The 50,769-nt window shown below is 43.4% G+C and overlaps 9 protein-coding genes and 1 further gene across 10 annotated transcripts; 4 read left to right on the top strand and 6 right to left on the bottom strand.

The window, feature by feature from the left end:
• Positions 1-1,593: 1,593 nt before the first annotated feature.
• On the top strand, positions 1,594-2,713 carry DFL_005787 (uncharacterized protein; the record flags this gene model as incomplete). Its single annotated transcript, XM_067635098.1, has 3 exons — positions 1,594-1,661; positions 1,724-2,045; positions 2,102-2,713. 3 exons carry the CDS (start codon positions 1,594-1,596, stop codon positions 2,711-2,713), a joined length of 1,002 nt encoding a protein of 333 aa, XP_067489564.1.
• A 2,147-nt stretch (positions 2,714-4,860) lies between these two features.
• DFL_005788 lies at positions 4,861-5,577 on the bottom strand.
• A 1,261-nt stretch (positions 5,578-6,838) lies between these two features.
• On the bottom strand, positions 6,839-7,445 carry DFL_005789 (uncharacterized protein; the record flags this gene model as incomplete). The annotated part of the gene is made up of 3 exons (XM_067635099.1): positions 6,839-6,934; positions 6,994-7,060; positions 7,129-7,445. The coding sequence occupies 3 exons, from the start codon at positions 7,443-7,445 to the stop codon at positions 6,839-6,841; spliced, it is 480 nt and encodes a 159-aa protein (XP_067489565.1).
• Positions 7,446-13,960: 6,515 nt separating this feature from the next.
• Positions 13,961-14,830, bottom strand: DFL_005790 (uncharacterized protein; the record flags this gene model as incomplete). Its single annotated transcript, XM_067635101.1, has 4 exons — positions 13,961-14,219; positions 14,378-14,444; positions 14,515-14,589; positions 14,665-14,830. 4 exons carry the CDS (start codon positions 14,828-14,830, stop codon positions 13,961-13,963), a joined length of 567 nt encoding a protein of 188 aa, XP_067489566.1.
• A 5,497-nt stretch (positions 14,831-20,327) lies between these two features.
• On the top strand, positions 20,328-22,439 carry DFL_005791 (uncharacterized protein; the record flags this gene model as incomplete). Its single annotated transcript, XM_067635102.1, has 1 exon — positions 20,328-22,439. The coding sequence occupies one exon, from the start codon at positions 20,328-20,330 to the stop codon at positions 22,437-22,439; it is 2,112 nt and encodes a 703-aa protein (XP_067489567.1).
• Positions 22,440-22,673: 234 nt separating this feature from the next.
• On the bottom strand, positions 22,674-23,654 carry DFL_005792 (uncharacterized protein; the record flags this gene model as incomplete). Its single annotated transcript, XM_067635103.1, has 4 exons — positions 22,674-23,116; positions 23,188-23,274; positions 23,326-23,457; positions 23,513-23,654. The coding sequence occupies 4 exons, from the start codon at positions 23,652-23,654 to the stop codon at positions 22,674-22,676; spliced, it is 804 nt and encodes a 267-aa protein (XP_067489568.1).
• A 6,722-nt stretch (positions 23,655-30,376) lies between these two features.
• On the top strand, positions 30,377-31,760 carry DFL_005793 (uncharacterized protein; the record flags this gene model as incomplete). Of its 2 annotated transcripts, none has more annotated exons than XM_067635105.1 (5): positions 30,377-30,381; positions 30,559-30,657; positions 30,722-31,420; positions 31,578-31,607; positions 31,685-31,760. In XM_067635105.1, 5 exons carry the CDS (start codon positions 30,377-30,379, stop codon positions 31,758-31,760), a joined length of 909 nt encoding a protein of 302 aa, XP_067489570.1. The 2 variants fall into 2 exon arrangements, with proteins under 2 accessions (XP_067489570.1, XP_067489569.1); XM_067635104.1 differs by having other exon boundaries at positions 30,606-30,653.
• Positions 31,761-34,205: 2,445 nt separating this feature from the next.
• DFL_005794 (uncharacterized protein) lies at positions 34,206-35,573 on the bottom strand (the record flags this gene model as incomplete). Its single annotated transcript, XM_067635106.1, has 3 exons — positions 34,206-35,324; positions 35,383-35,438; positions 35,498-35,573. The coding sequence occupies 3 exons, from the start codon at positions 35,571-35,573 to the stop codon at positions 34,206-34,208; spliced, it is 1,251 nt and encodes a 416-aa protein (XP_067489571.1).
• An 8,202-nt stretch (positions 35,574-43,775) lies between these two features.
• DFL_005795 (uncharacterized protein) lies at positions 43,776-45,814 on the top strand (the record flags this gene model as incomplete). Its single annotated transcript, XM_067635107.1, has 10 exons — positions 43,776-43,905; positions 43,958-44,028; positions 44,109-44,289; positions 44,342-44,405; positions 44,464-44,498; positions 44,572-44,663; positions 44,720-44,763; positions 44,825-44,908; positions 44,969-45,529; positions 45,601-45,814. The coding sequence occupies 10 exons, from the start codon at positions 43,776-43,778 to the stop codon at positions 45,812-45,814; spliced, it is 1,476 nt and encodes a 491-aa protein (XP_067489572.1).
• Positions 45,815-47,001: 1,187 nt separating this feature from the next.
• On the bottom strand, positions 47,002-48,537 carry DFL_005796 (uncharacterized protein; the record flags this gene model as incomplete). Its single annotated transcript, XM_067635108.1, has 1 exon — positions 47,002-48,537. One exon carries the CDS (start codon positions 48,535-48,537, stop codon positions 47,002-47,004), a length of 1,536 nt encoding a protein of 511 aa, XP_067489573.1.
• Positions 48,538-50,769: the final 2,232 nt, after the last annotated feature.

Genomic DNA, 50,769 nt, shown 5'->3' on the forward strand with positions numbered 1-50,769 from the left:
CTTGTTCGCGATATCTGTGCTGGGAAAACTGCCATCCTACTTATCGCGGATCACGACCCGACAGCTTAGCGGGCCGTTAAGAACTTCATTTTCGAAGCGTAAATCACGCCTAGCTTCCCGAATGAGATTTATAGGTTATTCAATAAGAAACTAGATATGTTAAAGATTATATACCTTCTTCGTGGTCTCTTTGTTCATAGAATTCTGCTATTTGCTTTAAAAAAACGATGGAACGTTGAGTATGGACTTCACCTAATGCGAGATTCTATCGTAGTATTCTATTATGCTAAAGGTGTCCTATTGGAGCATGCGGAGTAGGGTCATTCAGATGTTTCGATTTTATTCACTTGTTTGTCTTTTTATTACTATGAATTAAATATGGGCCAGCTGAGCCAAAGTTTGCGGCTCGTGCTTTAATCAGATGACCTAGCGAGTGAATATAATCGATGGATATATAGCTCTGAATCCTTGTCTAGGTCTCTCAAAGAGTAGAATTTGATCAATATTGATGATGAAGCTTAACTAACAGAGATTTGGGGTTATGTTCGATATAATATGGTTATAATCGACTACTTTCTTAATAGCTTTGTTTTTTTGCTATATGCAAAACAGTTTCTCACAAAACTTCAAGCTTCCGGCTGGGATATATTACTGTTCACAGATTGTAAAGAAGACCATAGAAATAATGGGAAGCCTTTAACGACTGGATTCAGCAGTACTAACGATAATAAGAGTATGTTACCTCTAACTATCACTCAGCAGGATCTTCCGGCACTCTCTCACACTAATACTGAGGTTTTAACTTATTTGCTTTAGAAATGTAATCGTAGCTATTTCCAAGCAGTTGATCGCCGTGGCTACAGGTGGTTAGAAGAAGACCTCCTGAATAATCTGAAAGAGAAAAGAATTTGTATTTTGATTAATACTGGGGCCCAGATCCTAGAACTCGACAACCTTTAGCTTGTAATAGCATGGATGGCTATTGACTATAAAGCTCCCGCTGCTATTTATTTTGATGAGTTTAACAAGCCTTTTGTGCTTTATCGTAACGTTAAAAGAGTTCTGTTACTTACGACCTCATACGCCAAAGATTCCGCCGACTGCCTTATTTACCTTAATGAATCACATACTTGTGGGACGGACTTAAAGATACTACCCTACGCGCAAGAGGCACTGACACTTGGCTTTGGGCAAACGAAAGATTATACTGTTTAAGGTAAGATATCTCCTTTCAAATTTACTGAGAAGCATTCTAACAAAACTACTATCTTAATAGCAGCTATGAGGCTTCGACAACTCGGTATAACCTAATCTCTTGTATTTTTTGCCCCCCCAGAAGTCTACCAGAGTATAGTTGATATACGGCCGAAAAATCTCAATTGGCCAATTAATTCTAGAGATGTTGTGACCTGGTTGCTACACCAGACTTGTGCTGGAATAGAACAGTTGCAAACACTCTACTTTTCTCAGGGAATAGACTTCTGCTGCAGAACTCAAGCCGTTTCTGATAACTCAGATTTCCTTGACAATCCTCACCAGCGTAGATTCTATTTTAATACATTGCAACAACAAGAACAGCAAACACTTAAACAAATGTATGAGCCAAAGCACGACAATAAGGCTAATGCTGTGATCGATAGCCCTTCTCCTGAAATTGGGAAGTTTGTACGCGAGTTGAAATCCGAAAACGAGGATTCCAGGATACTGAAGCGGCTGTATATAGTTCGGCACTTCAGGAAGTTGAACAGGAACGAGAAGTAGCGTTCGAGATTGAATCTATCCGCGCAGTTCAAAAGCCAGTTCACTACACACCTTACAAATTTAGAGGATTATATAAAGACCTCGTTACCTTCGTCAACACTGGACGTGTACTCGTTAGTACTGAAGGATATGAGCCGGTATTTCTTGCTCTTCGACGATCTTGTTCGCTGGGAGCGAAATACTCTATTGATTTTAACGCTGCCTCTGGGCTATTATACTCATCAGTCGAGTTTTCCAAGACAGTACACTTAAATCGTAGAACTAAGTTCAACGATAACTTTCAGGTAAGTAGAAATTGTTCAAAATGTATCAGGACCTTTACTAATATGGTTTCTTCTAGCGGCCGGTCAACTGGATTCTCATCAGCAGAACGACAAACATTGCGATTATCGTCACACCAGAGGAAGCTGAGAACTTGATCCCGCATCTCAATACCAAATCCCGGCGATCTCCAGTCCACTTGATAATCTATGCGGCTCCAACAACACGGAAAATGATTAAGTTTGATACCTTGAGATTTTTGTCGATCCTACCGCTCCCAGAAGAGTGGAAGCCGCCATCTAAACTGTCTGTGGAATTGGGAATTGTCGCTGGCAGGCTTTACTTTCCATTTGAACATTTTTCGGATCTCAAGGATTACTTTGGCCTAACAAATGAGGACGCGGGGGAAAATATGACGGCTGACGCTTCTGGCGTTTCGGGCAATCCGATTTTTGCTGAGAAGCCACTGTCATTCCTACAAGAGTGGCTGACTTTGAAGCGTAAAGGGCAGGATTTCCTGCATACTCCGATAGGATATATCTGCCAAGGAAAGAACCTGTTAGACAGTCATCCATTTTTTACGGATGGAAGTCCCGACGAAGTTGCTGTTGTTGAGAGAAAGCTTAAGGGCCTCGATTTAGATCCACAGAATGTTGACAAAATGTCTGAGACGGCGGTGAAAGAGATTTAAAGAAATATGGCCGCAACAGAGAAGTAACTTCAACCTTCCTTTAGATTTTCTTGAAACGCGGTTAATATATATATGTCCATCAGCTACTGGTTATATGAAGGGCTACGAACGGAATTCTAGTGTATTATTTTTGCTAAACCCTATAAGAGTCAAATAAGCCTCCACAAAATTTACAAGAAATTAAACAGGATTACTCACTGCGATCAAGTATTATCAATTTAATAGTCTCGGGTTTAATTAACATGGTTTTGTTCACCCATCCACCCACAGGTAGGCAAGCAGGACTACATATAGGCAGGCGGTAGGCGGGCAGGGCAGGGAGTAATGCAAGAAGCAAGCCCGTAGGCAGGCAGTATCCAGGCAGTATTCAGACCTATAAGTAAGCAGGCTCGGGGGCCGGAGCCTGGCCCACCTAGCCGCCTCCATGAATTCAAGATCTAACTCAACGGTTCATATATGGTAATTCAAGTATTCGCTACCAGTTCGATCAATACGAAATCCACCAAGCAAACGTGAACTTAGATTGGTATTAAATTCCTAACTTACTCCCAACCGTATCAGCAAGATAACAATCCAGTAGAAAATTTATTTAGCCTCAGTAATTCCAACTAGCCTACTGATCTTGCCCAGTGACAAACATATACACCGTGATTAAGATAAAAATAATACGCTTAGCTAGATCCTGCCGTTGCCGTAGCTTTACTCATAAAAGTCAACAAGGTCAGTACCCTCCCTTCCCGCCCTCAAGTTGTATAAATGATTTCATGCGCATGCTTTTGTTTTCCTCAGCATATACGAATGTGTTGTGCAATAACACATTCTGGTTTTGCGGACAGGTGGATACCCTAGGCCGACTCGGCCAGGTAGGACTCGGCGGGGCACGACCCTGACTTTGAAGGAGATCTATGTCCTAGAGGTTATGGATGCCGGGTAGGGAATTCTCCAGCTCATAGTGACTAGTTCATAAACTTACTTCCGAGCTGATTTGCAGGGCTCGCGGAATGGCCGTTTTGCAAATTGGATGGATTGTAGTTTAGCTTTTCTACACTAAAATTTTTGTCTCAAACGTTAAACTAGACTTCGCGAATCCGGGGTGGTATCTTTGTGATTGGTAAGGAGGATGTTCATCGAGAGCTGTAGAAAATCTATAACCCCCATCAATAATGGACCCTCATCAAAGGAACAAATAGGTTCGAACAATCAGTAATATCGCAAACAAAAGTTTTTTTTTGCTTTCCTGATAATATTGAGGTAATGTTATTACTAATTTTGTGATCCTAACTAGACCAAGAGCGCTCGCAAGTCGTGAGCACATCCCTGAAGTCGCTGGTTTGGCAGCATTTGCACATTTGTGGAGCACATTTGTGGAAAATGTTTTATGTTTTTGTTGTCAAACATATTCCGTATTCGGAGAACATATTTGTTCTCCCGATTCGGTTCAAAAATAAAATGCGAAAGACAAAAGAGGCACCGAGTCCAAAAAGTCTAAAAAAGTCCAAAAAAAAACTCTCAGACGGGGAATCGAACCCCGGTCGTCCGCGAGCGCATACTAAGAGGAAGGTTCTCATTAATATATACTGACAGGCGGAAATCTTGACCACTGGACCATCTGAGAATGGTATTGGTTCAGTCCACTGAACCAGACAGCCCTTGCAACTGTTGTGAAGGTATAACTATTATGTCGTTATGAATCTTTTTGTCGCAACACCCAACACATAACTCTGAGTCTAAGAGCAATAATTATTGAAAGAACCTAGTCTCGTAATATACGACGTTTCGGTAGCAATGTGCCACAAACGCCGAAACTAGACGGTAGTCCAGTACTTTGGACACAGGTCCACCGAATTAAATGGGGGCGCGCTTACTGTTGGACCGTAAGTGCCACATCTGCTTATCCTCAACACCTCTATGCCAAATCATCCTAAGACTATTCCCGTCATTCTTATCCGCTATATACTCCTTCGTCGTGTTGGCTATGTAGGCATAGTGCCCCCCAGATATTACACCGTACCCAATGGTATAAAAGTCTATTTCAGAGGTCGTGTATTCTAGGCGCCCTTGATATATGTCCCAGGTTCGAAGTAGACTATAGAGGCGTTTGGATGCAATTGGATATGGCTCTTACCAAGCTCACCCTTTTCCTCCGTTCAATAAACCCCAGCCTTGAAATATAGTATGGATTTGGATCCAATTGCCGACTTGGTGATCATTCCGAGTTTGAGAGCTTGAACTTTATCACTTTCCCTCGAGGGGATTAATGAAAGATCGACCGAAATGAATGGGCTAGCGAAGATAAGTAGCGCATCGCGTGGCTCTTCGCTAACAACGAGCCCACCAGACGTAATATATGAGTTGTTGTTACTGCGATAGGAGTAAAGATCGCTCTGAAATTCGATGGAGAATCTTCGGCCGTTTCTCTCTTTATCATATGAGACACGAATGATGATGGTGCTCCTATCCGGGCTCGAGAGTACATATTTAAGATATGAGGGGCGGGTTGCAACGTCAAATGTCGGGCCCAGGTCTAAACCGTCGATTGAGTGAATCTTGACATCGACATCCGCGCCATATTCAAATTGAGCCCATGCCATATTGGTACGGGCACCCAGTTCTATACTAATGCCATCATCGTCGCTATATTGCTAGCTATGATCTGCAGGATCCACCATCCTTCCATTTCCATTTCTCAGTATAGATTCGTAAATAAACCACTCACAAAATTGGCTTTCATCTGTAAAGTTAACAGACACAAGGTACTTCTGCGAACGGCGGACTTCACCGGGCGCCACTGGGCTGTGGTCATTTATCTGGTGTTTGTAATGCCACCAGGTATCGAGCAAGTGCTTGGTTGGGTCGGTAGACATTATAGTAAGTACTAGTGCTAGGTCTATAAGACTGTTAAGACGACAGTAGATTCGTGTGTGGGATTCTGATAAATTGATTGAAATGAGTTGGAGTGTTTCGTCGACCGAAATTGAAATTCGGTTATGGGTACTCGACCCAGTATTTATCTCCAAGGCAGTCCTTCAAATCCCCTTAAGGCCTTGCATATTAAAGTTTTACAGTTCCTTTCAGTTTCCATCCACCACATTTGCATTCTCGAACCTTGTACGACTGCCAAAGTTCCAGATGCGGGTCAGCGCTGTCGAACCGCGGATGTCCCTGCTTTTACTTTGGTTGAGTCTAACATCGCCAGCGAATTAGAGGCTACGAGTCTTCCAATCGCGATAGACGTCGTATTCCAGCTGTTCCTGTGCGCGTGCCGAGCAAGTAGTGATTTTTCAGCTATTATTAGGCTTAACGAGTTGCTGAATGTAGAACATTTATGGCAGTTGCCCCAGTGTTAACCATTCCTGAGTGCGGGGACGAATCGGGCCTTTCACCACATTTGTACAAGTGGAAGCTGAAAAGGCTAGCTCGCTAGCTCGGACAGGGCCCTTCGCATACGAAGCTATGTAGTGGTCAATTACTAAGCCCCTTGTAGTCGCATTCGGATTTTCTCTAACCACTGTTATTCTGGCCAAGCTTCCCTCCAAGCCAAAGAAGGCGGGTTAGATGAGATTCCCCTCTCAAGCTCGCCTCCTCGTATAGAAAGCTTGCTAGTATACTTCGGTTCTTCAATCTGGTTTTAATAGCCTCTACCTTACAAACCAGACTACGGACAATTATTTCTGATATAGAACGTTGGTAATCCCGACATTGGAACTCACTTGGAATATTGGGTTGTCACCATAATGTTTCGCAATATCGAATAAGCTGAAGCTTGCTACCCTCTGTTGGGTAATGGAATAACGAATCCAAACCTATCAAGAGACCTAGCTTCGTATACGGATCGGTTTTATATTACCGTGTGATATTTGATAAGCTTCGAGTCGGCTCGTGGCGGTTTTCATTTCGAGATTTCGAGATAGGATGTACAGGTAAAAACAATTCAAAAAGCAGAAAACTTTTTTTTTACATTTAAATTTCTTTCTTTTTTTTTTTTTTTTTTTCTTTTTTTTTCCTATTTGTTCTTGGGGCCTATACAAAGGCGCTTTCCTTCGAGGACCGTCCGAATCCCACTCAGCTCAAGAGCAGCTATTTGTGGTTAATTGCTGCATCGAGCATTGAGACACACGGAAGATTTCAGCGAGATGAATCTTTGTCCATGCGGACGAAAGTGAAGAGCATGTTATCCGGCAAGTTTGAAGAACCCTTCGAGAGTTGCTTCATGACAATGCGCTAGAAATGTATTAGCGGACTTGTTTATAGCTGATACATAAAATAAACTTTAACTATACCTTTGGTCGGGTTGGGTCGTCGTTCTCTTCAACACACCATGCAACAGACCGGTCTTCCTTCTCAATTCTAAATTTATAAACCGACAGTTTAGCGAACTGACCAACATAGGGAGTTTTGGAAGTGATAAAACTTACGTCGCAATATCCCTGCCATGCTGGGGGCGGAACGTAACGACCCAGTCCTCAATTTCACGTTCGTTCAGGAGAAAGGCACAGAGCTGATCCTTGTGGATGCCCACTGGAGCGCCGAATGCCTTCATGCGGCATCCCTTGTCTTTCTTTTCAATTACCCATTTCGGGAATTCGAATCCCATGTTTGAGGGAAGAGAATAGACCGGCTTTGGCGACAACGATAGATCTTCGACAGGGTATCGCCCAATTGGGGGATGGTTCAACCCTTCGCCGCGGTGGTCGAAAATGACGTAGATGCCGTTTTCCATGGAAGAGTTCATTTTGTTTGATTGCAAACGGAGAAAACTCGAATATATATAAGATGATGTGGTAGTGAAAAGTAAACTGATATTGGTAAGCAGGTTCATGTGGTTGATGTTGCTCCAAGAACAGCGCCAGAAGGCCCTATTTATATTGCAATTTAAGGGCCTCCTCTATGCTGCTTGATCGTTACACGTCAATTACGGAGCATACCGAGTCGTCTCTATCGTTCTTACTTTAACAACTCGATTGAAATCTCGAAGGTCATGTGCACACGCTCAGATCTATAATCCCAACAAGTGCAATTATCGATATGTATCTAGAAAGGATTATTCATCAGCTGCATTGCATTAGTATGTTTCGCAAAACATTGCTAGCATGCCGTCAACGTTTATAATTTAGCTCTTATTATTTTATTTTAATTGTATGTTTTCTCCTTTCTGCCCAGTATTGTTGCCGAATATCTTCTCGTAACTAGACCTGTGCTTAGATTTCATGGCGTTGATGTGTTGCGCTGAGCCTTTACATGTGTTATTTTCTACAATGGTTATAAAGTTAACTACAATTGAAGATGCAGTACCTAGCGCAACCACGGAACTTCCCTTAGAGAAATCATGATCATGTATGTACGTAATGACATAACTAGATCGAGAGCTCGAAACGTAAAACCTCCGCATATCTGAAGTGACGGGTAAAACCGAAAGGATCTTCCTCCCAGCGAAGCCAGAGCAATTTGCCGGGTTTGACATTTCTGCATAGCGCGAACAGGCCGCATCATTAACGCTAGCCTAACGCGGTCTCGCGAGCGGACCCAACGACGGCCCAACGTGTCTCTCGGGTGGCCCAACGGCGGTCCGACGTGAGCCAAGCTTGTTTTAACCTATTGCCGACCGGGTTAGCTCTCAAAATGTTGCAGAGTTGACCCAGGTTCACATCACACGCTGTGATGCGAGAACCCACTAAGCTAGCTGACAATCGGCTCGATTCGGGTATTGCAGGAAAGCACTTCTCATCAAATTTATCGGAATATTGCGTGCGCTTGCTATAGAATCAATGTCTAAATGTTTCCACTGCCTGAGCCTTTTCGTTGCCTATCACTCACGATGCGCTGTCCATCCCCCCTATCTGTCGTCATGGTCATTCCAGCCTTAATATGGATGTGTTATAATTTTGCGATTGTAATGAGGGAGAACCAAGCCGCTCACGACAGCTAGTTACAGGCTATCTCCATGTACATGTACGGTCAGGTTCCGTCGCCGAGCTTATGAACCAATAGGCAATACGCCAAATATACAGCAACATAGTGGTAGCTGGGTTATATTTCGTTTATAGACGAACTATCTATATTTGTCTTTATAAAATATTATTTTCCTTTAGGAGGACTATTAGCGGTTTTTGGAACTTGTTTATTATGTGAAGAATTCTAGTTTTGTACTTAGCTTTTCTCCTACAAAAATTTTTTTTTTTCAATCAATTATATATAATTACTGTTTTGAATATTTTCTACAATTGTTTTACCTTATGGTTAATATATTTACTTAAGCCAGCCTTAAATATTTTTAATTTCTTTCCGTATTTCCTCAGTAAGGAAATTAAAGATATGTGGACCTTCTCCTTCATCTTGAAGAGCCAGGTCAAGACTTCCTGGTTGGCAAGGCCGTGGAGAGGACCAGCGGCCAGCAGCGAAGGACAGCATTGGAGAGCTCAAGGCGCTACCAACCAGGTGGGTAGTGTCTCCAAAGCGCCTGTGCCTAGGCAACATTAGCATTGAAATAAAGGATAGCTGGGTTACGACGTACCCTTTTCCTCAACATGAGCCTTTTCATACTTGGGCTGCAGGAGATCTGTCAGACAGTCAGGAAGAAGAAACAACCGGCGGACGGGCTTAGCATATTACAATTAGTAGAGTGAGATATTAATAACATGTGGATCAGGCTTTATACTGGTTCTCTACTAGTGGCTTATAAAACTCCATAGCCACAACCTGAGCATTTTCAAAGTGCAGTATCAAAGATTCTTCAAATAACTTCATTAGTATTGTCCCCTCTTTTGGACTAATTTCAAAATATCTTCAATACAGTCTATAATTAGGGTTTTTTCCATTGTTCTATACAGATTACCTACTGTGCCAAAACAATTCAAATTCTTTTAAGCTGCGGAAAACTTGGGAGTTTCAAATCTGCAAGTGTCCTTCAATCTTTGTTATAAAAGTTTCTCAGAAAATGTCAACCTCAACCCGTATTTGGTCTTCCAATATTGCTCCTGCGACATCGGGTTGATATTGACGTATGTGATTTCTAAAAGCGGCCCTCTTGCCCTCTTGTCTTCCGGAATTCCCCACTGAGAGGTAATGTGAATTTCAAGCAGAAAACCCATTTAAAATGCAACGGCCCCAACACTACTAATTGGCACAATAGGCAAATTCAATCTCAAACTAATTATAATCTTGTTAGTTATCTCCTGTCCTAAAGGGTGTTCATTGGTCCAGTATACTTAACGCCGATACAAAGCTGTAGGAGTCTATTTCAGCGTTCAATGCGCATCACGATGATTGCGATATTGATGTTCAAAATTTACTAGTAATTTAGATTGGAATGGTAACATTTTGTTGAATTACCAATCCTGGCTCTTAACACCTGATAAAAATAAGCTAGTATACTATATCTTCCCATACAAATCTCTCAAATGATACAGTATCTAAGAATATGATTGGTTCAGTCCTCTAAGCCAGGCAGCCCTTGCAACTGTTGAACGGCTTAGTTTGGTTGGAATATATAAAGGGAATATAATAACAGCAAGTACTGCAGTTTATGTGCTGTGAGGTTCTGTTGCCAAGATATTGGTATTTACGTCACGCGAGCTCGAGTCTGCTTCATAGAACTTAGGTAGATGGATTCCAGAGTCGTATGCTCTTTGTTAAGAATATATCATTGGTATTGCTCCATCATATTCTGCACGTCTGTTCTATCCTTGCCTGTTTCATATTGTAAATTTGCTTTGTTGTGAGGTTGGAGATTATAGGTTTTGGTTACGGGGTTGGCTTAGCTGGATTTTTAAGCGGTTTTTCGCTGATTTTCAGGCCAGATATGTAAGAGAAACTCTTCCTTAGAGTAATTTAGTAGGCTGATTTGTAGTAAGACTGGTAGACGGCTTATATGCGGATAGAACGTTTCTAGGTTGCTGATAAGCTGGGTGACATTGATACTACGACGATGAACACACCTTGGTGCCACAAAACGTTTAAGACCATTCACCTAAATCCTGCGCACGGACGTCATTAAAACACAAGATTTTATTATTTTAAGGCCTGGAGCTACAAGACTACAGTGTACTGAAGCTTATATTTTAATTACAATTGAAATAACTAAATTTGGTGGACTGGTTGGTATTGCAATATTGTAGTGGTAGTTGCAGGCTGGTGGGCAGGCTGTTGCAATATATAGTACCATACAACACAATAATGGCAGGTTCAAAGGCAAGTTCACAGGTAGATTTACACTGTAGTCTTGTAGTTCCGGGCCTCAAAATAATAAAATATTGTGTTTTAATGGCGTTCGGGCGCAGAATTTAGGTGAAAAGTCTTAAACTTTTTGTGGCCCGAAGGTGTGTTCATATCGTTCGTCGTAAATGAAAATCAAAGTTTTGATAGAACGGCAAATATTAATAAGGGCTGACCGTGGGCAGCTGATGCCCAACTTTCCCCGTTCCATATAGCACTCAAGAAGCCTTCACATCCATAGTTGTAGTTTTACCGGTTGCTTTCTCGTGAAAAGACAAGATAACTAGTACCTTCCGTTGATCTCCCTGGGTGAAATGTCTAGGCAAGAATTAACCCTGCTGATATTACGGGGCACCCTCCTTATCAGACTTTGTAATTGAGCTACAAAAGCTGCTAATTACCGCGATGGTTAAAATGGCTCGCCTCTCTTGCTAATTATTCTTTCAGAGAACAAAGAATCACCTGACCTACATAACGCTTAAATGAAAGACTTAGTTTTAGCTGATATGCAGGTCGGGTTAAATTTCCATAATATCCTAGCGATAGGGTTTTAGCTAGTTTTGCTGAGACCTAATAATGCTACGGAGATAAACCAAGATAAGGCATTTTTACATAACTAGATATTGCCGATTTGTGTAACATAATTTATGGCACAAGATCTGTCTAGCCCGCTGGATCTGCGAGAAACATGGGTCGTGAGGTATATATGGCCTCCATGAACTTGATAATTACGGAAGAATTGGCTTATTTGCACACATCAAGCCCTGAATTTAGTGTTCATTCAATCATCTCCATTCCGTTATCTACATTTTTACAAGAGGTTTCCGATTGAGACTCGTTAAGGATCTTTGAAAATCCGATAAGAAAAACCATCATTCGCCCTCCCAAAATATTGGATTGTTTTGATTTTGTTTAACTTTATATATTGTTATTCAACTGTGAGCCACAATCACCACAGTATCGATATGATGAATCGAGCCAGTGAAGCTAATTGGAGTTATAAGAAGCTTCAGCAATGCAGTTGTTTAAGTATGTAGATATTGTTCAAACTCTTAGATCAAACACTAAAACATACGAAAAGCTACCTACTCTTGACAGTTTTGATGTCCTCGAGCGTCATAGGCCAGGAAAGACCAGTCCAGCTCCCTGACAATGGTAATATACTTGTTCAAGAGAACGATATAAGGATTCAAGCAGAGACACCCCAGAACGATATCAAGATCTACATTAATTATGGAGACGCGAAAGAATACTGTGAGAAAGTCGCAAAATGTTATTGTACAAGTGCTAGAGCAGTGGAATGCAACGGTACTGCCCCCGCTAATGATTATATCAATCATTATTGTAGTTGTTAATAATGATAAATATACGTATTTGGGGGGGAAGTTAGACCACACTAGTAGTGTGATGGAAATAGGTGGCCGCAGTGTTCCGTTGCATTTTTGTTCTTAACGCATCTTAGCATTCTTGTTCTATAAATCATGTTATGTTCTTTCCACAAATCTTTCCTTTGTCAAACAACTTTTCCTTTGTTATTCTAAGATGGCGTCTTTGTCCTGTTATATATATATATATTATTATTCTCAGTCTCTCAGGTCATTCTATGTCTACACATCCTATTCTCTGCATACTTCCTGCGTATAGCTGATGGGGCAGCTAGATTGCTGCTTGGCTCCCAGAGCCTACATGTTCACCTCCTCACAGTAGGACGCTATGAATATTACCGAATAAATCAATGTCCTATGAATCCAAAGCCTTCGATTTTCGGAAAATTAAGCTTTTGTTATTGTGTCAGTGGTGTTGGTCTGGATGGCTCGTAACAAATGGGCTGACCCATCGGGACAGCGTGACCGCATAATAACACCCAATGAACAGATAGCTTATTGAAATAACAATGAAATGTTCCTACTATAATTAATTATATCGGTACCAGCCAGATACTTATTTCTTGTACTAGGTTTAAGATTAAAGTTGGGAACAAGAAAGTGATAAGTAATAATACTATCCCGTCTCTTACCTCAGGGTTAATGCGGGGTAATTTCTTCAAAATTGACAATACAGATATCAAGGAAATGGAGAACTACGGTTCAATTACCGCGCGGATGGTCTTACTACACGGCAGCAAGTGCATATTTATTATTACTAATAGTTTTACTTAAAGAAAGGAAGCAAAGGAAACTAAATCGAGGCCCTAAGGCCGCAGTATATAGATCATCAACCACGGTCTACACTAGCGGCATCTCTTCACTCAATTCACACCTGAGTTTTTCATAATACTCAGACTGCGGATTTCATTTAATTTTCATGTAAGTATTTAAAATAATATCGATTTGTTTCGTTTTTCCTCGGACTAGATTATAATTCAAGCTGTTGAACCATTAGGTTCGTTTGTAGGAGACTATTCTGACCTCATGCTTAACAAGCTAGTTATTTGAAAATAAGAAGACGACTTGCTAAAGAAAAGTATCGGATACCATGGCCGACAAAATCAAATTAACAAGCGGCTCGATTGTAAAACGGTCTCCAAGACAACCAGGTCAAATGTCGCTCCTCGGAGTCAATTACACACAAGCCCCTGGAGAATCAAAGGCGGTCAGCGAATACCCCTCGAATCCGTTAGCGAATATACGTTTGGGAGGATTGTAACGGGTGGAAACGTGGTACTTGTGGTATTGGAACCATTAACTCTTAATGATGCTAAGATGCAAATTGAGCGACGAACCAACCAAGCTCCTTCTATCAGCAGCTATTGGATAAATGGTGAATAGAAGGGAGTATCCTATTCAAAGACACTGAATAAACTGCTGGAGCTCAGAGCTTGTAAGTATATTTAAAGCTTACCTTAGCTTCAGCTCTAAATATACTTTGTGATGCACAATGTGATTCAGTTCCAATAAGGGAGCTTAAACATCATTTTCAATATCGGAGCAATATACCAGTCCCATCTCCATCATAAGCGAAATGTACCTTTAACCAAAAATTCAAGAAGCCATCCAACCGCTAACTACACCCTAACTTAAGCAAATCTGTCATAATTCAATTTTTAGGAGCTGGGGCAGCCTCAGGGTTACTGGCTAACAAAGCTTCAACCTCCGCGCCCCTGGTATGCCTCTCTTCCAAGGATAGTTCCTTATCCGGCGATATAGACCAACCTAAACCTAGCTCCGGATACTGGAGCGGGATATCGCCATCGCGAGGTAAAGCGTCTAAGTAGATGGGCCACGGCGTGCCCATCCAGGCATTTCGAGACTCATGGTCTTCACGCTGACTTGCAGTCAAGGGGTGGACGAGGATGCTAAATCTCAGTGATAGAAGCAGTACTAAAGTATCAGCCATGTTCACGTGAATGACTCATGCGGATACTAACGAACAGGAGACTTTTGTATAGGCAGGGAAGACGCATTTCATCACACATAAATGTTGCAAACATAGTGTAGACCGACTGGAGCTCACCTAAGATTGCCGCGGTTTGAGGCCAAGTAGAAAAAAACATCAGAAAAGGAAGAGTCGGGGACCCAGACTATGGAAGCATCTTATTTTAATTGACTCAATTCGCGCCGCAGCGCTTGCAATGGATTGGGGGCCTTTACTTTCATATGATCCAGCTGGATGTGGCCCTATGGGATATTTGTTGACCCTGCGTAAAGGAACGGCAACGAATGCCCCTGTAAGTCGATTCAAGGCTCAGCATATGCTGGTGTTTGCTAAGTGTGAGGGTGTTCTGGGTTCTCTGGACTTACCATCACGGCGCAGCCTCAAGACGGCATCCCGAAGAGCAAGCGCTGCGGCAGTCTCGGTCTCCGATTGAAGCAAGAAATAGATATGGAAATGCCACTCCCGGGTTCGACCTTCGACCACTGTCTTCAAGTCGTCTTGCGGGATCGGAGCTGTGGGGCGGGTAACCATGGCGACGAAAGAACTCTAGAAAAACTCCGCAAGTATCTTATTCCTCTATTCTGTACACTTCGGAGAAAGAAGGGACGGATAGATTAGACGTAGGGTTATAAGTTAACGTAACTGAATGCTAAATGTACCGGGATGCTCAATACATTTCCGATCGTGTGCAAAATCAGCTTTGGGTTGAGGCTAGTAACGGCAAGCCATTTGTACCCCTCAATTGTCTCGTGTTGTCTAGCCGCAGCACTTTGTGTTGTTGCGCCCCAACAGGCTTCATAACGTCATGTGATGTCGTTACGTGATCCTACTTCTACTATTTAAACAAGCCACCCCTCATCAACATCAAGAACAAGACAAATATCGACCTCCCAATTCACCTCGCTCACTTTGACAACAAGCTCCCTTCCACGAACATGTGTAGCCCCCTCAACGAACTTACTGAAATTTCTACAAACACAACAATTTCAACACTTATGTGCCTCCAGATTTCATTCGCAACCCACATGTTGCACCCACCCTTTGGCACTAAAGAAAGCGTTAAGTATCTAGACTGGGGTAGGGTACAGACCGAACGATACAAGAGGGCTTCAGTGTTGTTTTATCACGGCTATCTTTTTCTAATTTTCTATCCTTGGATGGCATCGTTTTATCTTGCTACTATTATACATGTGAAACCAATACATTGTGCGAGGCAACACCATTCGCCTTTGCAACTGAAGCCACAACACTGGTTCAATAAAAAAGGCCAATATACTGACACTAATACATTAGTTACTAACATCAATCGCTAAGTTACTTGTCCAGAAGGTCTAGTATCTTAGCCACTAAACCATCGGGGAATGTAATTGGTTCAGCCCACTGAACTAGACAGCCTTCGCATCTTTCGGAAGATGTTATTGTAGGATACTATTTTTGCGGAAAATCTTGAAGAAAGTTTCAGCCGGTTTTCTGGGACTGAGAATCTACAAAGTTAATGATGTTACCCAAAAATAAAATCTCTAACTACGCGAGACTTGTAGGCATGACCTCGCATTGCATAGACCAGTCTAACGTCCATTTATGTCTCATCATTTACATAACGGAGATAAATAGTATATATGCGGCTCTCTATTTGCTGGAGTATATAAAACCGGAATGTACACTTTGGGCGCGAGGGGCTTAAAAGCAGATAACATAAGATTTGATGTTCAATGCAATCAACTTTCAAATATTCGGTTTCCGTAAACAATATTGTTAAGTGACAATCGTGGTCCATCAAAGCTACATGTATGATAACCCATTGTTTCCACACTTTAAACCTCGCAAACTCTCAACCAGCTTCATGATCTCAAGTTTACACAACCGAGATCATCCAAAACGACATTCATTCCTGAATATCAACGACTGGCACAAAATTCGAAAAGCGCATTTGGAAGGTATTGGACAGGTAGGCTCTCTTCGACTGTTAAGAACTCAACGACGATCTGAACGGATACAAATATATTAGCATATATATTACTTCAGACTTTAAGCTTGTAAGGGAGTACTTGCAATAAAGTTATCGGGCTCGATGCCAACTTGCGTCTTTTGAGACCAACCCGCAGACCGATCTTTTGTCTCAACACTGGGACATGAAAATTTTGAGTCAGGGCTGTAACTGCGCTGTATGTTTCATTCGCCACATATCTGTAGCCTAATGAGTGGCTGGAATGCCCCGGACGCATAAGACAAACTTACGTATATAGATTCTCGCCCTGATGAGGTTGTGCTTGAATAACCCATGTCTCAGCAATTACTTCATCTCTCAGGATCGCGAAAAGTTTGCCGTCGATGGCAGCGGCATGGCCTCCTTTGTTACGGAGAACATAGCCCTCCTCGCATTTCTCAACTAGCCATTGTGGAGGTTCGTTGCCGTCTCCGAGAGTATAAACAGGTTTTGGGTTCAAGCTACGGTCCTCAACTGGATGCCGACCAACTAGGTTATCATGAAGTTTACACCTGATAGTGTAAACACCTCCCTCAAGAGACATTCTAGAAAATTGAATAGATCGATTCTTGTTTTTATTCTTTGGTGTCTGTTGTTTCTCCCAATATCGCACAAAAAAGATATGAGGTGGACAGATAGGAATAAGTGGTGTGTGAGGGATTTAGTTGATATTTCCTTTGAACATTGTTCTCCTTATATACATCGAAGTGGAGGAAATGTGCAATATGTCACGGATAGACAGGGCGCCCGAGCGAAATCATGTCCTTCACTGAATCCTAGATGTCAGACTCACTATACGCCCAGGCTTTAGAGCTAGGACCCAAGTAAATGAGCCATCTCACTCTCGATACCAGCCGTCAGCTTATGGGCCTGCGATGTCACCCCAATCCATGGAAAATGGTGATTTCAGCTTTAAATTGTGTCTTGTTTATATCGCGATTTCGCGCAACGCAACACCAGACTAGACATCCGTTGTCCGAACTCAGCTAGGGCTGAATGCATGTCTGTTGGAAGTCATGCTTTTAGCACATCACGTGTTTACCTGATTATGTAATTAGTCTACTCTTGGCAGCTATCTGGCCTATTTCACCGTCTACAGGCTTCGGTGGATTCTAGGGGAGATTCAAAACCTAATAGGAGAACACAGTTTTTCAACAGGTTATGAGCCCGGTCCAGCAATAAAACAAACAAAATATATCTCATTATAAATCAACTTCTTTACTTAAAAATCGAAATCATATCTCGATTAAAAAGAATAAAAATTACTTAAAAATGTCTACTCAAAACATTCAAACAAACGAAACCTCCGAGACCGTATTTCGCCATTCTAAATGGGGAGAATGTGTGCGCCTTACGGTCACTAATTTCCTTCAGTGGGAACCTCAAGCAGTCCGTATTCTAAAAACGGCACTGCTATATAAACATGTTGTCGGTGAGGATCCAGAGCCAACGAAGATGGTTTACGTTATTCTACCGGCGATGTCAGAATCAACTTCAACAACGGCATCTCAAGCAGGACCGTCAACCAGACGCGGTCAAGAACCAAACGAAGACGAACTGTTTACGATAGACAACGAAGGCGTTGTTCGACGAGGTCAAGTAGTGAAAATTGACACAAATCGACGCATCCAAATTGAACAAATAAACCCAGCTTATAAAGAATGGGAAAAGAGAGCGAGTGAAGCTTACGGTTTATTGGTGCAAATATTAAGCACGATAACTCAACACACTCTCGCTGAGTGTCAAAACGCAATAGAACTTTGGAGAAAAATCAATACAATCTTCGGTCCAGGTGCTAATTTAGGAATAGCTAGTCGACTTCATTTTAAATTTATGGAGATGAAGATAAGAGAAAACGAGAACGTACAACAATGGATAGCAAGACTGAGACCGATTCAGCAACAACTTGAAAATACGGAGTACTCGATAAATGATAAAATATTCAGAGATAAACTCTTAACAGGATTAACTGAACGATGGAGGACTTCGGTGGATACAATTTGGTCGCAACTAGCGTCCGATCAAAATCAAGCTGTCACAACGCAACACATTATCGATTAATTACTTCAAATAGATAGTCGTACACCTTATCCCGACACAAATTTGTCAAATACTTTGGCGAATCTTTCTACGACAGGTCATTGTCCATCGAGAGGATTTCGCGGCAGAGGACGTAATCGTGGACGTGGACGTGGACGTGGCCGAGGAGAATTTTCGAATAATAGAGAAAGATTTCAATAACAACAATCAGACAATCAGGGACATAACTCAAATGATCAAGACTTTATCGAAGAAGATGATCGTTGCAGATACTGTTTAAAAAGAGGACATTTTATTAGAAACTGCTATCTCAGACAAAGGTCAAATCAGTTAAGAAACAGACTACGATCGCAAAGAAGTCGCGGTCGAGGAAGAGATCGAAATCAATCCTCGAATATGGCAACCAAAGAACAGCAACAAGCTAATTTAACCATTCAAGAATCAACGAATTCGAATGAGAATCTCGATGGTACTCAAATTGATGCAGAAACATTTTTCGGTTTTACTGCCGTCACACAGAATCAATCGACTGACGTTTTCGATCAAATCTCAAACTATACAATGTCAGCTATAAATAACTGGATTTTGGACTCTGGAGCGTCTAAGTCATATACAATGAAAAAGTCAGAAATTCAAGACTATGAACGTCTTGATATAGCGATTAAAATCAAAATCGCCAATAATTAAGTGATATATGGTTACGGTAAAGGATACGTATCTATTACACCCTATTTAAGAGTTTTAGTTTACTGAGTTCCAAAGATAACCAGACGACTACTTTTAATAAACACTTTGCGTCAACTTGACTACATTATCGTTTTCAATAACTCGGTCAATATATTCGACAAAGACGAAAAGTTAGTTGTAACCGCAGAATATACTCAACATGGAATGCCTGAAATACAGACAATGCTTGTAATAACAGAAACCTTTAATGAAGACGACAATATAATCGAAAACGCTTTTTAATGGGATATAGAATCGACAAACGACAATCTCAATTCATCGAACAACATACACGACAAAAATAATCATCAACAACAAAATTGACTACCAAAGGACAAGTCCACCGAAGAGTTTCTTCAGTGGCATAAGAGACTGGGACACGCGAATTATCAAAGTCTCTATAATCTACTTACGTCTCACGGTCATAAAATTACAGTCAATCTCAAAGAATTACCTATTTGTACGACATGCGTACTTACTAAGAAAAGAACATAATATAATTGATAACCGCAACCGCGTAGCGAATAATCATGGGAATATATTCATGCAGATATAGCCGGGCTATTTCCAGTCAGCAAAGGAGGATCGAAATACTTTTTCGTTCTTATCGACGACTATTCTCGATATACGTATATAAGAACTTTAAAAACTAAAGGTGATGTGCTCTCAGCTTTCAAAAGATTTATGGCATACTTGAAGGCTCAAACGTGGAATGGCAAAACGATCACCGTCAGACGTTTTCGTTGCGATAACGGATCAGAATTCAATAATAGGTTGTTTAGAAGCACATTAGCCGCATACGGTATTCGATATGAACCATTACCGCCATATCATCACGATAGCAATGGAGTTGCAGAACGTCGCATAAGATTAATATATCTGATGACAACTGCTTTACTTTATCAAGCTAATCTTCCAACAGAATTTTGGGGTGAAGCAGTTATTACTGCAGTATATATTAAAAATCGTTTACCGGCGAAGAGTCTCGATGGAAAAACACCTTGGGAGGTTTTATATGGCAAGCAGCCTGAAATTCGACATATGAAACCTTTCGGTTGTCAAGCTTTTTATCGAATATCGTCAGACATCAGAGAAACAAAATTTAGTCTTCGAGCTAAAGAGGCTATTTTTATAGGCTACGTTGACACCTCAACTAGTTTATATAAGATATGGAATGGTAAGCATTTTAGAATTGAAAAAGATCTAACGTGGAATGAGCGAGTATATCCTTCGCTCAATGAACAAACAATTAAGACGACCGAAGACGCTGCGCAAATGCGAGCACAAGAAAAAGTCGTTCCTCAATTATCAGAGACTGCCGCACCTTATATAAATGATGGTGGGCTAGGTCAAGCTTATAAAAAGTTGACTGAACAAGAAGAACGTTCACGATTGTTAATACACAATCAACCGTCATTTATAGACGGTGGGGCAGTCGGTGGGAGTGAGCCAATAAGGTCACTTTTGACTGGACAAAACCTATCATCGAGCACGAATGTCGATGAAGAAGTTAATACATCTAGCAGAAATGTCGATGAAGAAGCTGACCAAAACTCATCGAGCATAAAAGTCGATGAAGACAACGTTGAAATAGATAGCAACGATTTAAATATCCAATCAACAAGAGAGAAGCTCGGTGACGATCGAGAAATCACTCCCGTTGATGCATCAGAAAATCAGAATTTAGCTCAAAAAGTGAATTCTATAAAATCTTCTCAAAAAAGCGTCAAACAGGTCAAAATATATGTACCAAGATCGAGAACACATAGCGGCCGCATTACAAAGCTAAGTAAAAGATGGGCCATGCTGACAATACAAGACGATTTGACAATAGAGCCAAAGTCGTATCACGAAGCTGTCTCTCGGTCAGACGCAAAACAGTGGAAGCAAGCTATCGAAGACGAGCTTCAATCTCATGAGAAGAACAAATCTTTCATGATAACAGAGCTTCCTAAAGATGCCAGAGCACTAGCATGCAAGTGGGTATTTAAGATCAAGCCAAGCACAGACAGCCGAAACAAAGCTGCGGTCAAATATAAAGCAAGACTGGTTATCCGCGGAGACTTGCAACCGGGAACAGATCTTGAAACGTATGCGCCTGTCGCTAAGCTCACCACTTACCGCATACTTATGACGGTGGTAGCTATGCTCAATCTAGAACTACATCAAATGGATGTCAAGACAGCCTTTCTATTCGCATCTCTGGATCAAATAATATATATGGAATTGCCAACAGGATATAATCGAAATATACCTTCGAAACTCAAAAATCCAGTACTAAAGCTGAACAAGGCATTGTATGGATTAAAGCAGGCACCGAGAGCGTGGAACGTCGACATCGATAAGTATCTTCGATCTATTGGCTTTCTGCCCACGACTGAAGACGAGAGCCTTTATATTAACCGAGAACTTAATGCAATTATCTTATTATATGTTGATGATCTGCTTATAGCAGCATTAAATATAACAATCATCAACGATATTAAAGAAAAATTGAAGAGCAAATACGCGATGACAGATCTAGGAGAAGCGAAGTCCTTTCTCGGTATTTATATAGAAAGAGATCGACAGAATCTTTCGATCAGACTGCATCAATCAACAATGATCGAAGGCATACTACGGCGATACGAAATGCATAACTGCAATCCCAGTCACACACCTTTAAATAACACGTTAAGCTGGACCTCAGATAACACTCAATCGCTATCATCTGTCGGTACAAATTGGTATCAGCAACTGGTGGGACAATATATGTATCTTATGGTTTCGACGAGACCGGATCTCGCTTTTACTGTGGGACGATTATCCAAATTCATGGCTTCACCGACAGAAGAGCACGGCATAGCAGCGAAATCTGTGCTTCGATATCTACAAAAGACAAAAACTATGGGTTTACTACTAGGAGGAAATGCAACTACTCCTTTAACACTTAAAGGTTATAGCGACGCAGATTGGGCTGGAGACTTAGATGACCGAAAATCAACTGGCGGTCATATGTTTTTCCTTAACGAAAGCTTGATTCAGTGGAAATCCAAGAAACAGACGATTGTCACTGATGGAACCTGGCACTCAGAATATATAGCTGCTTCAGAAGCCGCTAAAGAAGCATTATGGCTTAAACGTTTACTTATTTCGATGAAGCTCAAAATTTCAACTCCACAGTTATATATCGACAATACAGCCGCAGAACAATTAGCGGTAAATCCCAAATCACACAACAGAACGAAGCACGTTGACGTCAAATATCATCTTATTAGAGACCAAGTCAATCGCAAGGAGATTACGATTCATCGAGTATCAAGCGAAGACAATACTGCAGACATATTAACAAAAGCACTTTCTAAAGTCAAACACTGGAAACACGTCACCGACATGCATATGCGATAAACTCTTATAGTTGAAGCTGTACTCTTTTTCCTACTACTAAGCTTTTCACCCACGAAGGTGTTTTTACTTGTAGAAGGTTTTAATGAGGCAGTTCACTTGATAGAGGTTTATTTGCGGTCATTTTGCTTGGTGGGAGAAGAGAAAAACGATATATATTAAAAGCAAAATTAAATATAACAAAATACTAGAATTCAGACCCAAAACAAAGAAAGAGAGATCAAAAGCAAAGAAAAGTTAGGCCATCGAAAGGCCAGCTACGCCAGAACCGACACCCAAAGCAGCGCCACTCGGAGACGCATCGTCGTCAGAATCAAAAGGATCCCAACGAGAAGGCAAGTCGGCTGGAGGGTCTAAACCTTCCCAATCTTCGTCCTCCACTACACCAGCCTCCCACTCTTCAGGAACGACAAAGTTCTCATCTTCCTCCTCTTCTTCTTCCTCATCATCACCGCCGGCCGAAGCGTCAGTCGCGGTATCCTTCTTCTTCCGACCGAAGACACGCGACAGTCCAACGCGCCTTCTCTTCGTTGCCACACCCTTTTTAGTCGCCTTGACTTTATTTCCAGCACGAGAACGGGCGGACTTTGGCAGGACTACGGACACAAATTGTGCACCGCGACAAGTACGTCGGTCAATAGTGCAATTACCGCACTTCTTAGCCGACTCCTCTTTAAAGCCTAAGTTGGTCATCGACATTAGCGCGCGATTAAATCTAAAAGTTATAAGCGATACGTATATGCGGTCATACCTTTACAATATCTAAAAGGGCCAAGACCTCGCCTGCAATTGGTGCAGTCCCTCTTAGACTTGTAGCCATTGCTTTGTATGGCCCAACCTATAGCTTAAGTCAGATCGAAAACTACTTGCGATAAACGAAACGACTTACCCTTTTTGAAGGAAGTATCATACTTCCGAGACCGAAGACGACCGAAGGAAACACCATGCCGCAAATTAATACGACAAGTAGAGCTTTTAAGCCCTATACTAGCCAGATTCTTGTCTGACGGCATTACCGCATCTAAATTACGATTAAGTTAGCTACTAAATCTATAAAAAGAAGAAAGATCGCATACACCACTCGTTTTCAGGCTCATCATGTCCGTCGTCTAAATCCGGACCCACCGAAGCTTCGTCATCATCAGCTTTTTTACCCGTCTCTAATTTCCTTTTACCTTTATCCTTCTTATTTTTATCAGAAGGTTTTTTCGGTGGCATTATTTTTGACAGAAAAGTATTTACGGTTGAAATTTTCAAAAGAGACTTTGGAATATTTAGGGAAGATGAAGAAAACAGATTTACAAAACTAGAAAATGGTCTCTTTATACTAGAAAAAGAGAGCCAGCCAGCTAGGCTATGCTAGCAACTACCAACGAGTAATGCTTGCGGTCTAGAAGCCAACATTCTTTGTTTGAATATTCATGTTGTATAAATTATAAGCCATTTTAGGAAATCAAATGGCTTGGTGGGAGTGTTGGAAGTCATGCTTTTAGCACATCACGTGTTTACCTGATTATGTAATTAGTCTACTCTTGGCAGCTATCTGGCCTATTTCACCGTCTACAGGCTTCGGTGGATTCTAGGGGAGATTCAAAACCTAATAGGAGAACACAGTTTTTCAACAATGTCATCGAAGTCGAGTCTTAGGGCTGAAACGAGTCTAGGTAAAATTGCGAGTAGCCCTCAAGCTTCCTTGCTTTTCAAGAGCTGACCTTCTTACGGGATGAAGAAGTTTTTATAAGCCGCCGGTCATCGACCCTATTGTTGGAAAAATGAAATAGGTTTTTTTTATTTATGAACGGCTTTGAGATTTGAAAGGGGGTAATGCCTTAGCATGAAAGATAGAATAGTGAATATTTGTGGACAATTCGAAGTCCGATACACCATTCAAACTGAGAACATATCGATACGAGGAGCCGAAGATAGAAGGGTTCACGACCTCTTCTCTAAGGCCGAGGCCCGGAACCTATATAATGAACCTGATGATTCTAACGGTTCAATGGACGATGTTATATATGTTTCGGGACCCGGGACCAAAACTCAGTTTGGGGACCTCAGGACTAATATTATGACTTCTATCCATCTCCGAAAAACGTTAGCGAAGAATTACCCTGAGGAAATAAATATAGCAGGATAATGGGAAGTAGGATCGCTATCGGGAGTTAGAAGGACGTTGCTTTTCAGGAAACATGACCAACGCCGACATGAAAGAATACATGGAGTTCACTATGGAACTAGACGCTGGGTGGTGCCCGAGATGTGCATTATAGTCACTACGAATGCGGGTTCTATGGCTCCTAATGTAAGGTTCTACTACCATGCAGAATTCCATGTTGCAGATGAGGCGGGGCAAGCAGCGGGTCCGACTACTCTTGTGTCTATAGCAAACATGTACCGCACCATTCAACAATCATGCTGGGTCGGAGATCACAAAGAACTCAAACCTGTATCATTGTACGGAATACTGCCGCTCACGATCTCAAGTATAAGTAGGGTTACGGATATGAGATGCCCCCAAGTTCTGGATTCCGAATACGATGTTAGATGTCAACTACAAATCTGTTAATCCCCTCGTCAACTTCTCTGGTAAAATACAGTATTGTGGCAGGCTCATGTAAGTTTTGACCCCCTTTCTGGTCCAGCTCCTGTATTCCGTACCGACCATATGTCCTCCTTCTACCAGAGCTAATCGGAAAGACCTAGCAGTAGAAGATTTAATGAACACCCATTTTCAGGAATGCTTTGGTACTATCGAATCTCGCCTGTGGATCGATACGACTAGCCAGGAAAAGAAATTGGACAGCAAAAACTATGAGAACGTCCAACGCGAATGCGTGTGGAATGTTGGTGGGTCTCCTCGCAGATATGTATTACGGCTCTGAGGATATGGTAGCTATTATCCCATATCGCGGCCAGATAGAACCCATTCGCAAATCTATCGCACGGCATTGTCCTTCAATAAAGGATGTTATTTGTTGCCACTACCGTTACCACATTCCAAGGTAACGAGCGGAGAATCGTGGTATTTGATCCTGTCCTCGCAAACCCCAGGGCTGACGTCGGCTTTATGTCCGACACTAATAGGCTTAACATTGCGGTTTCACAGCCCAGGGACAAGTTGATTCTTGTAGGAAGTCGGGAAATGTACAAGCGCTCACACTTTCGCGGGGGTAAGGAGCATCAATTTTTGTCCGAGTTGGTACGGCTTTGCGGAGAGGAGAACGCGATTATCCCCTTTAGCAAGCTACAAGGTATCCACGCCAATAGAGTGGCAAAAGGTCTACAGGGATTGACGTTAGAGGAGCGGTAAAAGTTCGTTGGTCGATGGTGTTACGTTTTCTTTAGCTACAAACCAAAGTCCATGGCCAAATCTCTTCCAAGTTGGTCATGTTGTGATCCAATTTTGGTCATCCTCTGGTCAGCTGCAGTGCAGTGTTATAGGAACCATTGGTTGTTTATATTACACCGTTAAAAGTCAGCGAACGAAATATTTTATCCAAAATTAGATGGCATAATTCTGTAACAAACTACCCGGTGGTGTGATTCCTGTGTTTTAGATATGTATAGTCCGTGGAGCGTGCCATGGTTATTATAATGGTGATGATGATACGGCCATCGGCAATGTCGATGTCTATACGCGTACTCGGCTTTTGTTATCTGACCGCGCGAGCGTTTTGTGGGTGATGGAATATTATCTGTGAGAACTAGTACTTACTATATAATAAATACAAAGTTTAAAACTGGTCTCATAATTTGACGCTGAAAAGGGAGGGTCGTATAATATAATATTTAATATGATAGTACTTATGTATATGGACAACATCTATGTTCTGATGGGAACTTGCTACAAAGGCCCAATTCGCCTACGGAGTCTCTAAGAGCTCCCTATTGCCGCCCCGAAACCGCCTGTTTATTTGTTTTCAAGCCAGCAATAAAGCTGAGTGATGTTAACTTACTATTAGTCTCGGTCCTAGACGCCGTCAGCAGCCACAAATATTAGTATAACCCCATCGAGAAGATATATTTTCGCACTTATCGAATCCAACGGAGGGATCATGTGATCATGTTATATAGTAGAGTCTTTGTAACTAAAAGCCGCATTCCACGGCTTATAATAAGGGCTTACGTGAAAAGAAATGCCTAGGTAGAGATATTTGTAGTAACCCGGTTAGCTGGGGTGTTCAGGATGACATCGCATTGGCATCTACGCGGACTCCATACAAATGTAGCGGAGAAGTGAACTAGCTAAAAGCGATGCCGCGAGGATGGGGGAAAAATCTAGATGCCATAAATCATCCAAACTTAAAACAATCGATCTCACGCAGTTCCAACTCCACCAGTGCAGTCGTTGTAATAACTCCATCCTCTCCTACCTCCAACATATCCCAGAAATCCCAACGGCTTACCAAAAAGGATCCGCCAAACCATCAGCCCATATCCCCACGCCCCTCACATAACATCGAGCAAATTATCACAGTCATCAAAAATACAAATATTGTTAGAGAGAGCGACCTCAAACCCCCAAAAGATGATAAAATACCCGATCGCCGGAGTATACTACATATCGGAAATTAGAGAAAGCCCGCAATAACGATATTTATAACTTTGATAACCATGATAATTCGCTTGGCGTTATGTGAGGTACTTTGAGTTCGAAGGCAGACAATGTGGGAAGCTGTGGAAATATCCTGCTTGAATTTGAGTTAGGTCTCGAGGGTAGTTGTAGAGGTTAATTATGGAGAGGATGGTTGTGACGATAGCACTCTCGAAAGTTATGACAAGATCGCCTAGGGCTCCGCAAACATGTCGCCGCCTCACTGAGAGTTTTCTTCTTAGTGTGAGATAGTGGAATAGTCTCTGGGAGACTGCCAACTATCTAGCTGATCCATCAACTGTACATAGGTAAAATGGACGGTATAGAGCGGTGGGCAGTACGCTCGCCTATAAGCCGGGATGAACGAAGGTGTTTATTGAATGAAAGGTCTAAATAACAAGAGCTCGCGTTATGGATATAACATAAGATGCCGTAAAACGATGAATGCTCGTTTGTATATGTATGAGTCGTGAATGAATAATAAGATGTGTGTCTCTCAGAACCTAGCATAGCAGAATACAATTTATAGACAGAATGAATGAATGCGCCATACGCCAAGTTGCGTTGAACAATAAAAATGCAACAGGTCACGTGCCACCACCTCTATTGGTAGGTGCAGCCTCCTGCATACCTACCACCTTCACCACATTAGGTTGGTTGAAAAATTATGGGGCCAAGGGGTAGTGATATATATGAGGATGCTGGGAATGCTTGAAGGTAATATCTGGGGGTAATGTCTAGGGTAGTGTTGGGTGGTGGTATGATTTAACAAGTTGTGATTGAGAATATGAGGAAATTGAAGGAATGTTTTGCTCGGTAAAACCCGGAAGCCGGTACTGCACTTCACTCTCTAGGTTTCGCAGGTATTGATATATCATCGATGAGCTCGCGGGAGTGCCAAGGTGATAGCAGGGTGTGCTGATTGGTCACGATCTGTTTTCTTTTGTACTCTTCTTTTTCCCTGTGATTTTGGGTTTTGTGATTTTCGAAATTACTGGCCTTCTGATGGCGTTTGCTTCTCCGCCTGCGGCCTTTGTCTTCTTCTTCCTGCACTTGTCCATAGTCGTCCCTGGCAGTGCTGGCAGTTGACGAGCTGACTGCTTTTTCTTGTGTTTCGGTGATTTATAGTGGTTCCGCCAAAAGTCATCCCGTGCGAACCGTTCCATGCGCACGGAAGAAGCGGACAACCTGTGCAATGGTAAAAATGTGCCATGAAATCACGGGCTTCATGGTATTTGCTTGACAACCGGGGCATTTGTGTTCTGGGTCTCCCGACTTTACTCAAGTCATCTTTCTTTTGGCCCTCCTTTAGTGAGTGGATTCCGGATTGTCATCTTTCTCCACTTATAATTATCGTTGTTAGGGTCATGGTATTGTTCAAGGCATAAAGAGTGAGGTCCTCGGGTATCCGAAGCCTACAAAACCCGACTAAAAAACCGTTCGGCGCCGCTCGACGTTAACTGCAGTCCCCGTTGCCATTTCCTTGCCATTGCTGCCGCCATCGGCCCACGATTGAACCCCTTCCCACTGCCGATGAAACTTGCACCTTCCATCTCGATAGCGGTTTCCGGCGCATCCGAACATCCCTGCTGGGAATGTTGGGAACCGCCACTGAAGTCAGCACGGGATTCTTGATAGCTAAAACAATCGGACTGCTTGCCGTTCCGGCCGTTCTTCAAACAGCAAGGATCGCTTTCGAGGAGAAAGTGATAGCGAGGGTAGTGCCGATGGAAATTCGTGTGCTTCTGAAATCACCAACATCTGCCTCCGCTGGTCAAGCGCCTCAGAGCCTTCTAATCCAAACGACAGTTAGGAGACTTGCTGCGTAATAATTCTCTAGATTATTCGGTTTGGGCGCGGTGTAATGCCTTGGTCTTCGTGGAAATCCATTCTGGGAGAATTTTGATGACGAAAGTGTGGAGTCTATTGCTGTCGAGCTGAACACGTAGAGCACTATAAAATACTTCGCTTGATCAAAGACGGGGAAATCGATCGAAACATTTCAGGAGTTGTTTTGTCGGCTTCTGGTTTGTCGCTGTTTCCAAATCCGGTAGCAAAACATCCTTTTCAGCTGTATTAACACTTCAGTCGACAGAAGTACTCTGTGTTCCGGAGGAGAAGAAACCAAGAGGCGAAGTCACAGCGACCCGAAACGGAAAAACACAGGAGACCATACGTATCGGAGGCCAAAACAATACAGAAACAGAAACTGGAGCTGACGAGAGGCCGGAGAAGGTAGTTTGGCGGTTCTTCGGTCGGCTGGCAAAGACAGAGACGGAAAACCCTAGCCAGCCAGCCATTCCTCAGCCAAAGCAGAGAAAAAGGCTTTGTAGCAGCACTTGAGATATCTAGAGCTAGCAGGGTAGGCAGCTCTGGAGGAAATTCGAGGGAGGTGGGACTCTAGACATTCCAACAACCACAACCACCAGACCGCCAGGCCTCCAGCAAAACTGCTTTTACGGAAGAGAAATCAAAACTAAAATAAAGCAGAAAATGCATAATACTGAAAGACAAGGGGAAATATAAAGGGCTACTATGACCAATTCGCTTCAGTTGGCTGGATGGAGTCAGCTAGCAATGGAGAGGAACTTCACAACTTCATAGTTGCTCTAATTGTGATCCTGGTTCTCTGGCCAGCCGGCTATTTGCCTGCCCGTTCGCCGAACAATTTATGACGAACCCGTACAAAAGCCAAATTGTTGACGGCAACATACAAGTTCAAATTATGGACGAACAAAAGGTAATGCAGATCGATAATTCAGACCTCCGGGTTTGGCTATGCCTCAATCCAGCGGTGTAGTTAATCTCCAGAGTTTTGTGATAGTTGGCTTATACATGGGTCTTCGTACACTCACTGCTATAGCCTGGAAGTCTTTCCTACGGAATTTTCCTGTTCCCAGTTGAAAAATATTGAGGAAAAAACTGCTTCGTTTGAATGTGATTCCGCTACAGGGCTTCATCGTGGTCACGTGACCGCAACACAACATGATGCCCTTCACATTCTTTCCCTCATCCTGTATCGTGTCTATTTAAAGGACCACCTATTTTCGTGTAGATTAGCATCCATCGATCAATCCAAATTACTATTTACTTCTCCAATTCTTGATTCCCAATAAGAGGATTCTCTATTCCAAAATAACTTCAGAAAACAATCACGAAGCCATTAGGTTCCTTAGGTTCCTCTACAGTCCTAAGGTTGTGTTATTTTTGGTGTTGCTTGTGTTGTTGTGCTTGTTGAAAACTAAGAGTTCTCTATTGGGTTAAGAATCTCCTCTAGAATCACCGAAGCCTGTAGACGGCTGTTCTCGAGGCGACTGCTTGTGGAACCTTTATTTCATTGGTTGGCATGATGTCATCCTGAACCCACATTATATAGTGCCTGAAGTTCAGCTCTGCCACACAATCACGTGGTCGAATGGATGCATAGATAGGACTTCTTTTCCAAGAATCGTGATTTCTATATTCAAACCCCCCACTACTTTTTACGGGATCTACTCACGTCCCTAAAGTTTCTCCGCTTTAACGCAGATCAAGACGGGCTCTTGAGCCCTTATATTCTCCCGCTATCATCTCAGAATTACAGTTCACAGTAGCGATCCGCCGCAACCTCTTACGCGTATACGGCAAGTGGGTCTGCAGCTTTTATGCAAGATATGTCTGGAGATCAGAGCTGACGAACAGGGTGACATAGTGAGGCTAGAAAAGGCCGGAGAAGTGTGGATATTCCCAAAGGCAACAAATGGCAGAACAGCAGGAAGAATTCCGACCCTGACCGGATTAATAGATTGTGGCGGGATGTTCCTAAAGCTCATGATAAGTTTCCTGTAGGCGCAAGCGCGGGGCCTTCCTCAAAACCCCCATCACAGTTAGATACCGATGCTATGGACCGTATGGCAGAAGCTATTCTCGGGGATATAATGAATCCGGGGCAACAGAAAGGAGCAGATATAAACGCTCCAGGAGAGCGAGCACCCACTTATTGCTACCCTATCGTCAAAGATTACGATTGCACGGTTATCATATCTCCCAATTCCGAAGTAATCCACTTTCAGGTTTCGGCCCATACACTCTCCTGCTCATCAGTTATTCTTAAGGGCCTGCTTAGAAAAATTACCGAAACCAGCGGGTCGGATGACGAGAGACGAAAAGACAAAGTCCCCAGCGTTCGCCTAGAGCTAGAGGGTGACCCAATTCTATTCGATATGATCTTTCGGGTTATTCATGGCAATGCCCGCGAGATCCCGTTGAAGAATGTAACTTTCGAACAATTCACACAGATTGCGTTTTTGTGTCAGAGATACGAGTGGCACGCGGCGCTTCAGCCATGGACACAGTATTGGCTTGAAAAATATGAAAAGCACGCCTTAGAACCCGGTTTCGAAAACTGGTTGTACATTACGAAAGTTTCAATACCGGGAAGCATGTATCAGAGATTATTAGCCTACTAGGGGATAGCTGTGGTATTTTCCCAGATGGAAGAGTCCCTTCGCCTAGTGCTGCGCAACCAGGATGCAGAAGGACTTTTTTAAGAGGTAAACGGGTGGTAGATGCGAAACTTTGGCTATCATTGACTTTCTGTAAGTAGCCTCGGTGAGACTTCGGACAGTGGTGCGAGACCTCTGTATATCATCCACATATTAACATTTAGGTTTAGTTCAAGTATCGAGATTAAGAGGCAAAAAGGTCAACCACCTTGTTTACCATCTCAAGGAGATCTTATGGCTCGTTAAGTATCCCTCGACAGCATGCAATGATATATGCCTCAGCTCAACTCATGGGATTATTCAAAGATCGCTAGAACAAATGGGCCTTTGGATATTACTTGAGGACAGCATGCAATGACACGGGCCCGTAATCGAACTTCGACGAAGAATGGGGAAAGTTAAACTTTTTAACTACGCCCTCTTATCCACCGCGCATAGCTGTGTAGTGGTAGCTGCAAAGGATCAACTTGCGTCTTGTATCAAGGGAATGGCTTGTTGCGAGGTTTTTGCGAGTAGGGGTAGTAGTCAAGATCGGCTAGTAAAGTACCGATATTATCTGAGTTATAGTCATTGGTTTCGGGTTTCGGGCGTGTTATCACTCTTAGGATTGTCGGGCCAGCTGGCGTGCGCATGATTGGTTGTGCGTTTACGTTAACGCTCGTAACGTTTCTTAAAATCCTATCCTTTCAGATAATCTTGATTCCAACGATTGCGATAAATATGACGTTTTCTCCTTTATTCACGTTTCAAAACAGAATTGAAATCTTGGGATCTCAAATGTGCGTCCGCCATGGCGGTTAATGAATGAGGAGCACTAGTGCATGTGCACGCATATGACCCATACTAGCTTCGAGTATACATGTACCAAACAAAGATATCTACTCCCACCCCCATATCGTGCCTGGAACATAAGACTACTTCCTTATAGCTTCAAGTACGACGAACGATATGAACACACCTTCGGACGTCATTAAAACGCAAGATTTTATTGTTTTGAGGCCTGGAACTACAAGACTACAGTGGACTGAAACTTATATTTTAGTTACAAGTTAAAATAACTAATTTTGGTAGACTGGTTGGTATTGTGGTAGTCGCAGGTTGGTGGGCAGGCTGTTGCAATACTAGTACCATACAACACACTAATGGGCAGGTTCACAGACAGGTTCACAGACAGATTCACACAGCGATACCAGCCTGCCTGCCTGCAAGCAAACAGGCCAATAGCTGGCGGGTAGGCTGGCGGGTAGGTTAGTCACTAGCTAATAAATAAATTGTAACAACTCCAGCAACCGAGACTGCCAGCTTAACTACCAAGTCCATAACTTCATAAAAATTAACTATTCTAATTTGTAACTAAAATATAAGCTTCAGTAGACTGTAGTCTTGTAGTTCCAGGCCTCAAAACAATAAAATCTTGTGTTTCAATGACGTCCGAAGGTGTGTTCATATCGTTCGTCGTGCGCTCATGTCTCGGTGATATCGATACCTCCTTGTGTTGTTCCTAACGCTTCTTCGTCACCTTTTACCAACTCCCCCTCCCCGTAATGTTCTTTACTCCCGACACGCCCCTTTCCCCCGCAATCGCAATCACAAATATAAAATGTAGCCCAAGACCACTCTCCAAGCGGCTGGGAAAATTTCTCCAGGTGCCGGAAGAAAAACTCATCACGTAGCACTCCATACTGCTCTTCCGAGAAATATATCAACTGATGTTCGACCTTTCCTTTATATCGGATATCGTGGTCGTAAATCGGATCTCCCGAAGGGGTGTAATAACCCATAAATTTCGTTGGGTACCGCTCTTTGAAATTGCGGCAGTGATCGTACCTATCCTCATCGCAACAACTGCAATCAAAATCATCGCATGGCTCGGGCCATGAAATATCGACATTATCTAGCCCAATCAGCGGCCCGAAGGGATCGTATAGGTCCAGCCCACATTCCGATATTGATGATTCCGCCCCCATATTTTCAACCTAAGAGTATAACTTTTATCCCGTCAGATAAGGATGAATAAAAGCTCAATGTTGTATATTTAAATTTTCAAGAGCAATAATTTTAGTTCAGAACATATGACATGTTTCTAAAGGGAATAATAAGATTTTGGCTGATCCAAAAGAACCTTAGAAATAAGAGTTTGAGCTTCCGGGATCAGAGGGATTACCAGGTGAGGTTTTTGTATAGGAAAAATTTCCTGAACACCCCACTCGAAAATAGATGCCTCGGCATAAATTGATCCTGCTTTAGCTCTAATTTGGCTCGGAAAGTACCTTCAAGTGCCGCGTGAGACTGTATTCAAGGTGTTCGCTGGGTACAACACATAAAATGCAATACGAGGCTAAGAATCCGTCAAAGAAAATATAGAACTTTAGCCTGAGGACCTTTAATGGAAGTTAAGGTCGATATATGTGGGATCCTTATTGTGTTGCATGAGTACCCCCAGGGTGCCTAAGCACATAGGTTTTGCCACGGAACTGTCTCGCTTTCCCGATATTATATCTGGCGAAAGTGTATGTAAGATACCTACATCTCACGCCCCCGCTAGTCAAACTTCAATAGCTAGTTGATATGTTCCGAATTTAAGATGGGTCCTTTGAGAATCAAAGTTTGGATCCATGAACACTTTCATATATACAATGTATTCGCCTTCCTTTGTTTCTAACAGCTATATACACTAGCAATATTTTCATCTTAACAGATATTTCTGCTGCCGTTACCTGACAAGCTCCACTTGATGTTGGTACCACATGGAGACTCTCTTACAGAAGTATTGTCAACCTTCAAAGTAATCGATATGTCTCTGTTATTTGCAAACTCAGTTCGAGCCGCAAGACGAACTTCTCCGCCTCCATTAACAGTACCACCTTTGATGGCTACATTATAGCAATTCTCAATGAGAATAGCATTATTGCCATTACTCGCGAGATCAACAGTTTGAATTTCGGCTCCACCAGATTGGGAGACACAGAAGATACCACGACCGCCGCCACGGGAAACAACCTTGTCGACATAGATGTTGGTGTTCCAGTTCCCAGAACCCCGACCGTTCTCATTTGCAAATCTCAATGTTGCGTAACCAGTGCCGGTAGCCACATTGTTTCCGTCAACCAGGCCGACTTTCGCATCATTAGTCTTCTGCAACAATAGGCCGCATTCACCACAGTTTCGGGCAATAACTTGGTTAATAGTGAGACCGTTGATATTCCATGTCTCGACAGCATGACTGCCAGCGCCGGTAACTCGAATAGTATCCATCTTGACATTGTAGTTCGCTGCCTCATCACGATGGAATCGAATACCCAATCCGCCGCTAAGGTTCATAGTAATCTGACCAAGGGTAAGGTCTCGAGTACCATAGAAGAGGAGACCAAAATAAGGATTACCAGTCATGGTAAGATATGGGATCGTGACACCGGTCGTTCCAGTCGACTCAATGGCACCACGACCGCTTCTGTTTCCAACATCGATAGTACCACAAACTTCGAAAGTCTTGCCGCTACCAATGGAAATCGTATTTGCGCCAATCGATCCGGATGCAATCACGGAAACTCTTTGACCGCTACTAATACCATTGACGGCGGCGTTGATCGCCGATAGGTAATTGTTGCCTGTGTAGAGAGTGGTTCCGCTTTTGTTTTTAGTAGTATAAGAGCTGCTAGAGCCTGTTACTGTTACATCCGGAGTACCCCCACCACAGCCGCCACTGTTCGTCGGCTGTGTGTTTCCACCTGTAGTAGTTCTAGTTGTCGTTTGAGGGTTGCTTCCACCGCATGTTCCTGAAACACATTGAGAATACCATTCATTGGAATACTATATCTCGAGTCAGGTAATGCCATACATCCAAAGCTCCAGGATAACGGGGTCCTACTTGACAGCACGCTCCTGAAACACAGGTGGTGGGCCCTGTCCACCCATTGCCACCGCCTAGTCAAATAAGTTAGAGGAAGCTGCTGCTATTTTTTCTTCTAAGATGTGCGACCTACATTGACCCCAAAGCGGTGCTTGAGCAAGAGCAGGAACAGCTGCAAGCAAAGCAGTGATAACCGCTAGCGAGTGCATTTTTAGAGAATTTATAGTTTTATTCCTAAGAATATACTATTTTCGCCGTCCGTAATAGAATTTAAATGGCTTGGTTCATCAAGCAAAGTATACTTGTTATCGCTATCGCCGGGCAGATCACCCAGATATTTATATTGCTGCGACATTCGAAATGAGTTGGGAAGGTCAACGTTAGCAGTCTTCTTGTAGGACCGAGCGTTTCTCCGAATCTAAAGATCATTACGGCAGGAGGCCCGCGGAGGAAGGCCCGTTTCCCCCGAAGGGGGTGTAACAATGTTATATCTAGAAATGGATGAGCCATATATTTGCCAGGATAGGCTGCCGCTTAGCTAACCGAGATCATGAAATAACTAACCCGACCTTAACTTGCAAATATAACTTCTTCCATGGTTCTAACTGCAAGAATGACTAGGCCGAAAGGGACTTCAGAATGGTTATGAAGTAGTACACGAATATTACTGGTGGGAAAACATTGAGACGAAATTCATACGTATATCAAAGTTGAAACAAATCACGCACCGACAAGAATTCCAAGCCGGGAGATCGAGGAAGGTTCCAAGAAAACATTGGAATGGAATTGAAGGCAATACTGTTCCAAGAGTCTTGGGGCAGGCATACCCTTGCGTACTTATGTGTCGGCTAATGATTTTACCAGGTACCGGTCCGGATTACCACTTATAAAGTATCGAATAAAATAATAGTAATATTCGCCTAAATTTCTCCACAAACTAGGAAAGAGAGATCTATGCCCCTGAGAAAACTGGACCGCGGCCCACAATATTTAGAGAATAAGGAGACATATACTCTGTACGATACGAGATTTTTCGATCCTAGCGGATTCCAACATATCAGTGGTGTGTACTTTTGTTATCGGCCGTGTATGTCTTGTACAATCTCTAACTAACTGCACAACGATTCATTGCGCCTCACTTGGTGGCACTTGAGACGGTAATTAGTGTTGGAAAATGCAAAATAGTGGCCAACTAGGCCATGGTACCAAACTTGTACTTCATCAGTATTATAGCCCCAATATACCCCCGACAATTAGCAAAACCCAATACCACACCGCTACCACGACATTCTGAGCGAAAATATCCCCCCCCAATAAACGAATCATCGCAGATACTCTCGTATACGAAGGTATATAACTACCGAAGTGAATAATGACTAACTATCTAGCCTCCACTCGTTTAAACTAGAGCCCGACTTCAATTCTTTGTAATAGTCCTTGTAGCCTGGCACACTTGAAGGCGTGTCCTCGCGATTGCGCCTGGCGCCAGCCCATTGATAATATCCATCTAGACTCCGCCAACCCTCGGCTGTGCGTTCCGCACCAGCCAGTCTGAGCAACTCAAGAACTTCCAAAGCACTTCTATGTCCCTCTCTATGCGTTTGGACATATCGACACCTGGCTTTGAATGCATCGTCCACTGCAGTCCCATAATGACCACCCCGTGCATTAATATCAGCACTCTTACTCAACAGCATTTGAAATTTTTGAGAGGCGCTCCTTGTTTTCCATGACAGATCGACGCAGCCTGTAGGGCATTTCCATATCGCCCGCCTTTAGCCTTAACATCAGCACCTGCATTCAATAGTGTTTCGACTATATCATCGAAAGGGCCGAATTAGGCACGACGCGCTGCACCCGCAGCGGCCGCCTGTAGAGCGTTGCCATAAAGACCACCCTGAGTGTTAACGTTTGCACCAGCATCTAGCAGCACTCGGGCGACTGTTGTGGCCAATTGTTTACCACCAAGCTCATAGCCATAGCAAACACTCCCGGCAATCGCACTCCCATGCGTTCTTAGCATTGACATCAACACCGGCATCCAGTAGAAGTTGAATAAGATCGGATAAGTCTCCTATGGCATTTTCCTCCAAACCCACGCCCTCTTTTATTGCTTGTACCTATAAATTACCGTACTTGTAACTGCCGCTATGGCCACCGATAGACACACCTGCTTCAGTTAACGTAGAAATAACATCGACAGTCCCTCTCAGTTGCGCGCGCATTCCCTCTTCGTCCATAAATGTGGAGGGCATATGAAATTTCCAGCTCAAGATACAACGAATCCGGACCTTCATCAAGATCCATCCCAGCGTCCAGGAGCATGTCAAGTGTTTGGAATTCGTAATCGTAAGCCATACGCACAACCGCTTGCAAAGCAGTGACACAGCCGTCCCACCGGGCCTCAATGTCAACACTGAGCTTCCGATGAGCGTTTGAAGGAGATGCGTGCATCCACGTAGACAAAAGATTAAAAACAAGCTTGTGCCAGTGTTGTATTCGTCGAATTCGCATTCCAGCTCATCAGCAAGGTCATGATCTTCGAATAATCCGTTCACTTCTTGCAGAATCTACTTCAGTACTAGAAATGCTTTCGGGCAATCTTGGAAGCATTGGAGAAATGCTCCTTGTCCCACTCCTTCTCGCTCAGCCGTCTCTGCGTAACGGAATATTTCAGAGGCTGCATAATCGAGAAACGCATATTTCTCCTTCACAGACCTCCAATATTTCCAATCAGCTAATGACAAATCTGCAAAGGCTCGACCGTTCCGATGTATTCCCAGCAGGAGGGAACGATTTTGTGATGCGTGATACCAACAATATTTGTAAACTCCGCATCCAACATCTGAAGCCCGTGATTTCGAAGTAAAAAGTCTTCGACCGTTTGGTAAAAGAATTAAACTCGGGATCGGACGACACATACCGCACTTCAATAAGTCCCTGAAAACGTGAGTGATAAGCCGGTTAATCACTTCGTCGGTTACTGTCGCGCCATCTCTTGAACCCCCTGGGGCCGTCCCAGGCAAAACAGCGTAAAATGCCCTTTGGTCGAAGGGGCCAAACGGATCGCTAGAGAAAAGCAGAAGCAGAAACATAAATACCCTTCGAGCTTTACGTGAGTTGTCTTTCTCCAATATTATGCAGAAAACCTGATTGAGACTGCTAGGTATCCCCCGAACTATCTGGTTTGCAGCAGAAGGATCACCATTATCAAGTTCTTGATTGACCATATTTACAACAAGAACAACCCACAAGAAGATGCCTTCCGCTCCCCGGAGAAATTTCATTTTAATAGTTCGTCACTCGTTCTGAGATTGGCCTGGATGTAGATAGTGATATCTTTGGTGTGCTCCTTTCCTCCGTCAACAACTAAATCGAGCATTTTTCCCACAGTAATATTTGGATAATGGCGACTTGAGAGGTAGATTTTCAAAGAACTAGCAAGAGCTAAGAAATGAAACAACTCTTCGTACTTCGGCCTCGGAAGACTCATCCAGAGCGTCCACGAGTAGAATAACCGGTCGGATGGGTATTAGCTCCTTTAAGAGGCTTTCCAGTTTACCTTCGCGCCATTCCCAAGATTTCCCATGTTTCTTCTCTTTGTCTCTGAATTGCGGCATGAAAAGATCACGCGCCTTTGGATCTTTATTTATGATCCGGTACAATAATGATCGGAGTAAGCCGAGGCGTGATTTTTCTAGAACCATATCCCGGGCGTGGAAAAGTATGACACTATAAGATGATTCGGGAAGGCATTTTCGCAGTACTTTAATGTGTGTTTCATTAGCGAAGATTGCTAGAACCGATATACGAGGCCATACAAACCTGAGAGCGCGTCTCCAACTAATTCCGGCTGTCTTTTTAGATTAGTTCCTATGAGACCACCATATCCTTGAGTCGAGGGCAAAATCAAAAGCAAATCTTTGGTGTAGGCTGTTGCTGTTGCCGCTGCGTATCCCTACCAGCTCTTGTTTTTATGAGAATCAGAGTAGTCGCAAATCCCCCGGACTACTAAATATGGAACTCTGTCTGCCAAACCAGCCGCTTCCATTTCAAAGCAGTAGGCCGAAAATTGCTGAGAAATAAGATCTCTCGTCAATCCATGCTTCACGGCCTGATTTCCCGATGCGATTACACCGTAGTGTATCTCAGGGTCGTCTGCTGCTCGTGTAAGCCGTCTTATGATTTCTTCAAGATCACAATTGTCGCATGTATCTCCCGAAATGTGGTCGTAGTGAGCCTGGAGCAATATATCTTCTTTTCAGGAGGTGAGAATGTGCTTATATTGTCTGGGAACCTTTTTAGAGCCTCCCCTAGATGTTCTAGAACTCCATTACTGTCCGCTCGTAATTTCGATATCAGCATTAAGAGCTCCTGAGGCGGTTTATCCAAACAGCGCGGTTGTTCGAAGACGCCATCAGCTCCAGTTTTACCACGGTCGTATTGCACAACTCCAAGGAATTTTCCAGACGGTGTGCTTACTACAACGTCACCTCGTCGGATATCAACTGTCGCCATGGGCGCCCCACCTCGAACACCCACCAGGAAATAGAACCGAATGGATGGGAAGTTTAACTGCATCGGAGTAGCCAGCCGCCGTAATTCCATATACCCCTGAAGACAACCATCCAATAGCAATATTGTGGTTACCAATTTCCCCAAATATATATCCGCTATAGTTGCTAGAATGATTCGGTAAGTCAGAATGGTGGTGGATATCGTCAAGGATAATACGTGCCGCAGCCATTTCTAGAGGTAAAGCGCAGACCCATCCAATTGTGTAATAGTCTTGGAGTAAAGTTTTATGGTTACCCAATGATGGGGATTTCTCTTATGCTCATTGTCCATCACTTCCCGATTTCTTTTAGACATTCTTAGGATGCGTTTTTCCCAAGGGGCGGGACCATGTTTCAGTGTAGTTGCTTTCTTGCGAGTTTATCAAGTTTTTGTTAAAGACAAGGTCTGCCGGCTGGTCGGTTCGAACACAAATGCGAGGAGGAAAAACGAAAAGAGTAGCTAAAATGGTATGTGGGAAGCATGGATAGGGGTATAGGTATATAGGGTGAGAAATTGAGATGTAAGAATCAGCGAGCGGGGTTCTGAGGTTATAAAAGCTGTCGGGCTTAAGGATTACACGTATGCCTGTAGTTTTCCAGCCACGTCATATCCTGTCGTGTATAATTTTGGATACATATGAAACTCAAAATGGGTCTATTAACACTTACAATCCAGAATATTTCATAATATTGCCATAGGTGCTCAATAAATATCGAAAATGTCGCTATCACTGCGCTTCAGCAGCTGTTGTGCACCTGTGTGATACGAAACCTCATTATGTGACTCTCTCGATGTGATTCTTGGCCTACAGTCGCGGTAGCTTTCTACACAACTCATGGCTTCATATTGCACATGACTCGTGTGCGGGGGTTTAGCTAGTGGGATCTAGTAGCTCCCAGTAGCTCCCAGGAGGCTCCAGTAGGAGCAAAGGCAAATGCACAACATGCAACAACCAATCTATGACGACCAATAAAGAAAAAATTTGATACATATTGATATTATGTTTGAGATAGTATAAGACTCATGCACCATGGTATTTTCAAAATCTTAGCACAGGGGAGGTGTAAGGTGATTATAGAATATCTTAATCATTATCTCGTGGATATATCCAGACAACACATATCATGGGAGCCAGTGCCAAAATTCCAATAATGTATATCTATCCTTTCTGCGAGACCAATCCTTCGCATATTTTATTTCCCTTTTATCTTCGCTATTCTGCCGGAAATTCTCCCAAGTATGGTACCCAACACTATTTACCTGTAATTTATCTGTCTGGACACTGCCTAGACATCAATTATCACCATAAAACCGCAGGCATTTATCTTAATGAACACAAGCTGACCTGACCAATCATACATTCACATTCTATTCTATCAATGATGTTAGTCAAAGTTGCGACCACCATACTTTAACCCCCCATATATACTATCTTCATTTCAACAATTAATTTTTATGTAACCACTTAGAAACAGAAAATATAATCAAATCCAATCTATCGACTAAAAGGTGAACAAGATTGACCTTAAAACTATCCACTCTACCACCATCACAATGTCGCTGCCAGCGCTCGGACGGACGAACCTTCGGGAAGTCGACTCTTTATCTAAAATTTCGGCGATGATATTCTTGGTGAAAATTTTCTTCGGATACTCCGATTTCAACTTGGTTAACGTTGTGAGAAATATTTCCGGTGGCTTATTAGCACGCCCGTTGGGATGAATTTTCCTTCCTTCACTGTTGTCCCAAAGTCATACTGTGACACACCACCAAGCCCTCCAAGCCCTATCCCTGCCACCGGTTCGCTCATAACTATATCACCCAGTCTAATGTCACTGTGTGGCAGAACCGGCGCTCCGCCTCCAATTCCAACCATCAAACACGCCGTTACCGACGGAAAGCTCCAGCACAACTCAGTTAGAACGACCGCTGCCGATATGGTACCATAGCTGCCAGCCGGAAGACAAGCAACAATAATGTGTCCCTATGCAACTCTGCCAAATTTATATGTGTTTTTATCCGGCTCATCCTGTGGTAATGGCAGGTGTTGTTCATCCAGAATGGCGACGGCTGCTGTGACTCCCAAGTCTAAGGCGCATACCCCCGCGATAGTGTAGTCGTCTTGATATAATACGAAAGAAGAATTTGGCTGTGCGATTGAGTATGTGCTAGATCGATAAATGATGGCGGGATCCTCGCAATTTATTAAACGCGACCACGCTCGCTCCTATGAGGCTGAACAATTATTTCCTGTAGGAATTAAAATGCAAGATAAACCATTCTTGAGGGAGCCAAAACGCTGGACAGTCAGCCGAATATACAACTCCGGAATTGAAAGCTAACATGATTCGCTAGGGTGAGGATGCCCTTTTTTGTTGTTCGGTGAGGAACGACTGGTTTTCTTCCGGTCCAGGGTTCGATATAACCATCGACGGATAGTTCGCGGCCCGGTCTGAAAGGCTATCTAATCCCAGACATGTCATATAGACAGTGCTAGCCAGACATCCAGATGTAATACTTGCTTTCATACCAACAGAAGCTCCGGCGCTATGGTATCGTTTTACCACTTCCAGTCACTGGAACGATACTCTCGTCCGGGCAATACTTTTAATCCCACCCACTAAAGAGAATCCTTCGTCGAGATCAAGATGTTTCGTGCCTATGAGTGTCACAGCAACTTGTGTTGCGTCCTTGAAATATTACACCCATAATTCTAAGGACTGGCAGCAAGCACATAGTCACATCTATCAGAGAAATCAAGCAGAAAAATAGGTAGAGAAGACATTAAGACGAATACTAGGGACCACAAAGAGCAACTAGTGCCCTGGAAAACTTTCTAACAGTAATTACTCGCATATCCTTTGTCTTGATATGTGTACTTAAGAGGTTACTAAACCACGTCGTGGACATTTTCGACGTTTGCCTTAAGCCTTCCGCACAACTCTGGGTACATGACTGTTGATGCCAATACGACGCCGGGAAAATCAATCTCAACCCATCCTCGTGGACCAATTTATGGGTCAGATGTCGACGAGCTAGAATTTGCGGTCTACGAATAGTGGGAAGTCCAGGTTCGGTACGCATAATTTGATCTTTTATCGATGTATAGGATCATTTTGGATTCAATTTGATTGATGAAGCCCCCTTAATTTGCTTGAGATCAGACAGCTTATTTCTGAATTCCATCTGGAAGACCTAGACGAGGTTATACTGTTGATATCATGCATCAGTGAATCCTCTGATAAAATACAACAAATCCAACACATGTATGCACGACGATGCGGCTCTTGATGTATAAATTCAGAGCTCTTGTACTTACAGCAATCTCCTGGCCAAAATTTACAAAAAGGCCCATATAGAGCATAATGCCATCACATATTATCTCTAGAAAATCTTCCTACGGATTCACAACCCCAACAAAGCCGGTATCTGAGGCCGGGGCTAACACAACGTCGAAGCCCATGCACAGATGGTACACCGTGTTGCGTGTTGTGTTGCACTCCGGAAACTTAACCAACCAGCCAATCAGAAACAAAGCCCGCGCCAAGGATTATAGATAACAGACCCATGGCCAGGTACCAGCCTTCACTAGACTGATAACGAGACCCATCTTCAAGTCAGCGTAGCGGGGTCATCAGATTGGGGAACATGGCGCCATCCACATCATCGCACATCGGCTGTAAGTAGAGCTAGCACGTGGGAAAGACGATCATCGCTGGCTTTATCTGACGCTTCCCGAGCGCAATCAATAAGCCGCATACATCCCATATCTTTTCAACCCATCGCGCGCCGAAGCCCAAGTTACGTAAATTCCTGATATCGAGTCTAATCGCAACCGTAAAGTTTGCTAGAAAATGGGCCAAGCACAGTCGACAGCAGGTGTCCAAACACCCGATTGGGATGGGAGCGAAGCTCCCGAGATCAAATATGAGAAGTCTGCATACGATCTTCTCAAGACTCTATCCTTCGCGGAAGATGACCAAGGTAGGATCATTAGAGCTCACGATATACATACCCCTATTCTAACGGCTCGTAGGGCTTGTATACCGAGAACTTACCATCAAGTCCATTAAGAGGTGGGAAGAGCAGTTCCTCGCTGAACCGAAGGTAGCATATATACCACATAAACAACACATGTGCACATCCTGTGTGTAAATTCGCTTACGCAGCAAATCGCCTTTTGATAGAACCTTCTTGCGCTCGCTGCTGTTTCCAAGAATGATATGAAACAGATTATACAACAACAAAATGCCATAATCGATGATGCCCAGGTGTTCTCTGATCAAATCGCCTTTGACGGCGCCCCGATCACCAATCAGAGGAGCTCGGGCAGGTGCTGGATTTTTGCTGCTACATCAGTCCTTCGAGGTATACTACGTTCCTAGGCTCTATCAGAATTTTGTACTGACAAATCAATCAGTATACTTAATGAAAAAGTACAAGCTCGAAAACTTCGAGCTCTCACAGCAATATCTCTTTTTCTGGTAAGTAAATAAAACCGTACGGAGCAAAGGCTGGCAGACTGATACCTAAATTGTGCAGGGACAAACTAGAGAAGGCAAACTTCTTCCTTGAGCGTATGAAAACATTACTCCCTGTCGAATATTCTTTTTAACAAAGAACCAAAGTCATGAGAGATAACTGAACTAGAAATAATCGATACGTCCGAGGAACCTCTTGATTCACGAGTTGTCGATGAACTCCTCAAAATCCCAGTTAACGATGGTGGGCAGTGGGATATGGTTAGTAAAGTCTTACGTACTCATCCAGTGCGATTTAAAGCTAATCTTGAGCATAGATCGTAAATCTTGTCGAACGCTATGGCGTCGTTCCTCAGAAATTGTATGCTATCCCATTACGGTATCGATTCACAGACTAGAACTGACACAATCAAAACGGATAGATATCCCGATTCCTACAATTCCATGAACTCGCGTGGAGTAAATGTTCTTGTGACAAGCAAACTCCGCGAATTCGCCCTCCAACTGTACGTACATCAATACGTCCGTCCTACTCCCAGGCTACTAATCTCCTCTGTACCAAAAAGTCGTGCAATGTCTTCCTCCGGCCTCAGTCTCCATACCATCCAACGAGCAAAATCAAAGATGGTGAACACGATATATAACATTCTCGTAACCTGTTTCGGCCCTCCCCCTAAACCCGACGAACCCTTCACTTGGGAGTTCCGAGACTCACTTGGAAAATTCCACTCTTACCCCAATGTCACACCTATTACCTTCTTCAAGGATTTTATTGGATACAAGGCCGCCTCTCACTTCTCACTAATTAACGACCCACGACATGATTATGGAAAACTCTATACAGTATCAAGACTCAACAATGTGTTTGGAGGGAAGCCGATACGCTATGTGAACGTTGATATGGCAACGATGAAGGCTGCTATAGTTGCAATGATTAAGAGGGATCATCCAGTATTCTTTGGATGTGATGTGGGCAAGTTTTCTGATTCCAAGTTGGGAATCATGGATACAAAACTGTTTGACTACAAACTGGCGTTTGATACGGAGCTAGGGTTGAATAAGGCGGAGAGACTGTTAGTTGGAGAGAGTAGGATGACACATGCGATGACACTAAACGGAGTCCACATGTAAGTTTTCAAGCTGACATCACAATATCTTCGTGTTTGTGTTGAGATACGATACTAAACGCATTTTGTAGTGTTGACGGGAAGCCAGTAAAATGGAGGGTCCAAAACTCATGGGGTGAAGGCAGCGGGGAGAAGGGATGGTTTGTGATGACTGATGAATGGATGGATGAGTACTGCTATCAGGCCGTCGTTGGGCCGGACTTTGTGAGCCAGGAGATCAGGGATATTCTCAAGCAGGAGCCAACGGCACTACCGTTGTGGGACCCAATCGGTGCACTAGCTTGAAGCAAGTTCTGTCGTCCTCTGCCATTAGTTTTATTATCATATACTTGCTTATTGCCTCGGTCGGAATTCTTAATCGCGCCGCTCGAATTTTCTCTTGTTTCAAACCATTTAATTCCGATAGTTGAATCCCCTTTGTGACGTCTGGGTGTAAGACCACGAACTACAAATAATATAGATCAAGAATCGAGGCTTCTATATATACTGTAAATGTATTTTCTGTGATCGTAGATGTCAAGGTGATGAGTTTATGGGCTCTTGAGTTTATTGAAGAGCTCACACAGAGTTTGAGGTTTTGCAGGGATTAATACGGCTACATTCCTTATGGGGGAAGGTATCACCAGGACGCTACCCCGAGCTGGGCGTCGAAAGATTGAAAATGAATTTGGGGCGATGGCGTTCGAATGCACTTGCAATTGATCAAATGTTGACGTTCTGGTGGTAATCGAAAGTTCAGAGGGAGTTGGGGCAGAAAGAAGCCAATGGAACTTACGGGACTACTAATCAGGTGCAGTGGAATAGAAGTTGGGTCAGTGAAGTATACCTTTATTTTGCAAAGAATCCATCATAGGATACTCCATAAGCGACTAGGTGAGAATGCTACAAACAGAGAGATAGGCAAGCTTGAGCGAACCATCAAAACACCCAAATATACTCCGTAACAAAGGTGAACGACACTAAATATACATGGCCTCACACTTTCGAGTCAACGAGAGGTCCTGAGCAACCTCGTCCATCAGATTATACAAAATTCCCGTATAAATATTTTGATTCATAGCTAGAGAATTACAATATCTACGAAAACGAAGATCAAGGAACAGTATATTGGTAAACACAGACTCGTCACAAACGAGCCTAACAGTTTTTCTATTTCCTCAACTTCGACGAACTCTACTGCGCACCTTCTCCTCCACACACACTTCTATCATACAAAAAAAAAAAAAAAAAAAAAAAACAAAGGAAACAAATGGAAAAACAGAAAACAGAAGGTATCATATGCTATGCCAAAGAGGGACAAGAATGCAAGATGCATCTGCGCACAGGGCTTATGCACCGGAAAACTAAAAATTACGCTAATAGAATAAAAATATTTTAGATACAAAAGAGAAACGAAACGAAAACCTGGTATTTTTAGATGCACACACACTTCGTTCACTACCTCAGGCTTTATGTATTTGTCATGTCCACATTTACAAATTCATAATGGCAAAGACAGCCATGACGGCAGAAGCGGCAAAGAGACCAGTGATCTGGACCTTACCGGCAGCGCCAGTGTAGGCTGGTGGAACAACTCCGGTAGGAGTGGTCTCGTTGGTAGCTGGGCATCCGTATCCACCAGGGCAGACTGGAGCGTAGGTTGGTACTGGAACTGGGGTGGTGGCAAGAGTGGTTGGGCAGTCATATCCATCGCCAGGGCAAACTGGGGTTGGGACGGCGACTGGAGTCTCCTCTGGGCATCCGTATCCACCTGGGCAGACTGGAGTTGGGACTGCAACTGGAGTCTCGTAGGTGACAGTGGAAGTGGTGGTACCCTGGATGGTGTGGATGTAGACAGTGCTCTGGAGAGTAACAGTGCTGCTGTAGGTCTCGGTCTCTTCAGGGCAGTCAGGACCGCCTGGGCAGACTGGAGTGTCAACTGGAGGGTAGGATGGAGAAGTCTCGACAGGAGGATACTCCGGGCTGGTCTCGACTGGAGGATATTCTGGAGTTTCGGTGGTAGCTGGGATTGGTGGGCATCCGTATCCGCCAGGGCAGACTGGGGTCTCAGATGGGACGACAATGGTGGTATAGTGGGTGTTGACACGGGTAGAGATAATGGTCTCGGTGATGTCAATGGTCTCAGTGCAAGAGGTAGTCTCGACTGGCTTTGGAACACCGGTGCATGGGACGGTGATAGTCTCAGTGATGTGCTGAGTGTAGGTCTGCTCAGCGCAAGCATCGCATGGCTTGGTCACAATCTCGGTGTCATAGACAGTGGTAGTGGTGGTGTAAGAAGTTGGGACGGCGTATGGGATGTCAGTGGCAGTGGTTGGGACAGCCTCAATCGAGGTGTCTGGGTAGTTTCCATAGGGAATGTCGGAAGCAGTGGTTGGGACTGCTTCGATAGAAGTATCAGGGTTGTTTCCATATGGGATTCCAGAGGGAACAGTGGTAGGAACGGCATCGGAAGATGGGTTCTGGCCCTTGGTGCACGTGCTGGTGGTTGGGGCTGGAACTGGAACTGGAGCAGAGGATGGCTCTCCATTATATGGAACATCAGTTGGGACTGGAACCGGCTCAGACTCTGGGACATCTCCATATGGAATATCAGTAGGAGCAGGAACAGGCTCGGATTCTGGAACATCTCCATATGGAACATCGGTAGGAGCAGGGACAGGCTCCGAAGACGGAACATCTCCATATGGAATATCAGTAGGAGCGGGGACAGGCTCGGATTCTGGAACATCTCCATATGGAACATCAGTAGGAGCGGGGACAGGCTCCGAAGATGGAACATTTTCGTAGTCAGCCGGGACAGTGTTGGTTGGGACGGTCTCCGGAGAACCGTAGTCAGGGTTTACTGGAACAGTTCCGTAGTCGGTATTTGGAGTATCAGTGGGAACTGAACCAAGGCTCCCGGTGCAGCTGGTGGTCGCGTTCGAAGGGGCACCATTGTCGAGATAATCGACACCGGCCGAAACGGTCGAAGACAAGGCCAAAGCCAGGGCAAGATGTTGGAAACGCATTTTGAAAAGAAGTTATTGAGTTATGCAGAACCAAGCTGTTTGAATAATAAAAACCGAAAAGTTCTCGAATTGAAAAAGCCGCAAATGTTGCGTTGTAGGTTGTTGGAAAATGAATGTACTTATTTTCTGAAAGAATGGACGCCCAAAGATGAGCAAAAGGAAACGACAGATGCAGGTTGATAACAACCGACTGAGGAGAACAGCAAAGAAGCCCGTAGTGCGGTGGAGGATAGAAGGAAGGAAGGTCAGTCGAATCTGAGGGGAACCAGCCCATTTTATCGTGGGCGCATATGAAACAACAGCTTGCGATACCCATGCGCCCAGACAAACCCCAACAAGGGTGTCAGGCTGCCAACGAACCTGCGCAGGGTAGGAACCAAGGTTGTCACCATTGGGCCCCAAATGAGGCCCCAATTGAGGTCGCATCCGCCTTGCGCTGTCAACTTGCATTAGCACATCGCCTCCATCACTACAGGAAAAGGGGTTTCTTCGTAAATTGCATTCTAAGAGCTCTGACAAGATAATGTCTTGAATTCTGATATTTGCGACTTCTCTAAAAGGTAAATTTATGCTGTAAATAACCGGTAGCACTGTGGAGGGCGTAGGCACTAGGCCGCGGCGCATCACCACTTGAGTTCGTCCATTCTCACAACATGCCAAAAGATATCAATATTCTGCGCAATCGTCGATGTTAATTTTTAGCAACAGTTATCTTCACCTGCTCAATCGCTTAGACTGGTGAGCGGTACCTGGCAGAATGAATATTCGTGGGATGTTTTCTGACCAATCATGTGCATAACCTTCGGGTAAGGCGTTTCATATTAGGGGTTTGTGGAGACAAGGTCTCCGTGCTTCGTATTGGTTGGCTTTCCTGTCCAACGCTGAACATCTGCTCCCCCTAATCGAGGCTCAAACTATTTTTTCCATTTGCTGGAGCCAGGCGCTCTCCACCGTTGGAAATTGCGTCTGTGACGACTTTTTGCAGTGGTAAATTACCACTCACAAAAGAGGTTTTGACAGCTTTAAGACTTTTTGGGCGACAAAATATTCGAGAATCATAAAGAGATTGAGTGATCTTCAACTCTCCACTCGATGGCATTCTTGGCTCAGCTATTTGCCTTGCCAACCAAAGCGGTCCACTTGATCACTATTCTAAAATTATCCCCTAAAGAATATTAAGGAGGAAATTTGCTCACAGAGGAAACAAGACTGCAGCGAGGCGATGGTACACCTTGGGCGGAATACACGGAAAAGGAATTTACTTAAAGAGTCCAAAGTAGTTGGGGACCGGGGATACCCAAGTTTCGGCACTATAGCCCAATTGTTTTCCGTGTACTTCCAAGCCCTTGAAAACTCAGGCGACTATGGAGTACTTTTATTCGAAAGGTGAGTGTTTTTAGAGAGAGAGAGAGTCGAAATCTACAGACAAGCTTTATTTTCTTGGCGGTGATAGAGGCTTGAGAGGAATTCAAATCACTTCGCATGAGTGATAATAAGATTGAGATCATATTATTGCTATCGATACCAATGTACCCCTTACATCGATGTCTACTCGCAGCGCAATCCGTTAAGCATTATATTTCGTAACTAATTCGACAGCTCGACGACAATACGTTTGTCCGTATTTCAACAGACAAAGAAAAAGTTGTTGTCGGGAATGGGCGACAAACCCACTTTAAAATACCCGGCCCTTTGACCCCTTTCCAATCTGTGTTACAGAAGCCAGCGTCATGGCGCATCCAGCCACTTGTTTAAGCTTTGCCGTCTGTCCCTTGCTCATTTCTTTCAAAATCTGGGGATGGCGCCCACCTTTCCGATTAAGTTTGCAAATTTCGGAGTTGTCCTCAAGGCTGAAGATTTTCAATACCCGAGGCTCCGGTGAAATTAAATATGCTAGCGAAGAGCATCTGGCGATCCTATATTCGATGGCCAGGATATGCCGACAGAAGACGAATCCGAACGGCTAGCACCGACGAAACAATTGAGCCCCGATGCCGGCCCAGACTGGAAGGTGCCCCATGGAAGGTTACAACACAGAACTGTGATACATAGTATTGCAAAATCCCACCTTCGTCTAGTCTCATTGTTTTCGTCTTGTCTCGTGTCTCTTGACGCAACACGAATTTTACCTTTCGTCTAAATTTTAGACAGTGTCCATGTGTCGACCGAGACATGCATGCAGCTAGAGCTAGGGTTGGGAAACTAGGCCGGAGACGTGGCGGAATATATTAT

This window comes from Arthrobotrys flagrans, assembly GCF_004000055.1.
Source record: "Arthrobotrys flagrans strain CBS H-5679 chromosome Unknown unitig_9, whole genome shotgun sequence".
Lineage (NCBI taxonomy): Eukaryota > Fungi > Ascomycota > Orbiliomycetes > Orbiliales > Orbiliaceae > Arthrobotrys > Arthrobotrys flagrans.